The sequence below is a fragment of the Limanda limanda genome, chromosome 8 (assembly GCF_963576545.1).
Source record: "Limanda limanda chromosome 8, fLimLim1.1, whole genome shotgun sequence".
Lineage (NCBI taxonomy): Eukaryota > Metazoa > Chordata > Actinopteri > Pleuronectiformes > Pleuronectidae > Limanda > Limanda limanda.
Genome location: NC_083643.1, coordinates 23,692,410 through 23,753,357, shown reverse-complemented (window position 1 = coordinate 23,753,357; position 60,948 = coordinate 23,692,410). Strand labels below are relative to the sequence as shown.

At 42.0% G+C, this 60,948-nt stretch overlaps 2 protein-coding genes across 5 annotated transcripts; one reads left to right on the top strand and one right to left on the bottom strand.

Annotated features, from left to right (window-relative positions):
• Positions 1-313: 313 nt before the first annotated feature.
• On the bottom strand, positions 314-12,975 carry hmg20a (high mobility group 20A). 4 transcript variants are annotated; one of them, XM_061076210.1, is made up of 9 exons: positions 12,907-12,975; positions 10,391-10,471; positions 10,036-10,245; positions 7,375-7,507; positions 5,457-5,494; positions 4,549-4,624; positions 4,027-4,242; positions 1,593-1,725; positions 314-824 (listed from the first exon to the last, which is right to left on the bottom strand). In XM_061076210.1, the coding sequence occupies exons 2-9, from the start codon at positions 10,454-10,456 to the stop codon at positions 821-823; spliced, it is 876 nt and encodes a 291-aa protein (XP_060932193.1). In that variant the 5' UTR covers positions 10,457-10,471; positions 12,907-12,975; the 3' UTR covers positions 314-820. The 4 variants fall into 4 exon arrangements, with proteins under 4 accessions (XP_060932193.1, XP_060932196.1, XP_060932194.1 ...); XM_061076213.1 differs by having other exon boundaries at positions 4,549-4,621; XM_061076211.1 differs by having other exon boundaries at positions 10,391-10,474; positions 12,907-12,968.
• Positions 12,976-33,235: 20,260 nt separating this feature from the next.
• Positions 33,236-37,202, top strand: LOC133008702 (replication initiator 1-like). Its single transcript, XM_061075968.1, has 2 exons — positions 33,236-33,600; positions 34,275-37,202. The coding sequence occupies exons 1-2, from the start codon at positions 33,315-33,317 to the stop codon at positions 34,862-34,864; spliced, it is 876 nt and encodes a 291-aa protein (XP_060931951.1). The 5' UTR covers positions 33,236-33,314; the 3' UTR covers positions 34,865-37,202.
• Positions 37,203-60,948: the final 23,746 nt, after the last annotated feature.

Here is a 60,948-nt window from a genome sequence, read left to right as displayed (position 1 = left end):
AACAGCGAGGCATTACAGCAGATTAGCCACGTATTCTCTATTCGATAGAAGACTCGCCTTCAAAGCTCAGCTGGCAGAAGTTAGCATATCTCTGTGTGACTAATCAGAAAGTGGAAAAGCAGCATTTCATTTTGCCAAAGACTCAAAATAGCAGCTTTAATATTTGTAATGCAAATTTAAGACATGCAATCTGAGAGAGATTATTTTTAGCACTTGGATCTGGAGCACTGGCACCTAGTGTATCTAATTTTAGATTAGTTCAAACATATTTCCAGTAAGTCGTGAACCGATCCAAAGAAACCGAACGCTCACATGATGTAAATACATTTATTGAAAACACAAAAACACATTTTCACAAAGAGAAAAAAAACATAAATGGCACATTTCTCTTTAGCGGAGCATCAGATGGCCTGCTTACATTTTTTGGATATGGTGAATACAAACCCACAGACATATTTTTCTTTGATCAGTTACAAACTGTTTGACAAGTGGTTTAGATATTGTTGTGGAGGCATTTTGCTATAAATGGACGGTGAAAGACAGAACAGGAGCAAAGACTGACAGAAATCGTTTTATGTCCTGTCGTCTGATTATTATATAAAACTGAATTTTTTTTCCGTGTGAAAGAAAAACAAGTGTAAAAAAAACAATAAATAAATATGAAAGGTTACATCACCTACATCACTTTAGCAGAGTAACAAAAGACAGTTTAAAGTTGGTATAACAGACAGAGTCACGGAGCAAGGCATCGAACTGGAAACAGCTTCTGCTAAAAGTCGCTTGAACCATCAGATCAGATGACAAGAGTCCAATTCTCTAATTATCTGGAGGAGAAGAGAGAAAAGAGTTATAACTGATTCCCTGCTGAAATTACATTAATATCCAACATAGCTGTAACAAACAAACCACCATCAGAAAAGATAACAAATATGAAGCTGTTTTGTCAGACTGGGAAAGAGATTTTAGGGACAAATTTGGCTTCAAGTATATTCTAGATTTGGTTTTAAGATGTTATTGCGGACATATAAGGTTGGACTTGAACCAAAGTATGTTTCAGATCTTTTGACAGTGTATGTGCTCTGTCGTAACTCGTAAGTAACCTGAGGTCACCAGTGAAGGCCCTAGTCACATTTCCACAGCCCAAGCTGAGGACCAGAGGTGACCAGGCCTTATCTGTCTGGACTCCCACCTTTGGAACAATCTCCTTGAGGAGATTTGTCTGGCAAACTCTCTTGAATCTCTCTTATAGGCACATTTTTGTAGATGGGCTTTCTCCTATTTCCAATCTGGCAGACAACTCTAATAATTCGATATTATTATGTTTAATCTTGTTTTTACCCCTTCCTCATCTGTAACATTTTTTATTTTTATATGAAATGCTGTGTGATCTTCAAATAGCTTTTAATTCATTGTTTGCCTTCATTTTTATTTAAGCTGTGTTTTCAAATGTGTTATTTAAGTTAAGTTTTTACTATAATTTTAGAAACTGATAACTTTGTGATTGGTATTCCTCTATTGACGCTTATATTAAATGGCAAAACGTTTAATAATACAGTCATTGGATTAAAGATAATAAATAAAGCCTCTGTTACCTGTCCAAACGGTTGACGACGTCTCTCACAGTGTTAACAAGATTCTCGTGTTCTTGCGGGTTACTGACAATGACGCTGTGGAGCTTCTTCATGTAGGAGTCAATGGATTCAAGAGTGGGCGTCTCTCCGCTACCTGCAGGACAACAAGCATGTGACGTCAGCACAAGAGTTTCTTGAGTTTTTCAGATGAAATGTGGGTGTGACCCAACATGAACCTTCAAAGGTTATATTATGTTATCAGTGAAATATGATACCTTAATACAAATCAGGTTTTATTTGTTTGTAGGCAAGATTAAACAACAGCAACTAGACTAAAATCCATAAAACATTATGTAAGCAAGTAAGATGTGTCAGGGAAGAACAAGTTACATTTTGGAGCAGATAAAAATGTCTGTAACATCATGATATAGGGTTTTTATCAACATTTTCACATTATTTCTAGGGAATAATGCAGAGATCTTGAAAAAAGAATGCACATTAAGTTAACTTAGATCCATGAGTGTGTGAAATTTCTTGCAGCTTGATTGACTTTATGAAGACTACTGGGCCTTGGTGGGGTGTGCCCCTCTCCTGATGCCATTCTAGTCACTGGTGAGTTTTCTTTTCTGTCTTCAAAGACGAGGACCGTCCCGACACTGGATCAAAGATTCAAACTATCTGGATATCAAGCTGAGGAAGATCATCATCTTTTTCGAATTTTTTGTATTTTCATTCTAAAAACTGTCATATTAAAAATCTGTCAAATGAAACCTGACAAAATAAAGTATTAAGACCTCACACTGTAAAATCTAGTAAAACAACATTAAAAAAGGTAAAATTAGTGGCACAATTATGAATGAAAAGATAAAAAAGATTGGCCTGGGAAAACTCAGCGTAAAAAAAGCTTCTAGTCGGAAGAAGCTTTGATGTTACCGGTTATTAATTTATTGATGCTTTTTCCTAAACAGAAACAGAAAGTGTTTCCCCGAGGCTACGTCTAAATGGCTTTGGCAATCACCTTTCCATCATCAGGCTTATGAAACACTTCCAGCAGCGTTGTGTCAATTTGTGCTGTTGGCATACTCAGTGTCTCTGCTGTATGAGCAAGACACTCAAATAGGTGTGGAAGAAGGAGAGAAAGAGAAATGCAGGAGCTCAGCAGAGGTTTTAAATGATAAAAAAAGTTTAAATAAAGTGGGAGCGCATTCTATAAATTCCAATAATGAATTGGTTCAAAGGGATTTACTACTGAACAACCTGTTCACCAATGAGAATCAAGGCAGAGACAAATCCTAGTCAATGAACTTATTTTCACTCCTACATTCTTATTTCTGTTTCCCCGTCCTAGTGTGTGACTCAACCATATCTTTGCACAGTGCGTTTGTGTCTGGGGATGAATCACTGCTAAGGGATATCAAATCAATACTGGTTCATAATGTGCTTTGATCAGCATCAGCACATCTTAAGCCCAAGAGCCACACAGCAAACTTCCAGAGATAAAAGCAAAGCTGGGCTACTTTATTTTGTCACACTCAGCACAATATTGATTAATGAAGTGGGTTTTATTTTTGTATCAAAACTGACGGTCCGAGTCTTCACTGTCGTTACGCACGAGATGTAAACTCCATATCAGCAAATATTCGACAAACCTAAAAGACGGTAGTCATCTAGGACGGTGTTGAGTCACTCATCGATTATTTTATTTTAATTTAAACAATTAAAAAGAAAAATATAATTTCCTTGTATCTGAATAGGTGAAAACCACCACTGTCAATGAGGATAACAAGAGTTTGAGGGCGTTTTCAAACCTGAAAGATGGTTGTGGTTTCAGATTGTCATTTAGGGAGCACACTAAAGACTTTTGATGACATATGTACTTCCTGTTGTCATCACCTACCTATACCTAAACTTGACCTTCATTGGTTTGTAGATGGGCGTGCATCTGATGACGGTGTGCGGGGGGGGGGTTTGGTATTGTTTGAGTTCTTACCAACATTGGTGCTAAATCGATACTTTTTTTCTTCTTTTTGATACAATGCGAGAACCAGAATGATACTGAATCCATTGACAATCATTATTAATGATTAATTAAGATAATGTCTTTTATCAGAAAAAACAAGCAATAACCAGGTGTGTCAGGGACAGGGCAACCCAAACACAATGCAGCTTATATTAACTGCATTGAGCTTGAGTCGTAAACCGACACTGCATATGAACCAAACCATGGTTCAGTTTGATTCTGACCTGTTGGTCTGCTGGTCCAGATTGTGGTCCGAGGCACTTTTCACACGTTACTTTGGTTCTGACTAAATTGACCAAACCAGGTAGGTGTGAAAGCGCCCCAGGACTTATTCAAAGACTTACTAACTTATCACATGGAACTTTTTTGTTCAATTGTAACTGTGAGGGTCAATTCCCAAAAAGAACTGGCCCTGGTGCAGTTTGCTGTTCCCACCTGGCAGAGGCACGGTGGAGAAACTGGAGGCGAGCGCCTGGCGCAGGGTCTCCAGGTGCTGGTGGAGGAGCCCGTTGCGTCCCCTCTCTTGCATCACATCCCCCTCCAGCCTCTCGACCGCTCCGCGCATGCTCTCGACATGCTTCTGCAGCGCTGCGTTCCGCTCCTCGTACTCCATGTTGGTCTTGCGCAGCTGCCGCATCTCGGCTTCACGGGCTGTTCAGGAGAACACACACAAACAGGAACAGGAACAAAAGGTAGATCAAAAGAAGAGTCCAAAGAGATGCGGCAGCAAGATCTGAACAGCTGGGGTCAGCATGAATTTTTAATTTGCTCTAAGAGGTGTGTTCTTTTTAAGCTTTGGGCATCACTATTGTGGGACCATGCAGCGTTATAAAATAAAGTTGTGTTGAGGTAGAAGAGGACTCTGTATAGAAACACTTAGGACAGAAACAGTCACAGCACACAGAGTGCAAAGTATTTCTCAACAGCACGGCGCACGGCAGCGTTCAGACTCTTTACCTTTGCTGTGGTTGAGAAACTCCTCGGTGAAGATCGGGATGTCAAACACAGTTCTGTCCTTCCCTTCTGCATCCTTCTGTTAACAGCCAGAGACAGTGAGAGGGAAGGAGATAAGCTGTACAGTGAATCCATTTGGCAACACAGACTGACAGCGAGAGGTGGTCATTCATCTCGCCGGCCTGTTGGCGGGCCAGTATATTGATTTCATTTCTGGCCACAGGGGAAATACAGCGATACAGTTTAAGAAATGAGGAGGTGGAGGCATGGTGCTGCTGCAATATCAAAGACTCTGAAATGGTTTGAAACAATTTGAACTAAAAAAGACGAACAATGATCCTTCCCTCCTCTGAAAGAATGCGTCGCCTCCTTAATTCCCAGCATAATGAAATGAAATGGGGAATTCTGTGTCCTTTGAAATGTACAAGGGAAAAACACTGGAATCCCCACAGGAAGGGTAATTCCAATGAAGTCTCCTTGGCTCTAACCCTTCAGAGTACCCGGAGACACTCACAAAGGAAACTATTTCAATCATAGGCAGAACTTCATAAAAATGAATTACACACTTTATTGAAAGCCACGTGTTTGGATCACAAACACAGCACCAGAGCAGATTAACCCAGCTTGGGTGACACGGCAGTGAGTGCTTCATGCAGGACGAGGGAAAACACAAACACCAACAGATTTACAAGTTCCTAAGTGAGAAGACAGCCAAAAAACAAACTTTCAACAAAGCAAACGCTGAATCATTATTATTTGATCATCCTGATAGGTATTGTTTTTTCTTTCCTTGGACAGAAATTGAGGAGTTTATGAGGGTTAGAGGAGGATGTTTGGACTTAATTAAATATGATGTTTCGTTCTTCAGGAGAGCGATGGTGAATGTGATAAGACAGGAAGGAGCTACTGACCTCATGGAGAGCTTCGTTGGCTACCTGGTGTCCAGCATCTGGAGAGGGAAGGACAGAACTATGTAAGAGGATAGCAGATGACGTTTTGGGTAGTGCGCATTTATCACATTTTGAAATGCTAAAACACATTAAAGTAATCCAAAATATCCCATTACTCCTTTTCTTTTTGTTGCCGAGGCGGAGCTGTTTATGCCATCAACATTTTTGATACTTAAATGGAGATTTATCCAGCGTAACAAAACGGGATCGGGTAATAGAGACCATGTGTTGTGAGAGCAGAGTCACGGCTCCTTGTCTTCAGGCTGAACCATCACTTCTAACCTGAACTCCTCTGAACCTGTGAAGTCTCCACTTTCCTTGTCATGTTTCCACAGACTGAGCGAAGCTAATGTTCATTTCTGAGTTGCTGCACCAAATACTGGAACATGACTCCGTATATTATCTGGAGTTTCGTGCATGTCTGAAAGCAGCTTTGGAAATGTAATGCCTTGCTCATGAGTGTCTTGAACATCACAACAAAATCTCATACATGGACAGAGATGTGTCAGACTCATTTGAAACAGAAATTGCAACATTTTGACTACTGTGCTGCAGTGTAGAGCTGTCAACATTGGCCAAAACTGACATTTGATTACTCCTAAAAATTTGGACTGAAGAGGTTTTCTCCTTTAAGTCTGTCCCAAATACCCTGGAGAAGCTGGCTATCGAGTTGTCAAAGCTGCCGGCGTGGCCGAGGGGCAAGAAACCAGTTTGGGGTCCTTGTCAAGCTGCGTGACAGACTTGCTCTCGCTGGAAAGTGGAGTGCAAACATTAACAGCAAAGTCACCTTCATAGGGGAGACCCGAATGAGAGACAGCAAAACTTTTTTATAATCACACGGTGGAACGAAATCCGTACAGTCCATAGCGTTAGAGTAGATAGTCTTAGATAGACTGTGATTCCCCAGCTGCTTCTTCATCGTCTACGCCTCTGTGTTCTGCAATTCAGGATGTGCTCATTTGGGGTAATATTTTCCCCAATCCCTTTCTGTGCCCTCTGCTTACACACTTTTACACTCCGCTGAGCAAAGTTTTTCCAAACCCGAGTTTTTAAATTGCTCAGATTTATACTGCAAATACTCGCCGAGAGGCCGAGCTGGGGTGTGAACTCTCTGCCATCATTACCACAGTTGAATTATTTGCTTGTTTAAGCTTGACCTACATTTCACTTCATTCAAAGGGATGTCATGTGACTCCTGTCCATCATGTAGCCCACTCCTTACTGAGAAAATGTCCACAGCTCTCTGCAGAGCTGCTTCTCCACGGCTGAGGGTTCATTTTCTGTCTCTATTTTTACAATTAAATAATATGAAGGTATTTTGAATATTTGTTGTCAGCTAAACTGCAGTGTATAGCAAGAATTACAGATTCATGTTTTTATCTAATCTACCTATTCCAGAAATCTCTGTCTGTACGTGGATAACCATTCTTATCAGCTTCACACTTGTTTAGGGCCAAATGAAGTGCAGAGTCACATTTGGTGCGATGTGTTCACACAATACATTTAACATTTACAACATTTTAATAAATTGGTGACCAGCACTCTGTCGTAGCAATGGCTGGGACTTATCAATATAAGTGAACAACAAGTGATTCTCAAGTTCGAGTCGGGCGACCTGAGTCCAGCCTCACCGAACAGCAGCCCAGTCTTTACTGTACTGTACCAGCATTAACACAGGCCAAGTTAATAGCCCATTCAAAACAGGCAGGTTTAAACGGGCACTGCACTAGTTCACTGAGAAAAAAGCTTGTTTGTCCAATCCTCATCACACATTTGTGTTTCCTACAACCTTTTAAATTTTACAAATTCAAATGATTGTCGGCTTACAGTGAATGAATTAGGCTTTAGTGTTTGTGTTTCTATTGTAACCAGATCTCACCTCCCCTGTGCCGCTTGCCGTTCTGCTTCTCCTGGACCTTCCTGGTGAAATGTTTGTAGGCCTCCGTCTTCTGGTACTTCTCCAGCTCCCTCATGTAACGCTCCTTATCTCGCTCTGCCTCTTCTAAGTATCGCTGCAGGGATGAGAAGGTGAAAGTGAATGCGAGAAGAGTAAGGTCCAAGGTCAAAAATTCGATTTGGTGAATCATGGAGGAGGAAGTGCTGGTGAGATGACACGATGAGTGGGAGTAATTACTGCTAAAAAGGCTTAATTCGTTTCAATAGACGTAAAGCTGTCTACAAAATTACATCTGTGAAATAATTAGTCAGAAAAGCTTATAAAAACATCTTTATGCAAGGACTTTATCTCAGGATACTGAATCACCTGTGAACTCTGTGTAAAACAATAACAAGGAACAAATCAGTACAAAGGTTTGTCTGGACTCTGTCCCACCCGACCAGGCCCAGACTCGTCTGGAGAAAAGGTAAAAAAATGTAAAAGTTCTTACTTTGAATAATAAACACACTTTGTAACTAAACGAGGATTTGATGCGTGACTGTGAAGACAGTTGTAAATAAATACAGGCTTTAAAGGGGACATATTGTGAAAATTTCACTTTTGTAGTGCTTCTACATGTTAATTTGGGTATCTGGCATGTCTACCGTCCCAGAAACTCTGGAAAAAAACAACTCCCGCGATTTGTTGTGGTTCCTCTATGTCAGAAACTATACTCTAGATGTCCTCGAATGGGAATACACCAAACTAATACGTATTAGTCAAAAATGCCCATGTAGTACGCCCCCCCCCCACCACTCGAACCACCACTGGAACCACCCCTCGACCCACCCACTTTTTCAGTCCATCGGAGTTCGGCCGGCCGCCATTAAAGTCATGCAAGCCTTGGAAACACTCGGATAAGCTAACTGCAGCATGAGTTGACTTCCACACCCAAGATGCTCAGTGCTGGGCTGCACAAATCAGCACAAATGTCTTCATGTGACTCCAGCTTCAGAAGACAGAGCTAACCAGCCAGGGAGCTGGGTGAGAGGCAGAGGAAACAGAGCCTGCGTTTGGGGTGAGTTACCTGCCACAGCTCCCTCCTCAGCTCGGGCTCCGGCCCCGGCTCCGCGTTCACGGAGGAGGCTGCCGGCGCAGAAGCCGCGATCTCACGATCAGCTGGGTGGGAGGCGGAGGAAACAGAGCCTGCGGTCGGGGTGATTTACCTGCCACAGCTCGGGCTCGCTGAGGGGCTGCTGGCTCCATGTCGGCTGCTCGCTTCTGGTGGATGTGTTTGTTTACGCCGGGGAGCTCCGCCGGCCGGAGCTCCAACCGGACCTCCGCTCCGCGCTCCGGCTCGCACTAGCTGCCTCGTACTAGCTGCCTCCACTAGCTGCCTCGCACCACCGTAGCCCGGAGCCATCGCGTAGCCCGGAGCCCGGCGCCACCACCGTAGCCCCCACCCCCCCGGTCTCCGGTTGCATTGTACCGGTGCCGGGGGCTCGCTCAGCGCACGGGTGGCAAAGCGGAGGAGGAGGAGGAGGAGGAGGAGGAGGAGGAGGGGGGGGGGAGAGCTGAGCCTTATAACTTTTGTGGCTCTTACAGATTTGCTCCACGCACCCCGAGCTGCACGAACCGGTGCCGGTCACCAGCAGCTCGTTGCCGCCTCCGTCGCTCGCTTTAAAATAGACTCATATCCGGGGTTTTAAGTGCATTTCGCCGCAAAAGTTGCAGCAGTGTTAGCTTCCAAAGCTAGCCCCCACATCCCTTTGCCTGTGTGTCTGTGTGCGCGTGTGTGTCTGTGTGTGTGTCTATCTGTGTGTGTGTCTGTGTGTGTGCGTGTGTGTATATATGCCCTGTATGAATAAATATACACATACAATTAAATACTGTATACACACATATCTAATGCATGTATTTAAATAAATGTACATCCTTATCAGAAGGTGTTGTAGTTTTAAAATTGTAGCTTCAATGAAGAAACACAACAAACAAATACAGAAATATATGTGTAGGACAGTGACTTAAAATTATTTTAACAACCTTAAATATGCTAAGGAGAGATTTAAGACGTGAAAGTGGATGTGTGTGTGTGTGATTGACAGGGGGGGGCGGGGTGGTGGGAGGGGGGCGGGGCGAGGAGAGGGGGGGGGGGGCGGGGGGACTCAAAACAGGTCAATCTGAAGAGGGCTGTTTTAGACAGGGTAAAAAGGCTGCTGTTTTAAATGATCCTTGTGGTATTTTGACCAAAAAATGTTACAGACATTTCATTAAGACCCCAAGGAACCATATCAACTTGTGGTAAAATGGGCATAATAGGTCTCCTTTAATATCAATAACATTAATATGACAGACATTCTGCCATTTTTTCACAAGTCAAAGTCAGTGGTATTAGACAGATGTCTTTGCAGTTGGAATGACAGATTCTTATTAAGGCTTCTTCTTACTGTTAATGTCTCTGTTTATCAGAACTCAGACAGGTTGTGCTCACTCCTACAATATTGCTGCATGAGTCAATACCAATACTTATTAAAATTGTAAGCACTTTAAATGTAAGCCTGTGAATGGTGAAACCTGGGAAGCAAAGAAACAGCGAACTTTGGCCCAGTTTCCCTCACAATGATGTGCTCAGTGTGCGATCCTGTCAGGAGCGTCTTCACTGACCTGCTTCTCCTCGGGGGGCAGCTTGCTCCACTCGTTGCCCAGCATCCTGGTTATCTCTGGGAAGGGCACGTCTGGACGCTCGGCCCGTAGCTGCTCCCGTCTGTCGTTCATGAAGCGCACGTAGCCCGTCAGGGGCGCTTTGGGTGCGTTGCTGTCCTTCATTGGCTTCTTCCTCTTCCTCCCCTTGGTCCAGCTGCCACGTCGGGGCTTCTGCCGAGATAACAAAAGCAGATATGATTTGAAGGTTCGGGGTAGCCGGCCTCCCAGGTCCCACACTGACTGTACATTCTTTGGAGTTTGAATTGGGGAAAAATTGCAAATTGTGTTCCTTGATATCTGCGTGCTGAGCTCTTACCTCGTCTCCGTTTCTCTGGCTGTTGCTGTCCGCATTGGCTCCAGGAGAGCCTGTCTGCTCCTCCATCACTACAGGGGCGATCTACTGAAAAAACAATGGGACATGTCAGAGGAGCTCATACTAGAATAGTAACAGCTACTAATTGAACTGGCATAAATGTGTGTTCTGGGAAGATCTGTGATTTGTAAAGACAATGCATCTAGAGGAGGTAAATACACAACACGGAGCCACACATTGCGGTATAATGAAGGGGGGGTTAAGCAAGTTGAGGACGGTCTTTGGTTGAGGCGTGGAGACATTATCACCGGGGAGATTCCCCGGTCAGGAAGTTCACAGCAGACAACTCTCTCTACAGTTGTATCGCATTTCTGACTTTTAGTCCAAACTCCTCCCTTCCTTGGCTTGAAACCCTGTCTTGGCTGGTCGCATTTCCTCTAATAGGAATGTCCCGCAGCTATCAATCATTACTGAGTGAGTGAATGAAAAACTTTCTTTCCAATCATATTCACTCTTTAAAAAAGTAGGCTACTATTTTCAAAAGGAGGGAGAAGTTTCCCGCTGCCTTATAACTTAAGTTCAGTCAGAGAGGGAACGGATAAATGCTGCAAAACTCCCTGGAAGAAATTCTCCAGCTGAACTTTTGATCTAAGTTTTACAGACTATTAATAGTCTCTAAATCTTAGCATAAATTATAATCTTTATTATAAAACCTATCAAAATGTATTCAGATTTTTCACTCCTAAAACCACTTTAAAAACACTATTTTGTCTATTTTAAAAAGTAAAAATGAATTGACAGAGCATCTCTTTAATCGGTTCACTGCTGACTCAGCGTAGTTTTGAGCTCTCCCTTGACCCTCCCTAAATCGTTATGTGGGAAGTGAGCCTCTGTATCCTGGATGTGGTTTTCTGCCACTAACTGCTGTGGGAAAAGTCACAGAGGAATTAGTCGTTCGACCACAAAAAAGGCCGTTGGAGGATAATGTGTGGGTGAAATCCCCCCCTCACAACAAACAGTTCAGATATGCAGGGGTTGTGTTTCAAACACTGCTGTAAGAGATCCAGCCAAACAACAGAAGCCCACATGTGTCACATAATCTGTGAAACATATTTGAGACTAGGACTGGCAGATGCTTAAAGGTTCAGTGTGTAAGATTTAGGGGATAGGGAACCTTTGGCAGAAATTGTATATAAATTAATTCAAGTGATGTTTTCACTAGTGTGTTTCACCACAATTGTATGAATTGTTATTTCCATTCCCTGAGAATGGTCCCCTATATATTTAAATACTTAATATTTACTTCGGGAGCGGGTCCTGTCTATGGAGGCCAGCATGTTATTTATTTTTACAGTAGCCCAGACTGGACAAACTTAAAACCTTTTGAGTTTTTATTGACAACTGAAGGCTACCACAGGTTCTCTTTCAGGTTTGGAAGGGGAGGGTGAGGTGAGGGGCATTCAGCTGCAACATGCAACCTCACCACTAGATGTCACTACATTCTACACACTGAACATTACTGGTAATAATGATGACGATAATAATAATAATATTTCCAAAGGCTGCATAAAGAGCATAACGTGCGTTAGATCCCTATGAGAATGAAAGCGATGCAGTACCGCCATCTGCTGGATGCGATCGCACACTGCACGACTCAACGACAAACTGCACAGTTTTACCCTGGACACTCTGACATAACATTACAACGTGATGTTTCACAGATTAAGTTTTTACTATAGTGAGACTTTAAAACCCTGATATTTGCTTTTAAAATGTACATGAGTGCCGCACGTTGAGGAATATGAATGTCTGTATACTACACTATTGCTACAAGGGACACAAGGCCGTCAGACATCAGACTATTCTTATTTACTAGATTACACACCACAAAGAAACTGAACACAAATATAATAATCCACATATTATTTACTGATATTCACCCCCTACTGTTGGCTGTGGTGTGTTAGACAAGCAACACCATCTGCTAGACAGCGTCGGCTAATGCTAACCAAAAGCTACAATGCGGAAAGCAAGCGCTGAGGTCCGTGTGTTATAATGTTGTCAAATCGACAGGAGGGTGATCAGAATAATATTCAACTCAGCGTGGTATGTAATAATTAATTGAGATGTTGTCAAGTCAATCAAACAGAATGAGCGGTTAGCAAAGCCGCACAGCTGTTAGCTAGCGGGGCTAACACATCAACCACAGCAGCTGCGACATGCGATCTGCAGCACTGAGACTCTTCTCTGTCCTACAGGCACGTTTCTGGTAAGAACACAGACTGACGCCATCACATGTAGGAGCACACCCATGTTTCACTTATCACTATAAGGAACAATGGTCAAGCACAGGCATGTTAGAGCTCGGAGCTAGCAGCTAGCCGTGCAGCTAGCTAGCTCTAGCCGGGAGACGAGGAGCTAACGCCACACTTTGCTCTAACTCGTTAAGATGCGATTGGAAACATTATTTAACGTTATATTTGGTGTAGACACAGTAACAATGACCGATGGAAACGAACCGTAGCCTGAGATTAGGTGATCGCTGTCTTTCCAGGTGCTTTTCTTAATCAAAACAATACAGCAGCCTCATCATAGAGTCGGAGCACATAGAAGACACGTCAAGTCCTATGTTTACATTTGACATGTTATCGCTGCCTGTGTGTTTTGGTGTGTTGTCAAATTTGAGCTGGTGCTTCATCGACGTCATCAGGTAATAAAACAAAATCAAATACACCGTAATTTTAAAATATTAATGGAAACAAACACAAAAAAGCCAAATGAATGTAACCTACACTACAGCAAACTGCTCTAGACAGTCTACTTCTGTGCTCTTCTTGGCTGCTGATCTTCTTCTACGTGACACACAAGTGTCTTTTAGGACACTGCTTCCCCCTACCGGTAACTTTGTGTACATACTTTTTTCTTCTTGAAGCTTTATCGATATGGAAAGATGAAAAATCTAATTTGGATATTTGGAGGTTATTTTGACATAATGTTCGAGGCAGATTAAAAAAATTGTTAGACAGTCCCTCACAGGCTACTTGTTAGGCATTTTTTTTTACTTGTAATGTGACAACACATAGATTGTAAAGACTGACTTTCTCCACTTCCTCCCACTATCCAGAAATGAAGACAAATTAAGCAGGATACAAACTCTGCCATCTTTCACTGAAGAGTAAATTTGGAGCCAGAGTGTGTGTAGCAATCGGGGGATGGAGCAGCAAAATCAAGGTCCTGCTGAAACACAAGCTCCACAAATCTTGATTCAGTCTCAGTTGTCAGTCTTGTGCTCAACACTTTTTATTTAAATACTGAGAGGACATAACAAACATTTAAACAACAACAGCGTAGAACAGGAATTTAAAATAGGTAAGGCAGTTTTCAAATTATATAAGTAGCAATAACCAAAATAATGGAGCAAGACAACGCAGCAATGATAATAGATAAGAGGCAGATATTCCAATACAAATGAGAGTGGAATGAAAATGAAAAACCATCAGAGTCCAACCACCCATCCCTCAGCTGTCAATCATGAGTTTTCCCCCCATTATTATCACATCAAATAACTAATTAAAACTAAACAAAGAAAAATGAGCACTTTAAACATCAGTGTGATCAGAACTACCATAAAATGACAGACACCATCTTTGAGAAAAGTGTATTTGATGTGTTCTTTGTTGCACTAGTTTGGTCCATGTCCCATCTAACAACATGGAGGAAGGCAGTGGTTATGGCCTATACTGCAGCCAGCCACCAGGGGGCAATAAAGATGCTTTGGCTTCACTTTAGGTGAGCTGTCATGTTCGTCCAGCTTTTTATACAGTCTATAATTATTCCCCTTATTTCAAAGCCCATCGCCTCTTTCTTTCTGTAACTGTGAGTGAAGGTTTAATTGCCTCTGTCAGTCCTACACAAACAGCTCCAGCAGCACTATTGACAGCGCTCTCCACTCGGAGGTTTAATCAACAACTTCTGTCAACAGGCAGGTGATCAAGTTGCACTCAACATCATTTTTTTATTCATTTCTGAATAATACACAGACTCTGCTCTGCGGTTTGTTGGCCCCTTTCAGGTCTTAAAAATGTTCTTACCAAAGAGACATTTTCACATTACATTGCTGTCATTTTGTTCACAAACAACACAGGATCAACACTGAAGCCCCCAATCCGTCACCTTAATAGAGAGCAAGTCACTGAGACAGAGAGGCCTAATACTTTAATTCCAAATTAACAGATGGCAAATCAACAGCCAGGCGGGAGTAAACTAAGTGTAGCTGCAGTCTAAATGAATCTGTGATTGCAATCTCATCGCAATTATCTGGAGTTAATCCAACCCAGTTCTAAGGCTCATTACACACAGGTTCGACACATCCAAATGTTGTGCAGAGCTTAGAAGATAAAGTCACAAACCAAATTAAAGCTGAGAGCTGCATTAAAGAGCCCTGGCACCTTTGTGCACAACTGAGACAAAGGCAGCTGCACTGTGTTACCATGTTAAGAACATCAGGAACTTTTAGTTCTTCACCAAGGTACAGACTGTCTCATGCACGTGTAGGTGATGCACATGGATTCTACTTATTTGTTGATCACAAATATTATTTATTTTTTCATCTAAGGAAGATTGAGGTTTTGTCTATATACTCTCATTGTATGCAGAACTACCTTGAAAAATGCATAATTTGCTTACTTCATTGACGTGTTCATGTAACTTATCACGTATTAGGGTGTGTGTCGGCCTCACAGACATGTCTCCTGGATTTCATACATCGAAAGCAAAGTTAAAGCAGGGGGCTTGGATTTTTTTAAACTGTTGGGTTAATTTATCAATAGTAGGAGAGGGTGGAGACACATTGTCCATCTTTATATAAAGTCAATGGCTAGACCCATAAAAAATATAAATTTCCACGAGACTTGACACGTTTAAAAAGTTCAGACTCTCAAAAATGTGTTGCTTATACTGCACCTGTGGGTGCTTAGGGTAATAGTTAAAATACTTACAGCAAATCAATGGTATCGTAATGGCCTTAGTCAAATATCTTGTGGCTGTTAATGTAAAAATGTACTTCTTTTGCTTCACTAGCATGAAAATCTCAACAAATAGGTGTAAAATTAGTCAACAGGAACCCAAAAACAACCTGACACTGGCAACAATCCCTATTGAAGCTGTACAGCTTGGCTATTTACTGTTTTTATTAATGAAATAAAATGACTATTAACTGGTTTCGCTTATCTATAAAAAAAATCGTAATACAATGCCACGTGGTAAGGAGTGACAGCTGCTTAAAGCTGTATATTTCAAAAAGTATCTGTTAATAGTATGATAATCTCTACCAGCAGACATTTCATAGCCTAGCTCTGTTAACAGTCATTCACTTATGAGGTAAAACTGCATCTAGAATCATGTTTGTCATTAATTGGCTAACTTGAAATCCAGAAATGAAGCAGGGCAACTTCCCAGCCCCCAGCAGCAGCATGTCTGGCCTTTTCATTTATTTTAACTGGTTTGCATGAGTGGTCAGTGCATTGTGTGGCAGCTCAGCAAACAAAGCAAGGGAAACAGTGAGCCAGGTTCAATCAGCTCTGACCTGGACTCTCTTCAGGTCCGTAAGGCACTGCGTCCAGCCATCTCCTGTACTTTCATCTACCTTTCATGCCACTTCAAATCACTTGGACCAAGCCTGAGAAGTTTTGTGCTGAGTCAAAGTTTCCTGCCACGGGCCCTCCATGGGTTTGGTTTGGCGTGTCCCTGCCAGTCGGCGTGTGTGGTCCGGAGGGGGGAATCAAGTCCTCCTGGCGAGGAGGAATGAGAGGAGGAATATATAATAATGTATAAATTGAGGGCACAGCACTGTGAAGTACAATTGTTTGAAATTGTGATTTATGCAGCTGTAAGCGTAAAGTGTGTAGTCTGCCAGGAAAAAAAACAAAAAACACTGGTACTCAGTGCCACAGGAATCAAATTTTGTATTCACCCCCTCGCTCACAAAAAATGGAAGGGAACAGGAGATACGATTTCACCACTGCTGCATTTGGGTAAGTGACTGTGCCCTAAAGAGGGAAAGACACATCAAAGCGAGTATGCGCACAACGGCAGCTGAAACTGTGAGGTATGACTGTATGGATGGTAAATATTTTTTGGATGATAGCACGGGCCAGCAAGCAGCAAATAGCGCTGTAGACAACAACGCAGCAGGGGAGCAAAACATCAAGTAAGAGATTGTTATTGTTATTATGAGAAGTGTAAAAATTCAACCAACTTCTACACATAAACTCCTGAACAGATCTTCATGAAACACGGTGTAAGGACGGGACATGGCCCAAGAAAGACGCTATTCATTTTTGACACACAAACTTTGTTATGGGGTATTTTTTTGTTTCACCAATTGCCCTAAGAATAATCCCTGGATCTTGATGAAAAAAATCTGGCACATTTAGGGAACTGATATTATGTGTATAACTTGGTGCAGCTTGATTGAGTTTAAGGGGACTGGTGGGTCTGGGCGGGGTACGCGGTCTACTGATTGTTATCCTAGAATTCTTTACTGAATATATAGTATCTTATAACCTGTTATTGCCTTGTAACTGCACTTTAACTTTATATTGGTCTATTATTTTTGTAAAAAACGTATCTGATCTTAATTCAAAATCTCTTCATTTTAACCCTGTTTGCTTCAGATTTATTTTGTGCATCTGTTTTAAATGCACTAATAGGTCATTGCAAAGCAGTTACAGCTCCAGCACCAATTCAGCGATTTATATAAGAGACTTAAATCCATATGTCCCTGTTCATGGGGAGGCTTCACTGTCCTCTGGGACACACCAATATAAAATCCTCTCATTATACTCTGCAAAATAAACATTACAGGTTTTTTTTCATCATAATAAAAAACTCATACAGCATCGGAGGTGAACCAAGGATGTGTGTAAAATATAGAAACCATAAAATGTCGGTGTTTTCCGCCGGTGAAACAGTGTTAGGCTGTGATCCAATATATGTGCATGTTATGTTGTGTTGAGCACTCATGATGCCTAACTAGAGCTTTATGTCACATGATATAAAGGTCATACTTGCATCACAGCTTTCTCCTATAGAGCGGATAATTGGCTTAAATCTTTCAGAGTCTTGCTGCATACATTGCATATATTTCAATGTTAATGAGAATTAATTTACTGCAGCTTCTTCATGCCCTCATGCTTCAAGATGGGTAGTTAATGTTAATACCACCTGTGTGTTGTTCGAAAACAAGTATGTGAACATATGCTAAGTAATGCATTCATTACCTTAGTTAATGACCTCATAAGCATAACTGGCTATGGATCAGTGCATGATGGAGAATCTGGCAGGATAATAGGCAGCTCGTACAAACACAAAGCACAACTGTGAACTTTGCTCATAGTACAGGGACCAAGATAGCACATCATGTGTGGCATCATGTTGTTGGCAGGCAACTGTCTAATTAGTCTTAGGAAGCTGACCTGAAGAATGAAAGGGGCATGAAGTTGAAAGTAAGACCGGGATGGATGGATGGATGGATGGATGGGTGTATTACAGGTACATGTTGTCCAGGAGAACACAACATGGATTGGGATGAACACTCATGTGGCACAGAGCACCAAGTCTCCAGGATTTCATCCCAATCAAATATGATAGGTGATTTCAGTGATTATACCTCTTCTCCTTTCTCAAAAGGCATCTCCGACTCATCCCACTATCCAGCAATGAAGCAAAATTATCCCACATACGAACGCATCCATCTTACACATTTGGAGCCAGAGTCTGTGATGGAGCCGTGGCATCGTGGTCACACCGATACACCTGCTCGACTAATTGCAGTCTGAGCAGTCAATTATGATTGTTTTATAGGAAAAAATAACAAATTAAAACCAAAACAAGAAAAAAAGCACTTCAACAAATATCAGTGTGATAAGAACTAGAACTATCTCAAGTGACGGGAAAGATATTATTTGATGTAAATTTTGACCAGTTTGGTCACTGTCCCATCTATTAACATGGATGAGGCTGGGTGCATGACCCATACTGCAGCCAGCCACCAGGAGGTGATATGGATGTTTTTGCATGTCGTCCATCTTTACAGTCAAGGGCTTTTTTCCTGTGGAACTATAAATATAATTTTTGACCTCACGTCATTGCTTCACAGCAGTTTTAATTCACGTACCTGAGATTGGAAGGTCTCACACTAGATTCTGGGATGTAATGAGAAACATCATCTATGAGTTATAAATCTAAAGGGAGAAAAAGGCAATTTATATATACAGTATATTTCTAAGTTACTCTTGATGGAATAGTTTGCACATTAATCTGAAACCAGAATTCATTTTCTACATTACTCTCGACGTATGCATCAAACCAATACGATGCATGTTAAGTGGTGAGCTTTAGAAATGTGGGAGGGAAGATTTTCTTTTAAGTCTGGAGTGAGCCAGTCTCTTTCCTATTTGCTAAGCTAACTGCTTCCTAACTCTTAACTCACATACACGAGGTTGGTAGATGTCCTAGTTTAAATTTCTGGCAGAAAAGAAACATATATTTTTAAATGATGTGTTTGAGGAACAGGTCAGTCGCAGTATTTCTTTTTTCTTACTTCATTCCTCTATTAAGTTCCTGGAGAACCCAGTTTGAATACTACTACAACCTTTGTATGTCCACCTCTCAACTCCTTCACTGGTTCTACACCTGCCAGCTGCTCTTTAATTTACAATATTACAACACATTTTTGTCTATATTGGCTCCTAATGCACAGTTTGTTTTTGGTTTCGAGTTCCGTTTTCTTCACTTCATGTCAGTATTTTTATATTTCATAATATAATTTTGTCTATTAATTGCAAATGTGTATTTGATATATTGTATAGTATTATTTTCTTACTCATTTTGCACTTTCCACCTCTTGTAATGTTGACTCCATAGACACATACTTCTATCTATTGTAACAGAAATACACATTTGTTTCTTGTGATATTTTGTGTTTTGCATCTCTCTCAGCACAGCATGGACAGAACAGTGCTCGTTAAAATTGAAGTCTGAGTCCTCGGTGAAGAAAGATGCCCCTCCACCACTGGAAATATATTAGCATTTGAAACAGGTGCATTAGTTCTACGTAGTAGCTACACACGAGCCACACTCCTCTTACACAACTGCTCCTACACACAAGAGAAGACTCAATGAGGCAATGAGAAATGAGAAGAATAAAGAAAATACAATGGTAAATTGTCAAAGTCGGAGGAATGTGTCCTGAAATTTGAGGGGGAACAATGTGTAACAATGATAAATGGTGAATTACCTTACTGCAGGATTATTTGTGCACATTAATGAAAAAATTCACAGTATGTTCTGTCACTAAAAAGGATTTAAAAGACATATTTTTGATAACACATATTTTCACAGACACACACGATGAGGCAAATTAAATAAACCCGATAAGACCTTTTAATGTGAGTCAATGTGAGGTAGAGACCAGACTGGCCTTTGCAAAGGGCTAAAAAGGGTGAGAGGAGGTGACAATGGATAATAATTTGATGTATGATGCCTCCGCAGTGAGCTTTAAATGTCTTATCTAAATTCATACACACTGACAGCGCCTCTCCCCAACCATGTCACGTTTATCATTTGCGTCGGGCCGCCTGCCAGATAATGGGGAGAAGAAAATCAATAGCTAAGAAAATCTAACTGAATGAAGCAAGGGGCCAAAAGCACAGAGCGCGGATGAACACACTCTTTTCTCACACATACTGTATTGACTTTGTGGAGGATGGTCATTCAGAGCGTTTATGCACCATATAATTTGACACTTTGCATTAGGTTAGGAGAAAAAAAGAATTGTAATGTTTAGAATAAGAGTGCAGGAATTTTATATTGAAACAAAAAAGACAAAAAATAAGGTGGGGGTATTGGGCCCAGTTGAAATCTGATTGGTCCCTGTTCTATCATTAGTCTTTAATATTTGTTTTAATTGTCAATTACAAACTATGCAAACAATAGAAGAACTATTTTGAAATTTTAAAATTATATTAAATGAAGTGTGGTTTTCTAAATGCTATAGAGCTAGCAGTAAATAAGGAATAACCTCAAAGTGCACCTTCTTGAATTAGGAATTGGTTGTTGGACATATAACTTGCCCCTCTGTGTAAGTTGTGGAGCCTTTATGGCCCCTGATATAGGAAAAGTCATTTGCAATTGTCTGATGATATTCATTTTTTGTTTTGTTTTATTCTGTAGAAAATGTAAATTAAGTTTATAGGTTTTAATCACAGCAAGAAATGATTGCTGTTGATTTTAATGTGACTATGTTGTGCATTCAAACATGAAGAAAATGTTTTTTTTTTTGTTCCAGAAATAAGATGATTTATAGATTTTAAATTAAAAGGAGTGTGTGTTTTATTTTTTACTCACGATGAAGAACTGGCATGGGAAATCAATGTTCTTATTATTGCATAAAAAAGGAATATGGACGAAAGTAAAGTGTGACACAGAGTTTAAATCCACTCAGTGTGTCACCTTTGATAATTAAATTTCAGCTTGTTAATGCAGTGAGCGTCTCTCGAAAATGGACGAGCGTGAAACAGTTTTAGCTTAATACATTTATAACGTGCCCGGATAAACAAATGTTCTATGTTTACAGCAACAATCTGCTCATTGTGGCTGTGACAAATTCCAGTCATGGATGTCATGTTGGATCAAAGACACGATTGCATTTATGATGCATTTGCATTGGTGTGTATTTGTTTGCGCTTTCAACCGAACAAAAACACGACCTGAACTGTTACAGTCGAGTTTGACCCTGTGTGACGGTGTGCTATCGTATCAGAGGAATTTTCACATCAGCAATAAGCAGCCGTGCATATACAGTATGTTTGACGTGACCTGTGGATTTCTTCACCCGTTCCTCTCCCCTGGGTGACAGTGATGGACAAGATGGTTGGTGTATGTCGGCGAGGTCACCAGCTGTGTGCTTTTGGCCATACACGTATCTGCACTTCACAGTGTTGTATGCATTTGTCGTTCAGCAGCAAAGGCAAGCGTGCTTGACATTGACCTCGGGGGATAGTTTAACATGTCCATCTTGTCCGTTCCTTAATGTAAATGATGGACATGGGACAGAGTGACATGTCTTTTTACCGCCTGACCTGGTCGCACAACAGCGCGTGAGAGCATTCGATGGACAGCCAACACATAGACATACACAGGGTTTCAATTTGTGTGTTTGTGGTTCACGAGGTTCAGCATTGGTGTACAGAAGCTTTTAGCTTGAAGTTGTTGGTTTGTAGCACACACAGGTATGGGCAGCTGTCTTCAGATGATTTGATGCTATATGTGCCAGGTTGTAACCTGATCTCCTCAGCGAAGGCCCGACTCACCATTCCACAGTCCCGGCTGATGACCAGAGGTGAGAGGGACATTTCCATCCGGGCTCCCACTCTCCTCCTTTCTTAAAGACACATTTTCAGAGGTGAGGTTTCTCCTAGATCGGATCTTGCCGACTATTTTAATCATTTTATAATGTTTTGTTTGATTCGTTACCCTTTTCTCATCCGTAACAATTTGACGTTTTGTATTTGTGCTCCAATGCTGTGTGATCTTCTACTTGCTTTTAATTGTTTCCTTTTGTTGACCCTCAACTTTAATACTTTTTTATTTTTAAAAAACCTTGGCACTTTTGAAATTTATAAATAAAGAGTATTATTCAAACTTTTTTACCGTTCAAATATTTGCCTGCATGTTTTATGTGTAACAGGGCCACTAAAATTAGATTCCTGGCAGACACAAAAATGGTATCCTTCTTATTTTGCTCAACATAAGCAGAATGAAAAAGATCTATTGTTATTCTAGTGTCATTTGTTAAATAGGACACAACCTATTCTATTCTATTCAGAGATTATTATAAATTCGGTTTTAAAATAAGCTATTTGACCAATACCTACTTGCACACAGATATAGACCTGATGACCAGTGGACCACAGTTTCCATTTTAAAGAAACGTGACTTCAGGCTGGTCCCACTGATGCAGCTTTTCCTCAGCCCCTAATCGGAGTGTACATGTGCATGTGAACCACACCAACTTCTGTAACTTGTGGCATAACAACAGGGGGATGCATGACGCTATGTGACAGAACATGTTTCCATTCCCCTTACATCTTCTTCTCTTCTCCAATATTCATGCTGTTGACCTGGCTCCCAGGATCGCCTTTGTCTCTTCGTCAGCCCTTCTTCTTCTTCTTCATCTTCTTCTTCTTCGACCCCTCCTTTCCTTTTTCTTCCACTCCACGCCTTGCTCAAACACCAGCTTTGTGCAATGATGCAATTTAATTAGCAAGTCAGGCGATAAGTTATTCTTGCAATTAAAAGGCAGTCTCTTTTTGTTTTAGCGATAGGGAGAAGTCTCTAAACAAACCACAGCTCTTTGTGCAGACACAACACTCCACTGATGAGCGCACACAAGTTCAGCATGGCCATGATGCTCTCCTTCAAAATGATGTAAATACAGCTGTGAGTGGCCTCCTCCAAAGAGCAAAGCTCCATTTCCTCCTTTCTTGGTAACAGGCGAGCTTTATCTCCTATTACAGAGCTCTGGCTTTGGCTGAGGCCCAGGAAGCACCAGGGAGAGAGAACACAGAGGCGACCTCAATACACACACTCACACACACTCACACACACACACACACACACATACAAATGCAAAAAGGTACACTCATGCAAAAACTTGCAGGGAGCGGGTATGCTGAAACAGTCTGTCCTGGACGTTTCACTTCCTGCTGGTCAGAAAATACTTTCAAAGGTTTTTTGGGGCCTTCAGATGGTACTGAGTGGATCTTCGACAACTCATGTTAACTTAAATTGCTTTTATTTATACCATGTTGTTAGATATTAAATTATTTCCTGTAAATATATGACTATATGCAACTCATAGTGGCTTTGTTATAATATATATACAATTATATGGACGAATACAACATGTTTACTAACAAATTATTGCACTTTGACTTTAAATCATGAATGTTGATGTTGATGTTTCTGATAATAAATGCTATAAAATACTTTTATTCTTAGCATTGCGGTCCCACCAGGACTCTCTTTAGAGGTTCACAGTCCTCCATGTTGAGGGAAGGCCTCAAGGCTCTGTCACTTCATTTGTGAGTTTTTTTTAAATGTCCTGATTTAGTGCATTTGTTTATCATGGCATACATTCCATTAGCTGTTGATGAATATGTACCCTTCATGATGATTCTGACTAAAGAAGGAGGGGGGTCATTCATATCAGACATATCACAGAACCATTAATGAACAGGTATAGAGCTCAGACATGTGTCGGCTGTGCATGGGATAGTTCATGGAAAAATAAAAATTCACTCATTATCTACCCACCACTGTGTCACTGGAGGTGGATGAAGTGTTTGAGTCCACAAAACAATCTTGGAGTTTCAGGAGTAAACAGCTTTGCAGTCAAATCCAATACAATTGAAGTAACTGTGGGAGGGAATCTTCAAATGTTAAAAAATAACAGAAAAAAAACCCTGACATTCAAATTTGATTCCTTTTCGCTGAACTATCCCTTTAAGGCACTAAAAAAGACGGCCTTTTTGAGCAGACTGGGAGAGCTGAGGGTAGCAGAGGCTGACTGGAAAAATGAGGCGTCCATTGCGAAATAAGTCTGGGTAATCCATCAAATGCCAGGTCTCATTATGGCTGTAGGTATGGCAATGAAAAAGAGCCCTTTATCTGGGCTTCCTGTTCTTATTAGCAGCACTCAAACAAAGCATAGTAGCAGCCCCTCCTTCCTCCTCCACCACTATGCTGGGGGGCCGCCAGTGACATAGAGAAGCAAAGTCATTCCCTGGCCTTCGTTCCTTGGCCAGCTCCGTGGGCAGGCCTGCCAACTTGTGAGGAGAAGTGTGTTGTCTGTGCGCACAAGTGTGTATGTGTGTACGGGCGGAACCGGGGAGGCTCAGTAGTCAATGTCGGAAACCTTTTTGCCAGCTCCAGCATATCCTCTCCTTCACTGATCGTAGCAAAAACCCAAAATGGCAGCATCTATTTAAGGCCAGACAGCCTCAAAATGGTGACACAAAAGACTGAAGCTATTGCAGTGGACTTCAACTCTCAGACTTGGAGAGGACCATCTGCACAGTATTTAAATGAGTCTATGTGTTTGTTACTGCAGGCCAGAGACTGAGTTATGATTTGAGCTAAAGTCTAGAATAACTAATGTAAGGGACAGAGATGAAAAAAATATTAGGCTAATGGCTCTCTGTGAGAGAGAGAGAGCGAGAGAGAGAGAGAGAGAGAGAGAGAGAGACTTGTGATCATAAACATTAAATCAAAGGGGCAAAGGGGAATTATTGAATGACACATTACAGTTATAGATCTTTACCAATTTTTACCAAGATTGTGCTTTATTAATGAATCATTTTGTGTGTAATTGCTTCAGAATGTAAAAGATTCTTAGCTTCATTAGTGGCGAAGCGTCCACTGCCCTCCTCAATAAACAGCCAGGGCTTTCTTTCCTCTTCTCCCATTGGATCTGTCCCTGCCACCTCATCCTGCTTCTTGAAAGCATCCTCCAGAGCAACACAGTCAGTGCTAGCTGTCAGGCTAGCAGGTGAATTCCAGTCTTAACACGTTTTTTAAGAATACTAGTGCAGTGCCCGTTCTCAACCTGCCTGTTTGGGCTGGGCTGTTTGTTTGGCCTGTGATAGTGCTGGTTGCAGTTTTCTTTCTGAAAGTGACCTGCAGTAATTGAGCTGCAGCCCAGTGAAGACCTGCTGCAGGTCCACAGAACCCAGAGGCTGCACCACAGCTCCTCCACACACACACTGCTTTTTCAATGTTCAGTGAAGCTCGTCCAACTGTAGAATCAGTTGTCTTTGCAGTTGTTGTGTACAATCTGTTGTTGTGATTAACAAAGTCAAGTGCATTGATTGGAGCGGCTGCTGCTGTTGTGCGCCAATCACTCTGTAGGCCTAGTAATTAACATCAAATGTATTGCAGGTCGAAATCACACCAAATTTGAAACTGCTTAGATGCTGCATCGTTATAAATGGGAAAGCATTGTTTTTTTTATCTCGTTAACATAAATGATACTTATTATGATGCAACATTATATGTAAGTAAAATACTCATCGCTGATCCCCACAAATGTTTTCACTATATCCACTGGAGCTCTGGTTCAGCTCCCAGTGGCTTCAACATAACTCCAGCCCTGCTGCATGCTGTTCTGAGGTTAGCTCTCAATGGGACACAAGACCTGCCTCTTCTTGCAGCCCTGTAGTGAAAAGGTAAAGTTGTGTTACGCTCGTGTGCCTACTCATCCACCATACTTCATAGAACTGTTGAGTATGACATTATGAAAAGGAAATGTTAAGCCACGGCATCACTCTGGACTCGAGACTCTCCCTTTTGCTTTTTGTTGAGTGCCTGTCGATCAGGAAGTAAAGTCACAAATTTACAAGATGGTAGAATTAAAGATGACAACCACATGAAAGCCAAACTATTTCACACCGGACGCTGAAGTGAGTGTACCCTTGAGTGTACCTTCTTTCGCTCGCCGCGAGCGTATAATGCCGGGAAACCCACAAAAAAATTAATTTAAACGATATTGATGACATATTTTATATGATATAAATGATCAAATATGCATCCAATACTTTGTATTCCCCTTCTGTTGTCCTGGAGTTTTCATTTTACCAATTTGACCAATGACATTATTTAATGTCCCCCTCTGCCCATCCACTGCAGCCACACAAGCAGTCATATAGATAAAAAGAGTGAGGGGGGGGGGGGGTCTATACTCTCCCCATAGGCTTGAGTGGAGAATACGTCATTTACCCTCGACACCCGACATTGAACGGAGCAAACAGCGGAGAAGTTCTTGAAGATGGATGACATTAAATTAATAATTGAAGTGGAGAAGTACAGTGAGCTGTATGATCCTCGGCACATGTTCTCCTGTCTGTGTGTCCTGCACCAGATGGGTTAAAAGCAGAGTTAAATTTCCCTCCTTGCATGAGTGTGCTTGTGAATGTCTGTGCATGTTTCTGGGACAAATAAATGTATCTTAATCTTAAAGACAACACCAAAAAAGACAAATGTTGGGATGCTGTTGCAGTTAATGTTGGAGCAACAAGTAAGTATATGCTTTTATACTACAGGGTCAACGGGTCTCCTAAAAGTGCAGTGCGTTTTCCATTTTTCCAAAATTATACCATACAAATGACACATAGCTGGTGGTATATTTGTGAAACAAAAGGCCTCAGCATCAACCCTGTGTAATCAAATTTACACCGTTGAAAGTAGGCTACAGCTTCTTTTCTCCATCCCTCCTCTGCCTAGGAAGACTGCACGCTGGTGCTGATGCAAACTGATGCAGCTCCCAAAGACTGCCAGCAGAGGGCAGTGGGTGACAGTAGTGGTGCCCAGCCCTCCCTGTCAGAGTTGACCAGATGAAGGGCAGCGAGGTACTGTGGAACGTCAAGGAATCATGAAATATGACAGTTGGAGCGAATAATGGCCCAAAAGCAGGGAAGAGAACAGAGCTGGACAAAGACGGCAATTAAGCTCATCTCCAAGGAGTGGGAGTGCCTCAATTATCACAGCCATCAGGTGACGGTGAGTCAGGGGTGGCTCGGTGTGAACTTTTCAAAGAAGTGAATTCGCAGTGTGAGGGTCATTAAAGAGAGGGGGTCCTAAGTGACAGGATGAAACGTGGCAAAATGGACTTGTGCACTTTGGACACAAGGTTTATTTAGGGGAATGCAGAAGTAGACAGACAGGCGCCTCAGTGTGCACGTGTTCCTGCAGTTGGTCTTTCGACATCCCTCTTCAGATCCCCCCCCACCTCCCTCTCCATTTTACAGTGATGGAGGGTTTTTGCTCTGCACAGAGGCAGGGACAGACGCAGCGTTCACCATGAACAAGGTGGAAAACACAACACAAACGAGCGCTGTGGGCTTCTGAATATAATTATTTGGACATACTTCAAATTTTTAGAGAGCGCGTGAGTGGGTGTCGTGTTTACGTTCAAACTCGGTAAACACCTGTCATGCGTGCGTGCTCGTCAATATGGTCCCATCATGGTCAGTCAAAGGTTACAAAACAAGCTCAAGGCTGAGCGAGCAGCGGGATCAAACAGACGAGAGCAGGAGGCAAATCAGTTGACTTTTCCCCCAGATGACTACTGACAGCAGCCCACAGCCTCCATACAAACACACACACGCACACAACACAATCACACAGTCTCACTGACACATGCACACACACACCCACACACAGACAGACACTTCTGAGTCCCCACACACGGTTGCCCAGGCTTGAGGTTGTAAACACAGACAAATTCCTAGTTCTTCTCCATGCAGCTAATTGGGGACTGATGAGGAAGTCCACTCCATCCAGAGGAACAATGAAGCAGGCAGCAGAGGATATCGCCAGCCAACACAAATAGAGTCAGAATGGCCCAGCAGATACAAATCTCTGCCAATGCCTTCGGAAAAACCCCACAGGAGCCTTTTTTTCTTCTCTGCCTTTTCTTCAGGTGCTGGCATGGATGAACACGAAGGGGCCTAATTAAGGGTCGTTTCCCGGAGGGATCGGTTAGACCGGCTGCATTATTTGCCCTGATATGCACCCGGGCTGCTGTTTTCCATTTTATTTTCTGCCTAAGGCCCATGTGCTTGCCCTACTTCAGTCCACAAGGTGCTCTCAGTCTGGTGAACATGGATGGGCGAGCCTGGGGGACACGTGGGACAGACAGCGTCTCGCTCCATATTTGACATTGGGAACACGTTTGAGTTTTGCCTTTGAGGCTACATCCACATTACTAAGTTTTTGTTTAAAAACACATGAACTCGCCTGCCGTCCACACTGCTCTGGAGTTTTAGAGCAGTTAAAACAGAGAAGTTAGGAAACACTGTGTCACGGTTTGTTGAGGGAGAGATGGACCCAGGATGCAGAGGTTATAAAGAAAGGTAATTTAATATAACAAAAGCCTTTTAACGAGACCAAAACATAAAACACTAACAGGAAACACTGGATGGAAACAAGAAGACGAGGATCATAATCCAAGCGACAAGGCGCACAGAAAACACAAAGGATCCAGGACGGGAAAGCTGGACGAGACAGCAGAACAGACAAACCACACATGACGACGTGTGAAAACGAGTACAACCCGACAAGGGACCAAGGGGAACACAGAAGCTTAAATAAAAAGGAGGAAGGCAGGGGCAAATAGACACAGGTGAAACACATGAGGACTGAGGAAGCTAATCACCGACAGGAAGTGAAGAAAGAGACAACACCCAAGGAACACGAGACTACAAAATAAGACAGGAAACAGAAAACCCAAAGAGAGTGAAATAACAAACTAAAATGACAGAACATCACACACTGTTGGCCTCATTTTCATTTGGAAACTCCGAGGCAGCATTTGGGTCTGGGCAGGCAGAAACAGAGAGGACGTGGACACTCACAGCCACTTGATGATTTGATCTTTTCAGTCAAAATGTAACCTTTGCTGATTCGTCAGGCTCTTATCACATGACCTCTTCCAGAAGAAAGCAACTGACATTAGCCTTGGCTACCAGTGTATAACACAACATGGAGGGGCACAAGTGTTGCTGACCTTGTTGTTAGTGGTGCTGTTAAATTCTGCATATAACAATGATACAACTGCTTCCATGTGTAAGAGATGAGCTATTATTCAAGCTGACACTTCTGCAATTAACAATCAAATGTTTCCTGTCTACACTGGCACCAACACATGCCTAGTGTTCATGTGTGGTTATGTGATATACGTGTTCCTGGGGACTTGATTAAAAACCGTTATGCTTGTGTGGACAAAGATTGTTTGAGATGCCATTCTCAAATTAGACAGTAGTACGGATGTAGCCTTAGAGTTTGTGATCAATGCGGAATTGATTACATTAGCACAACAGTAATTTATCATCAGTATTCAGTGTCAGTTTCTCCTCATGCTCTGGTCACAAGTGTCAAATTCAGTGATGTCTTTAGCTGTCTGATTCCCTTTGAGCTCTAATGCCCTCAGCACCTCAATTCAGCCCCAAAAGCAGTTCAAATGAACTAATTAAATATGATTATACACGAGTGGAAAAAAGCTTTTGTTATCTGTGGGTGCGTAGCCTTCACAGCTCAGGCAGTGATATCCACGCAACCCTGAATTTATCCTTCCTATTCTCTCCGCACTCGCCATTCTTCCAAACAGAAAGCTAATATGCGGCGGGCCTGACACTCACCACTGCGCGAGTGGGAGCATTTACATAAGCTTGTGTATACAGCCATTGTGATGAAAATAGGCATGTGATCTCCTGTGTCAGCGAATGAGAAAAACATCTCATCCATTCAAATAGATATGTCAGCCAAAGCATTAGCCTCCCCCTATAATTGGCCACAGAGGTCACCCCGGCGAAGGCGCGACGGGACATTTAATGTGGCACAAGAATTTGTTGTGCTCGTTCACCCCCCCCCCTGCCCCCAAACAGACAAAACTGCCTGTGCCCCGGCTAAAATGTGCCACCCAGTCCTGCTCGATTACATTTGCAACTGCCCATCCAAAGGTCGTGCTTTATGTAAGATTACAATTATTTTGAATCTTATAATGGTTTCCATTAATATCACTCACGTCCACGTCCCTGCAGCCCTCCTCCTGCTCTCAAAGCAATGTTTGTGCACTCTGCGGCAGTGGGCTGTGACAGTCAGTTTAGGAGATTGCAAACCAACATGGAAACCCGACCTTGCAGGGATGACACTGCCGTTAATCTAGGTATTCTGGCTCTATAATCTATTTTTCCAGTAAAGCATGTGGCGTTTCCTACTTACACATATATTTCTTGTCTGTGAAATAGAGACAACAGAGGGACAGGAAGTGAACAGACAGAGACTTGTGGCTGAGAGAATGAACCAAGGCTCGACTCAACCGACAGCACAAAAATGTCAGTGACACATACCACGTATATACGCTGACATACCATAAGGGAACTGGCAGCTTCTGTAACTTACTGTACTTTCAACATAAGTGTCCCCCTCTGTAGATCAGTCAATCAAGCATTCTGTACCTATCTTACACACTTCTGTCAAAAGTTAAAATCAAGATCTAGTGGGTTACATTCTTCATCTGAGTGTCTTATATCACCTCCATCCATTCGCTATCCCACTCATTCTTTTGAGTGCGTGAAGAGCTGAAGCGAATCCCTCCAGTTTGTCACACACGTAGAGACTAACAACCATTCACATTCATTCATGCACCTGAGGGACAATTTAGAGAATCCAATTAACTGAACCTACATGACTTTTGACTGTGGGAGGAAGCTGCACTAGTGAGAAAAACCTGCAGAGGCAGGGGGAACAACATGCTATCTTGCTGCTAGTCAACATTTCTTACATCACCCTGATTAAAGCTAGGGTTGGTAATCCAGGAAAAGCTAGCAGGAGCAGGCTACACTTTGAAGAAATTGCAACGGATACAGCCCGCTCCCTCCGATAAGTCCTCCCGTCAAAGCTACACCCCGAAACACACGTGCACTGACTGACAACTGCTAGAAGACGACTTTTCTGTGACTCAAATTACTAACTTCTGCCAATCGTCTCTGCTTCAGCGGTGAATATGTCTTTTTGGCTGAAGACTCCAGTCATGTGCAGTGAAAGCACCGGCAGTGTTTGTGTTGTGTTGGTTGTGTTGATCGTAACTTTATATATTCATGGCTATCGGGGTATGAAGAAGATTTCCACGAAATAAAAAACTATGTTTCTTGATGACGTTCAAATATCTTCATTAGTGTATTTCCAAGCTCTCTTCCAAAGAACCTGTTTCATTCACAGTCTGTTTGTTTGCTGCTCTTTAAATTCAATCTGTGTTGGATTTGAATTTTTTGCCTTTGGTGTTTGTCAGTTATAACATCAGAAAATAAGAAACGCTGTCACGAGTTACAGATTCCCTTTCTCCTTTAGTTCTGATCAACATTTGTCTTCACAACAACTGAAGTAAATTACGTCATTAAATTCGTAATCCTAATGATTCAAGACCTGGGTCATTGAGGCTCACCTGTGGTTACCATGGTTACAACGAGAGCAGTTTATTAAAACTCAGAGCAATCCTTGAGCAGCTAGTGTGGGGAAACTAAAACAGAACAGCAACAGGTATATCACATGTTTTAACAATAGAAAAAAACACAAACTCACACTGTTTAAATAAGAAAGTGATTTCACACAAAAGCAGCGCTCATACAAATAACAGCAGCTGGTTACCTTGCTGAAACATGGGATGTGTGGAGCCTGTTTTCTGCAGCTCACCATGGCAGTAAATAAAATAAAAAACAAGCTTATAATCTTTGGCAAACAGATGCAGGGGATCCAAACATAAAATAACTTCGGGCAGACAATAACAGAAGCCGGAAACAAGACAAAGACAGGAGGAAGCAAAGACACCCAAGACAAATCATTTCAAAGTAAAACAGGATTTAATAAACTCAAAGTCCAAACAGAAATGTATTTTAATTAATTCAACACAAAGATACTTCAAAGATTCCACAAAAACCTTTGAACTAATTCACAGGAGCTGATCCTTACCCTAATTGCCAAACTTTTACTTTCAAACTTTACCTTCTAAATCCTCTATCAATATGTGTTCTTAGGTGTTTTGGGAGTTTCTAAAAATTATGAATTTGTGACAGTGGACATTTGTCTGCTATCGTCTGCATTTGATCATTTATATGAACATTTAAATCTCAGTAGCTGTCAATGCACTGCTTAACATGAAAGAGTAGGGACTTCCACTACTATTTACTGCCAGAAGTAGTAAAGTTACAGTAATGTTTTACTCCCAACACTTGTAGATCTAACTTAAGTGTGTTATATGTTGAAATCCCTCACAACAGACAGATTTGTGAAGCAGCTTGGCACCAGGTCCATCAGAATGTGACTATTGACACGTTCCAGGCAGAAATAACACAATGATTAACCCTTGTCTACCCAATGTTTACCCAATGTTTGAAAAAAAAAGCGCTTTTCGTTTTGTTTGCTCTGTTGCTCAACCTGCCACAGAAAGCCTTGACCAACATGAAGATTACCTACTGTTTCTGTGAGCCAGCAATGTTTTATGTTTGCGTATGATGTGAATGTTTTGCTATACACACATTTAAATAAAAATATCTGTAAATATCCGAAGTAAATGAAAAAACAAATGTGAAAGTGCAAAGTCTTACTAAATCACGCATGTTGAAAAATAAATGTATAACTATTTAACATATTTTTCACAAATGCTCCAACACAGACAATTCTAGCTCCTTCCACCTGATGGTGTAGTTTGATTCAGATCTAGGCTGAGAGAAGACCTGATGGATCCGACACAAAGATCACAAGAAACATATTTGTTCCCGACTCAACTTTCTGACAGGCAGAGAATTAGAAAACAGATTATATTCTTCAAATGACAGTTTTTTTATGACTGTGGCCAATATAAACTGAAGTGAACCAGTCAGAATGATTAATACTCACATTTTCACAGATTAATCACATGAATTCAAGGCTCTCTCACACACTTACACACACACACACACACACTTACAGACACACACACACACTTACACACACACACACACACAGAAATAACACAATGATTAACCCTTGTCTACCCAATGTTTACCCAATGTTTGAAAAAAAAGGGCTTTTCGTTTTGTTTGCTCTGTTGCTCAACCTGCCACAGACAGCCTTGACCAACATGAAGATTACCTACTGTTTCTGTGAGCCAGCATGTGTGTGGGGAGGGGGGGTCTAATAACTATACAAATAGGCGATGACGTCATTTAGCTACTTTAAGCACAGCCAATAGCTACTTTCCCTACTGAGGGATTGATAACACTGAGCCAGCCTCAAGTAGCCACAGCTTTTTGCACTTCTGCACTTCTGGACAATGTGCGCCATGAAGCTGCTGCGGGGGTTGGTACACGAGCGGATCAGCGCTGCTGCTGAAGACTTTCTGCTGCAGGTGGAGAAAGGGGAAGAAACGGCTCAAGTCCCGGTGCTGAGAGCGCTGCTCACCGAGCGGGTAACGGCAGCGGCGAAGGACATCGCCGCTGTGTTGGAGGAAACCCTGGCGGACTACGAAGACAGACGGGAGCGGTCAGAGCGGGAGATCTGCCACCAGAGGAGGCTGCTCGATGCCGTGATGAAGCCTGAGATAAGGCTGCGCAGAGCAGGTCAGTGCCCCTGGAGCCGGGAAGCAGCGACAAACAAAATACTCTATTTAATAGAACAAGTACTAGTACAAGTTGTAGCAGACATGAAATATTTTCTATTCATTCATGTGAGAAAATAAACTCAGTGAAATCTGTATCCATGGATTGTCCACTGACTGAACATTGACCTAATTGTTTGCGTGAAACGACTGAGTAATGTCTGAAAGTTGTGTTTTTCTGTTTTCATTTAGCAGTTGTGCTCAGTGACAGATTTGACAGAGTAACAATGAAACTGTGCCGAACGATTTTGTCCGCATATTCTACTGTGAACTTCCAATACAAGTTCATGTGACATCATACCATCAAATGAAGGCTACTAATCTATTGTCAAAAAAACACCTACATGCATGAATGCAAACAGGAAAACAGATAAGCTCAAATTTATTGAGCATGAAATAACGAGCATGACACTGTAATTCTGGCATTTTCATCCCCGGATTAACCTGCACACTCCTGTAGCCTCACAAACTACATATCATACTATCACATTACAGACGTCTGGTGCCACTGGCTCAAATAGAGCCACTCCCTTTTTTTTGGAAAAGCATCAATAAAGTATCGGTATCGACACATTGTTTTGTATTGTGACACTATTTGAGACCAAAAACCACAAAACCTCTCTGCTCTCCATGCAGACTTCCTGCAACCGGTGGTGAGTAAAGAAGAGGTTCCCCCTGAGCAGCAGCAGTGGAGCCCTCTTGCGGACCAGGAGGACCCAGAGCCCCCCCACATTAAAGAGGAACAGGAGGAAACTTGGACTAATCAGGAGGGAGAGCAGTTTCAACAACTGGAAGAGGCCGATAACAAATTCAAATTGACTCCTTTCGCTGTGAAGAGTGAAGAAGACGGAGAGAAACCTCAGTCTTCACAGCTTCATCAGAGTCAGAATGAGGAGAACAGAGCGAACGGTGGAAGACCAGAACCAGCCAGGAGCTCTGGTCCTGATGGATTTTTACAACCAGGTCCTGAGGACAAGACTGAAGACTCTTCTGAGACTGAAGACAGTGAAGATGGTTGGATGGAGACCAGGGAGCCTCAGTCTGGTTTGAATATAAGAAACAACAAACAGCCTTTTAGTGATATGGGATGGGAAACTGATAAGAAACCATATAGTTGCTCTGAGTGTGGTAAAAGATTTGGACTAAAGAAAACGCTCACTGCTCATATGACAATTCATACAGGAGAGAAACCATTTAGTTGCTCTGAGTGTGGTACAAGATTTTAAAAACAAGGGCACGCTGTGGAATCACTTGACGATTCATACAGGAGAGAAACCATATAGTTGCTCTGAGTGTGGTACAAGATTTAAAAACAAGGGCACGCTGTGGAATCACTTGACGATTCATACAGGAGAGAAACCATATAGTTGCTCTGAGTGTGGTAAAAGATTTGGACTAAAGAAAAGGCTCACTGCTCATATGACAATTCATACAGGAGAGAAACCATTTAGTTGCTCTGAGTGTGGTACAAGATTTAAACACAAGGGCACGCTGAGGAATCACTTGACGATTCATACAAGAGAGAAACCATATAGTTGCTCTGAGTGTGGTAAAAGATTTGGACTAAAGAAAAGGCTCACTGCTCATATGACAATTCATACAGGAGTGAAACCATTTGGTTGCTCTGAGTGTGGTATAATATTTAAACAAAAACATGAGGTAAATTCACACATGATAGTTCATAAAAGAGAGAAACCATTTAGTTGCTCTGAGTGTGCAAAAAGATTTATGCGTAAGAACGAGCTAACTGTACATATGAGGATTCATACAAGAGAGAAATCATTTAGTTGCTGTCAGTGTGGTAAAATATTTTGCCAAATGAAGACTTTAACAAAACATATGAGGAAGCAACACAAGTGTGAATACAGGGTTTCGGACTAATGATAAATTATGAGCGCTGCTGTTTCAGAACAGAAGCAGCGGTTGGTTTGTATCATGTCAGAGTCTGAGTGTCGTCCTGCACACTGAGACACACCTGAGCTCACTTTACTTTTTCACTATCAACACCAACACTCATCAAAAGTTACTCGAACCTGAACAGAACTGAACTTTACCTTGTGTTTGTTTGATTCACTCCAGAGTTTAAGAGAGACACACACACACTGACCTAATACAATAGAAACCTAAAAGTTGATCTAAATCATAACAATTCACTTTACTGAGCTGGTTAAATATATTCTTGGCCAAATGTACATATATATATATATAGATCTGTTTTGTACAAAAAATGTTTAATGTTTGCGTATGATGTGAATGCTTTGCTATACACACATTTATATAAAAATATCTGTAAATATCCGAAGAAAATGAAAAAAGAAATGTGAAAGTGCATAGTCTTACTAAATCACGCATGTTGAAAAATAAATGTATAAGTATTGAACATATATTTCACAAATGCTCCAACACAGACAATTCTAGCTCCTTCCACCTGATGGTGTAGTTTGATTCAGATCTAGGCTGAGAGAAGACCTGATGGATCCGACACAAAGATCACAAGAAAAGGATTTGTTCTGGACTCAACTTTCTGACTGGCAGAGAATTAGAAAACAGATTATATTTTATATATATATTTATTTATTATTTATATTCTTCAAATGACAGTATTTTTTATGACTGTGGCCAACAGGGCCGGTCTTTCCTACGGGCGACATAGGCGGTTGCCTAGGGCGCCACTCAGAGGGGGGCGCCAAAAACTGCGCCCAGCAAAAAAAAAAAGTCATCAATCAAACAACCTGTCAATCACTTTTTGGACATAAAGTCTATCCTAATCTAATTTGTATGTCAGGTGTACCCCACCTCTAACCAGATCAGTTGAATTTGCTCCATCTCATATACCTCTGATGCCATTCTGTGACTTATTTTAATCGTTTCATTTAAAATGGTTTAAATGAAAAGAATCTTCCACCAGACCAAGACACATCTGCTGCTTAAAGAACTCCTTTGTTTGTTCTGTCTCCACTTACTTCAACTTGTCTATAAAAGTATCATCCTCCTCTCTCCTGGCTTGCACGAGTATCGAATGAAGAGCATTTAGAAATCGTTGGTTAAGTGCTTTAAATGAGATACTTTGGCCAATATGTGTTTGATTTGAATGAATGGTTGTGTTTGCAGTCACAGAGGCGTGTTAGTCGGCCAGTGCTCTGATTGTCTGTAGTTGTGTGTCTGCTCATAAAGTTCCCATTGATTATGACATTGATTATAAAATGTAAGTGGAGTGATGCAGATGTCAGATGCTGCTTGAATTAGTTTTTTTTAGATTTTTACTGAAGAGGTACTTAGTTGGTAACGTTGATGAATTTCTGTTCTGCCCTCTTTCTTTCCCTCTTCTTGTTTCCCTAACCTTTTCTAGCTCACAGACCTCACAACACTGCGGGGATTGTCAGCTTCCCAGACTGAAACCATTCAACCCTCTTTAAGATTTCACATATTTATTTATTGTTCAAGAAGCATGACAGTTTTAACCATTTGAGTACTGTACTGTCTGTATTCTTACTGCAGACAGCAGGAGTATTTCAGTTGTAGTTCATTGAAACTTTGTACAAATAAAGACACTAAATCCTTTAACCATGTAGAACTTTCTCACGCTTTAAAAGGACATTGTAAAATAACCTTATTCTCTTGCTTTCTGAGACTTACATTGAAGGAAAATGTAAACTCTCTGTGCCATTACATGCAGAGATAGAGCCAGGAGCTGATTGGATCTCTGTTGTTTCCACCACCAGAACAACATACTATTCAAACATACCAGTCTAAACGCAGACAACCTGACATCACTGTAAATTGAACCATAAGTTACCACATCCTGCAACATCCACATCTGATAAAATACACAAAAACAAATGAACTCCACAGAGGACTTCCAGTTTTCTTCCTCACAGAGAGATGTACCTCCAGGATTCAATGACTGCTGCAAGCCTGAATGTATTTTGAAAAGATTCCCAGGGAACAGATCAGACACGCAAAAAAGAACTGAGCCTCAAGTGGTGGCTATATGCATTTCAATTACATATTAAATTCCCAGCTTTATCACATGTTTTAGTTTAATGTAAAGGGTCACATATGATGAAGTGTTTTCTATCATTTTGAGTCAGTGTGAAAAAATCTGGGTGCATAATGAAAATTTGCAAAGAGGACAGATCTAGTAGGAGGAAACAAAATCACAGAGGGCAAGAGGAGGAGGCTGGGACACACACACACACACACACACACACACACACACACACACACACACACACCCTTCCATTGACAGATGTCAGAGTTGCTCACACCTTTCTCTAACTGTCAGCTGGAGGAGCACGTCCCCTTCATACTGTTGCTACGCGCACAAATGTGAGGAAGCAGCTCAAACTTCTCACTTACACTTTGCTGTCTTCATTTTTTTCCTCAAGTACTTCACTTTCCCATGAATAAAAATGCATGAATTCCTTGGCGGGATAAAGCTTGCACCACGGCAGTTCTCCCCATTTGTGCAATTATTTCATCCCTCTCTCCGACGGCAGGCTTTTAGCCCTGTCTTTGAGTGTGGCCACTTAGAACAGCTATGAATCGTTTTGCCTCCTGATGCGGTCGAATGAAACTTTGCATTTGATGTGTTGTTCCAGCCCTAAACCCCCCCCCCCCCCACAACCTTCACTCCAGTTTCAAATTGGAGATCGTACACACAATATCCCCAATCTGTTTTAATACTTTAGTACTCACTTTTCACATGCTATTAGTCAAAGATTTGACATGTGCACTTTAACTGTCACAACTCTTCTTCAACATGATGATCAAAGTATTCAGGGGTGTAAAAAGTTCTAATCATTTTTAACAGTTTTACTCCTCAGTCGTCTTCATTTCAGTTTCATTCAAAAAAACATTTACCTTACACAAGGTTCTCTGCGTCCAGCAGTTAAAAGTTGACAAAAGGTACTTCAGCAGTATTTTGAGGGTGAAAGCCTCACTCTCTGTGTTACCATCAGATCTCATGTGAAACAGACCTCACCCTTTTTCAGACACAAACTCCGGGGGACGTCCGCGTGACTGGTTCTATACTTTCTACAGAGTTTGCCTTACACACATTAACTATAAAGCAGGAGATTCTCCACTCAGATGCATTCACAACAACATAAATATCTCCAGGGCCTTCAGGTGAGCGATGGCGCAGCAGGCATAGGCCGGATGAAACTTATTGACTCCCCCTGTGGAGACTACGGGCTTTTGTTTACAGCACATCTACGCCAGAGCTGGCTCTTATCACCAAAACCTCTCTTGACATCTTCGCCTGAATCTTCTGCACGTACGACTCTGCTGGCTGCAGAAACCGTGCAGAACGTCCCGAAGTTCTCTGGAGTTCAGCTCATGTCTGGAAGGACAACTGCACGGAATCCTTGGCAAACAGGTGAACTTTCATCGAAAGTGCCAGGGAAAAGTAAATCTTCAAGCCTGATCTCAAATACATGAGCCACGGGGCGTCGCAAACACACTGGAATATGAGGGAAATAATTACCACTTTCCCACCAATTCAATTCAACTTTATATACAAGCACATAGAATTCAAATGCACCTCTGTGGCCTCCATGTTGTTCCATGCTGTTCGTATAGCATTTAATTCGCCATCTGAGTCATCTTCCCCAGCATGAGTGCGGGAGCACGTGGGACGGAAATTGGCCCCCCCTCACTCGTTAATGCTACAGCTCATCTTGGGGGCATAGCCAGCGGCAGCGGTATGTTTTCCATACAGGGTGATGATAGGAAATCTGTGCAGATGAATGGAGCAGCGCACACAGACCCTTCCCCAGCCCACATCGCATTGTTGATATCATTTCTGCCCAAGGCCCTTTTATTTATGTTTAATGGAGTATTACATTAGTGTGTCCCTCTCCTCCACCACCACTATATACATAACTCTCATCCAGGGGTGGACTGGCCATCTGGCATACCGGGCATAATCCCGGTGGGCCGTTGACCCAATGTGGGCCGGTCTGGTCCGCTATGTTGTTGTTTTTTTTTTTTTCTCTTCTTCCTCTCTAAATTCCCTCCAATTGGGCCGGCCAATTGGCTACAGAGGGCTAGCAGTGTGTTGCCAGCATCGACACATATTATTGGTCTATTGTTTGTCATTGTCAATCAATCATGGGCTGACAGGCTCAGAGAGCCCTGACAGTGCTGTCAATCACAACACAAACCGGGGGCGGGTGGGGCGGGACCTCATGGCATTGGCGGGGGGAGTCGCGGGACTGGCTGCTGCTGAGACAGAAACTTAACTTAATGGATAATAAGAGTAAAAAAACGCCCGGGTGGCGCTGAGAAGCATCGGGAAAAGAAGCTGAAGTCTCTGGAGGTGGAGGCTGCTAAATGTGCCAAACTGACGGACCTATTTGGTGCCGGGTTCACCAGCCCAGCAGCAGCAGGTGCGCCGGGAGACGAGCGAGGAGGACTCGACAATGATGAGCGAGTGGAGGCAGACATGTGAGCGCGCATTTTCAATTTTCAATACATTCTCAAAACTGGCTCGTTACTTGAGCAGCGGAGGTTGGCGTCGCACGCCTCTACCCACGGCGCACCTCTCTCTCTCTCTCTCTCTCACTCGCTGCCCCCTCCCTCCTGAGATGTGCAGGTCCCGGTGGCGTGTTTGCCGTCGGGGGTGCAGCGCGAGAGGTTGGTCTATCCCTCCGCAGGTTCACCTTCAGAAATCTTGTTACGACTTTTACTTCCTCTAGAATAGGATAAGAGATAGTGTCTTATTTTGTGTGCCTATAGTATAGTGGTTATACTGTGGTTTATTAATGTTCTTGGGCAGACACAAGAGGCACTTGTTTATAGTTAATTAGAAGTTCAGATGCACTGGTCCATTACTATTTGAACCTCAGCATCTAGGGTTCAAAATTGGTAAAATTATACATTATATGCATATTGTTGTTGTAATTTTTCAGTCAGTTGAGATAAATCTTGAGGAGAAACATTTTGGGTTGTTTTGTGTCTGTATAGACCTACTATAAAAAGCACTTTGCATTTTTAATTTTAGTTCTTGTACTTTTGATACTTAAGTACATTTCAACACCAGATACTTTTGATACTTAAGTACTTTTAATATGAGCTACTTTAAGACATTTAGAAGACATAAGTTACGTCAATTTAATGGCAGATGTGCTCGGCTAATTATGTGGGCCGGTCTGAGCCAAAAAATGCCCGGGCCGTTTTGTTCTCCCAGTCCAGCCCTGCTCTCATCCATGAGGACATTAATAATTGATTGCTGCTCGTGCTGGCCAGTGTTTTATTGTGATTTGATCAGACAGGCTGATTGAAATTAAGTTTTTGTTTCCTTCCAAGACAGCCATGACAACGAGGAACAATCACAAGGACACAATCAGGAAAACAGAAACAACACACAATATAAGGAAGTAGAATACAAATAAAAAATGGAATTAATGTTTATAAATAATGAATAAATAATAAGGCTTTCAAATCCCCACAGGGAAATGTGAGCCTATTGTTTGAGGGCAGTTTGCAGCGCTGCCAACATTAGTGTGAGCATGAGGGATATCTAAGGTTAAGCAGTACGTGGATTGTGTTCTGTAGATACTAGATTTAACTGAGAGAAGACATATGAGGTAATTAAGAAACTTCAGCAGTATAGAGCTTTATAAATGAACAACATTACATGGCTATTTCTATAGGGAGGTCCAACCCACCATGCAATACATGAACAATATTTGTCACCTGTGATGCTACTGCAGTGCATCATGACAATGTCAACATCAAGGACAGACATAACGGTTTACTAGAAAAAAACTTTATGGTTGGAAAAAGACAGATCCGACTTTAATCCGATACAAAAGCCTGGTTGATTATAATTTTGTTAATCAATTGTTGAACACAGATCTTGAAAGAGAGTCTACGTAAGGCCTAAGCCGTATTTATATAGAGATTTTCTAGTCTTGACGACCGCTCGAAGCTTTTAACAGTACAATGTATTGCAATTCACACAGATATATTCATACAGTGCATTTATGGACACTTTATGAGCACTTTTTCTATGAGGGGCAATTCAGGGATCACTATCTCACCTAGGACATTTGGGCATGCAAATGGGGAAGACTGGGATCGAAACCACCAGAGTACGACCACAATAACACTGAGTTACTAGAGAACGCATACATAAAAGAGTCCAAGCTTTATTGAGTATTTACGCTGGCAGATATCCAGAGGGAATTGGAAACTGCCACCTGCTGGACTGCAGTAGAACAGCTTTTTGTAAACATCACATTAGGCTAATTTGCAGAATCTTCGATGGTCTTAATTATATCGAAAAATACAAACAAAATTAAAAAAAAAAACTTGGCAGAGCTCACCTTTCTTTCAGGCCTATCTAAGAAAATGATGATTTATAGAACATTCGCTCTGTTTGGTGTTGAAAGGAAACAGGTTTGGGCATCTGATCAAGATACAGATTTCTAAGTTTGACTTAAATTAAAAGGTGGTTAATGGAATTTCATTCTCATTTCTCTCTTATTAACATAATTAATGTCCCTTTTATTCTGGCAGTAGTCCAGACTACTATTTCAGTAGTAAGCAGTAGCGATGAAAACTGTTGACACTGAGGTTGATGGATTTTCCAGAGCTAAACACTGTTTAATAAGAAATGTTGAATATTCAATATTCAAATGTAATTTTTTAAACGCTGCGAGAAGCAGAAAGAAACAAAACCACATCCCTCATCCCTTAGAGAAAGAGGAGGAGATTTTATAGATTAATATCTCAAAATCTAAACAAAATGTGTGTATGGTTAGATACCACTAGAGGCAAATGTAAAAATTTGTTTTTATTGTCGTTTTTGTGTTCTGAACCTTCAACTGATCAAATCTAATATTTCCGAAAAGCAATTGGATGGCAGAACAATAGTTTTCTGTCTGGCTCAATTTGGCCTGCGGGTCTTACACTAAGAAAATGGGATTCAGCTGCACAGGACAATATGAGAAGCACTACACGCTGACATCCAATATTATGTAGAAAGCAACATAATCCAACTGAGGTAATGAGATTCTTGCAGCAACAGGGTGCGTCCGAATGTCAGGCTGCTATATTACCGAGCAGGAGTGATATCCACCGAAGGTTGCTGAACGCCAGACAAAATTTCCCCCTGCTCAGGACGGCTTACTTACTCATCAAGCAATTGTGCAGCCACTCACACGCTTGATCCCAACAGACCATTCGATGTGGTTGTCACGGAGACCAGAGTGTCTCCCCTCGTACCCAGCATTAACATGCATCTCTTATCTGAACTGTGTCTGGATGTGATTTATCTGGATTACCTTTGGACCTGACATTAAAGTCTGACTCCATTCTTCCCATTAAAATCAGATTAGATCTTTCCCCTCCACAATATGCAGCATTTCTCTGCTTTCCTCTCCTCTTTATGTTTCAATCTTTCCTAAAGGTGGCCCATCTTGTCACTTTTCACTTTTTCTTTCACATCACAAACATTTTCTAAGATAAGAGACATTTTTTTTGTTTATGGGGCATAAACATCTAATAAAGATGATGACAATGATCCACTTTTGATCAAACTTTTTGTTTTTTGATTAAATAAAGGAAACGTTGTAAACATGCCTGTTTGGAGCGGGTTGTTTGATTGGCCATGTGTTAATGCTGGTTGCTGCTTGTTTTCTGAGACACTAAAAGTGACCTGCAGTAATCGGAGCACAGCAGGTAAATACTGGCTGTGGGACTCTGAACCCCTGGAGCTGCTCCAGCACAGCTGCACAAAGAGCTGTTCATCTGTTCATTCAAAGTTCAGTGAGGCTGGACTCAGTGCGCAGAACCCTGAACTGGAGAATCGGTTGCTGTTAAAATTGTTGTGACACATTGTTATTAAGGTGGACAATGTCACTTACCGCCGCTGCTACAGAGCACATGGTCGACTGTTTTATTCAAAGTTCATTGATATTGGAAATATCCTGAGTCCAAATTACACCAAATACAGCGCTGCTCATCCTTGGCCCTTAAACAATACACATGCAAAGTGTGAAACTGATAAGATCTGTGGTTCTTGAGATATCCAAGTCACAGACAGACAGACTCTTTGTCACCTTTCAGTTTTGCGTGCACACTATGTTTGAATCCAAAAAAAAGAAATGTCTCTGTTTGCCGTTAAGATTTTTTACTCCCATATAAACACTGAAAACGTTGTTGTTTTTCCTCTTCATTCGAGAGCGTGGTCTTTCAGTTTGAGAGCAGGACTTATTGATTTCTCGTTCAGATTACAGATTCACTCAGAACCCTGTGCTCACACTCAAGTATCCCCTGCTTGTGCTCGGATTCCCTGCGCTCCAGCTTCCGCTCTTCTCCTCTTGCTTGTGTGTGCACGAGATCCATCTACTTTCCCATTTCTCCTCTGCTCGTGGATTTTTGTCCTGCTCTCCCCAACCCCCAACCCCCAATCAATAGAATGCCAGGTGTAGGGTTAACAAGAGAAAACAGCATTTTCTCTATGATCCAATCAAAGAGCAGCTCTTGATTTCCATCTGGTGTGATGCAATACACATGTGCCCATATTTCTGACAGTAGCCGAGGTAGTGGGCAGGCTTTGGTTTTGGACTTTTACAGCATGACAGAGAGAGAGAGAGAGGGGGGGGGGGGGGGGGGGGTCAAATGGAGGAGAAAAGCAACACATACATTTTCCCTAACGCTCTGCTGGAAGTCCTTTCCTCCAGAGTGCACATACAGTATGCATGAACTGGCATCAAATACAGAAACCTGATTATTTAATTAGATATTCTCCCTTTCAGTGGGATCGCTCCATGAGGATAACTGCATGTGGATCTATATGGAAAAGCTCCTCTGATAAGCAAACCTATTCTGAGGTTAATGAGTTGCGTTCAGTTAATGAACCTCTCTGGAGCTGCGGAACACATATGCACAGGCACACACGTGCACACACGTGCACACACACACACACACTTTTCCGAGTTAATATTTGAGTAACCACATGATAAACAATAGGAGCCTCTGAAGATATTCAACATTTATTCCAAAGTAAAAAGATGGAGCACTGATTGTTATTGATGCATTAAATGAGGCTTCATAAATAAACAGGAGTGCACTCACCTAACACACAGATAGTGTGCTCCTCCTCAGGCTCCATTCTGCCTGCCTGCTGCATGGGATTATTTTCAGAAACAGTTGACTGAGGGAATGAATTTCACTGCAAATGTCCCTTCTTTTTTTTTTTTTTACATTTCAATAAGCTTCAAACAGTCTTCATGCTATTTGTTAGCACAATATATAATATGTAGATATTTTGGAAGAAGCTTGAGTTAAACAATAAAACAATGGCAAATGAAAAAAGATTTTTTTTGCAGACATAGAATCTGTGACCGATCATGTGCTTTCCAGGGTTCTGATCCCAGAGCTGTCCAGGGTACTTTCTGTCCCAGGCTACCAGGTTATAATACTGCTGCTGGGGACTGACACTAAATGGTTTCCCCTCAGGTATTCAAACTAAAGTAGGATTTATCTCTTATTGAAATGTCCCAACTAGATTTGCCAACTGAGAATAGAACAGGGAAATGTATGTGTGTGACCACCAGCAAACTGCCTTTAGATCCCCATATTTCAAGAAGATGCAAATATGATTTTGAATCGGCCACATTTACTGTTAAATTACAGTTAAAAAAACGTATTTAACAGATACAAATATATGCACATAAATTCAGCAATAGGAGTTTCCTCGTATTTTACATCGAATTTACATGAAGTTTAACATTCAAGAAAATTGAGCGAACAAATAATCTGGTACAACAAATCTATGACTTCCTGTTCTATTCTATTCTAATTTACAAATTACAACAAACAGTTCAAATACATGATGTTTACTTGCTCTTTACGTTTTCCCAATCTTCATTGAAGTTATATTGTATTTAGGGCTTTTTCAGTGTAGTCATGTGGATTGTGTGACAACATGTGAGCTGCCACTTACTGGCAGTCATTTTGCATGAGTGAATACATTTGAGGGAACAACATCTCCCTATGACACGAAAGCAAGTAGTTAAAGCTCAATTGATGCACATTCCGGTTTAAGACCTATTAAGACAAACAGCAGGTTCCAGCAGCAGCAGCAGCAGCAGCAGAAGTAGCAGCAGCACACAAACAAACACACAAAAGCTCCAAACTCTGCAGCAGTGCCCGCACCACCTGATGTTTTTCCATCCCTGATGCATTGTTGCTTTCAAATACAGGCTGCTCTCGGGGGGGACTCTGTTTGGGACTGTACAGCAGAGGTCGTACGGTCAGGAAACTCATGATCGCCTCCTTTCTTTAGTCTTCCGCCATTTTGTCTGGTGATCCATTTGGGCTCGCACCTGCTGAGCTCTGTCACAGGACTGACATTCTGCCTCACTTCAAGGCCAGTGTTGTTACAACAAATTGTGGGATGACCCGTACCGCTCTCTGCCTGTTGACTTTCTTTGAAGCAAAGAGCCTCATAGCAAGACTCTTTGCTCCATTCTACATTTTGATATTAACCATTTACACCCTGCTGACGTTTTAGTGTAAAATATCAGTTGAGACAGAAATGTGGCAGCTGTTGTTTTGTGTTAAGATTCAGCTCCACACTAGTGCTTGCAAGCTCGACATTCACCCTTCACCTGTCAACTAGAAGCTATTATTCTGTGTTCTTTTCTGGTGTTTGATGGATTGATGATGTAGACTTTATTGCAACCTACTGGTCTTTTTTTGTGTCCTTGTCAAGACAGAGATTTTGTGTGAAACCAGGGCTGTGTGTGCGTTTTTTTGTTTTGAAATAAGTGGAAAGAAAATGGTCTCACCCAGCTAGCACCACACACTATCAGGGAAAGATGACAAAATGGAGGCAATGCAACACCCAACATTAGAAAGACACTCAGTCGAGCACAAACTTCGCCTACGGCCAAACAGTTCCCTTAAATTTAGCTGCACCAAATTTCACACACTCACAGATATTAGTTCCCTTAATATACATACTGTTTTATCAAAAATCATCATTTAGTTTTGTGGACATCCTGCCTAAAACCAAGCAGACAAACCAAACAAAAAACAGAGATAGGAAGTAATCTGAGCATTTACTAAACCTAAACCTAAAGTCCTTGTTTTTCTATCTGAAACTCTATGTCCTTTTTCTGTTTTTCTCTAAGGAACATCTGAATTTAAAACAAAATGTTGAGTAAGACGCCCCCTCACATTTGTGTCCTTCACGTGATTGCCACTCACTCACTGAAGGGAACCTGCACTGAATTATCGACCTTGGAGGTAACATTGGAAGAGAGTGCGAAGTGAAGAGGAGGGTATTTTAGGATATGAGGATAAAGGAGAAATAAATTCAAAGTATGAAAGTGAATTTGAAGACGAGGAGCCCCACAGCCAGCCGCAGGTGTCTCAATCTCCTCCAATTTAGCTCCAAGGCTCTGAGAGCAGACAATGCTTTGCTCATAATACTGGTATAGGATTGTAGATGTAGTGATATGTACACTTACATCACCTGTGCTGGCTTTACAGCTTTGATTATGATGAGATGATAGTGAAAATTAATTTATCAATATCATATACCAGCAATATACCATATGATCCAGCAGTACATACCAGCAATATACCATATGATCCAAAAGCAATGTACCAATAAAACATAAACAAGAATTAAAAACACACTTTTTATGATTTTGATTCTCAATTGAAACTGGAAAGAACTAATTACATACAGATTGTCCATGTCCACCCATGTCAATATAATATGACCTTTATTTCCGGTCTGTTTACAAGGAGGAGGTGGCGGTTGGATGGATGGCGACAGACTCTGTCTGGTGTTACGTGGATGGCTGCAGATTCACACAGGCACCAGAAGAGTAAAACACCCATTAACATTGTTACTGTGCTGTTGGGATATTTGTTCTGGACGTTTTGATCATCGCACCAGGTGTCTAAGTGATGTTAAACAGCATGATACTGTTTTGGTCTTTCTCTAACCCTTAACAAGTGGTTTTTGCTTTTAAACCGTACCATTTAACCCAAAATGACATGGGTAGAATTAATGTTTGTGCGCTGCATGCAGTTGGAAAATTGCAAAGTCGAGTTGTTTATACACAGACTGATGAGACATGGTTGAACAGACACACAAATCAAACCTCATTAACCTTGAGGCAAAAATATTCACCAAAGCAATGCCACTAAGCACAGCAGTGGAAGTGTTTTGATGATTTCCCATGTCGTGTTTTCCTGTTCATCCTCAAGCAAACTTTTATCATTTCAAAGAAATCATTCCCATATTTATTTATGTGTATCAACCAAGAATAGAAATGGGAACAGTTGCTTGCTCGAGGAGAAGAAAGAGGGGGAATAGGCAGTTTGGCTTCATTTATTTTCATGTTCTTTCGTTTATCTAATTAAAGAAACAACCCAAAAAACTCCATTAAGAACAACAAGTGGTGCAGCCTAGAATTACCAGCTACAATGATTAATGTTTTAATCAATGTGTCACTTTCTTTGTGTTACATGTTTTAGTGCTAGAACTTTAGGGAATTAGAGAAATTACTTTTATCCATAGAGTATTAGTAGTTTGCATGGAAACTGCAGCTTTTTCGTGGTGGACACTATAGGGGGAAATAAAGTGTCTGAACACAGCAGCGTTCAACTTGTTTTGCAGGTCGAGCTGAACTCAATGACACAGAATTAATTCAAACCACACTTTATTTGGAACTCAAGCTAAATGGGTGTGATATTTCTTAGGAGTTTATTTGTATCTTGCAAAGTTCCTCATATGCTGTTTATGGCCTCATCTTTCCAACAGGAGTTAAAAGCATAAGAATGTCTCCTGTGAAAAAAGTCCCCTTGCGTCTAATCTCCAGTAGCCATCCACCGTTGGCTGTGGAGTCCAGTCGGTGTTGAACGAGCTCAATATCTGTGCGTATCGATTTCCCCAGAAGGACTGCTCCTATTGTCTCAGCTGCATGTCACTCCAAGTCAATTAAAACTGGACTGGACGGCTGGTCCAAAGAGACCCGGAGATGGGAGCGACAACGAGAGTAAGAGAGTGAGTGAACGGAGTGGAAAGGAGAGGTGGAGGAGGAAGGGAAAACTAACAAGAATCAAGGGAGATGGGAGGGGGTGAGGAAAAGAGTCAGAGGATAAACAGGAGACGGGAGGGACGGAGCGAGGGTTGGACAGAGAGGACGATGCAAGGGGAGAGAGGAGACAGTGGGTGTGAATTCATGGAGAGTTAACAGAGACCGTTCTGTGTCTGAAGACATACTGATGTCTCAGTCTTCGCCATCAGAGACGTCTTTCTCTGCTGGGGTGCAAACCAGCCAGCTGCTGGGAAGGAGGAGGAGGAGGGGCAGGATGGACGGAGGGAGACGATGAAGGGAAAGATGGAGAGATCTGAGATGGACACTGGAGGCAGAGCTGGCACTCGTCCTTTCCTGGCACGCTCTTTGCCCGCAGTCTCCCCCTTCTCCCTCTCCCTCTGCTTCTCAGTTATAAGCGATGCTCTGATCCAAAACACAGTTCTTTGTGTTGGTGGCTCTCAGCCGGACGGAGCACTGTGGGAAGGAGCAAGACGCTTCCGAGTTGCCAAATCCCCCCCCACTGAGCCGTCTCACCAGCTGTCACTCTTTTCTCTCTCTTCATGTACATGACTGAAAACGTGATGGCTAATGACTGAATATTTTGGCATATTTTTAAGAAGTTGCCTGAAACCAACTTTTTCTGCAGTTAAATTGTTTACAAATCAGGCGAGAGCTGTTTATACTGGGGGACTTTTTCATATCCAGCAGATCAAAATTTCTCTCTAGGCTTTAGAGCATGTTGCACCACATTATAACAATCTAGAATCATAGAAATAAAATACTTATTTAAGGTTGAGCGAACTACTTTCAATAAAAAAATACAGGAATACATTTCTGCTGCTTATTGAACAATAAGTGTATAGGACCTATAAGTCCTCACCTGTATGTGGACACAAGTCTGAAGTAAGGCTTATTGCTGTTTTCATGAAATCACTAGATTTTGCGTTGTTAGCACAATTGTTCACATACTTGCATGCGCACTTCAAGTGTACTTCATGTTACTGGAGTATTCCACTCGGGGGCACACTACAATACTCAGACTGTGTAGAACTTCCTGATATGCATTCTGTAAATAAAATATGTACTATATTCCTTCACTGCCCGTACCATTCATTTGCGTATCGCATCTTGCATACAGTGTTAATGTCTCCACACAGATACATAATATGCAAGGTAGCCATAATGCATATGCATAGTTAAAAACTAGTGTAGCTCCAGCCCTAGTGTAAGGGTTTAATGGTTATTGATCAGGGTTCTCCCTAGTACAATAATCATTTATTCATATTTTAGATCCCTAAATTAAGCCTTAGCAATAATATTCATCAAACAGGGGCCATGCACTTCACTGTAAAGGAAACAGTCTTTAGTTAGTCACTCATAAAAGGTAAATCCACAATCAAGTTTTCAGATGAAGATTTAATTAGTTAATGTAAGAACCCCCCCAACCCCAAAACCTTATATAATATTATGTATACATCTTAAATAATACTTTATAGATGAACATTAAGATACTTAAATAGTTCCAGTTCTCACCTGACTATGCTTTTCTTGTTTCCTCCGTCAACAGGTAACAAATATGGCAACGTCTGAAAATATAAAAAAATGAACCTTATTGTGCTGCTCCTGCTGAGGTAAAAATGTGAGAACTGAACAACCTGAGAGTGATGCATGAATCCTGGGCAGCAGCAGCGGCAGCAACACTCGGCTGTCAGTCTTGACAAAATGCAGATCTCCTCGAGGCATGACCTTGTTGTCATTGTGCTGGGCAATAATGGATGCTGCAGAACAGCGCTGGCTGAACCTTAGAAGCCATTAGGGTGTGTGTACGTGTGTGTGCACGAAACAAGCTCACACATCGGAGCACGTTTGGAGCCATAAAGCAATGTGGTGCTCTGTATATCCCAAAAAACACAGGCTGTTACCTGGGAGGCAGGATGCTGTCTCAGAGGATTGTGTGTGTGTGTGTGTGTGTGTGTGTGTGTGTGTGTGTGTGTGTGTGTGTGTGTGTGTGTGTGTGTGTTGGTTCTGGTGGTGACAGCGCAGCGGTCCCTCAGGAGAAGACAGACACCGATAGCCATCACCGCAGAGGGATCCTGGGGGACAGCGAGCTTCCACTGGCGCTGTCCATGCCTGCGACTCTCTCCCTGACAATCTGGCCGGACGCACACAGAAAGACACACAATACAGACACATACGCTTCATAAACCTGTCTCACTTTCTGCGTGCACCTCTTCTGCTAAGTCTTTCTGCGGCACACTCACTCATTTCCAATTATCAGGCAGGTGACTGCCGTTCCAAGACAATAGCTCACCAAACTTGATTACCTGTTCCCATGGAGCCATGTGGGACAACAGATGAAGTCTGAGTGATCGTAGCGAGCGCGTCGGCTCATGGTGCTCGGAGACGGCCACATCTATCTGAGGGAATTTTTAATAACATGCAATTTGAGTTATTTCTATTCTATTCAAACTTACTTTAGGGGAGAAAGGAATAAATAAGGACATAGACAAGCTGAAGAAGTATGTGGGGTATAGGGTATCAACTACTACTACATTTTAGTAGTTGGCAACTATTTCCGAAAAGAAGTCAACTAGTGGAGTAATCACAGATGATATGTTTTTTCTGACTCTTAAAAATTAGCTGCCCAAACTACACATTATTGACATAACCTACATACCCATACGGTTAGTGTAAAGAGAAATGGCTCTCGCTAACAGTCATGCAAAACACACTATTGGGAAAATGCTGTTCTTTATTTTGTGCTACTGCATTTGCAGATGTGTTCTGTTGATTTGTTAGGACATGCACAAATGTCGCACCAGATGGACACATGATACACAAGGCAACTATGATGTGTAAGTGTTGAATACAAGTATATCTCCAGCCTTAATACACACACGACAGCTAGGCTGATGACTACTGTCCATGCATTGCCACTGCCACTGCTGTATCACTGCATTGGGCTCAAACCCCAGACTAACAGTCTAGTAGTGGTTTTGATGAGTCTAGTCAAAAAGTCCATTAGTATGTGAAACCCTTATTATGGTGAAACCTCTCTGATGGTGGCATGCTGCAGAAATGCTATTTATCTGGAGAATGAAACTCTGCATGTGCTTCAAGCTAGAACGCAAACGCAGACTCCTCACACATTAGCTTGCTTTTTTTGTGATCTTCTAGATTTTCTTAAAGTAACAGATGATTCCTTCTGTTTCCTGGTGGAAAAGCATGTTTATTCTTTTCATACCGCTTCTCTTTATAGCCCAAGCACTGTGCGATACATTCGAGGTTTAGGTAAATCAAGAATCGGCGTCTTGAACCTGCTGCGCCAAAAATCTAAATTCACAGTATGTCTCAGAAAGGACGCTACACAAAGTTTAGCGCCCTTTCAAAGTTGCAAACATTCATGTATAGATTAAATGTAATCCAGTGTCAGTAGGCGTGTGGTTGAGGGAATGTGTTTCTATGGCAACCATCAGCTCCATGATGGATTGCAAAAAACCCTATTTGCAAACACACACACACACACACAGACACACGCTCCCCTGCACAACCCTGAACGTGCCTCTTCTTCTTCAACCAAACACACCTGTCCACACACACACTCTCGACTCAGCAGGAAGACGAGGCTGTAGCTTATGACCCGGAGCACTTATGTTGAAGCCAAGAAATGTGTGTCTGCTAAAAACCAGAAACCACAGCAGCAGCGGAGTCGCAGGCCACGGAGAGACACGTGGGAGACATGCAGACAGACGGTCAGTGGGTGGAGAGAGAGACAGACTGGGTGTTGTCAGTTGACGGCAGTTTAATACGAGCCAACAGCTGAGCTTTGGACAGAGGCAAAAAAAAAAAAAAAAGTACAAACACCATCTGCATGTGAGGAACACGTGTTTCCATCTCGCACCCTGAAATGAATCCTCTAACTGCGGACTCCATGTTGGGTACGTCCAATAAACACAGGTTGTAGATTATTAAAATAAAAATACACCTTTTGCAGTCGGATGCAGATCTGCTACTCACCTGCTTCATTAATATTGATGCCAGAGATTCCACACACATTCTCCAGGAGCAAGAGCTCAAGGATATTCCCCTTTACCTCACCTATCAAGTCGGCAGCACTTTGCATGCGTGTCGAAGCGTGTGCGCTCACACATAACCACATACACAAGCAAAAAAACCCAACAACCCTTATCTCTCAAATATTGCACAAATCCCATAATTACAATGCTCATCACAGTTTCTCTGTGTTCCTCCCTGTTAATCATATGAATTGTAATTGCTTCATGAATATTTTCAGAGGGTAAGGAGCCCATTGTATCCTGAGGTGAAGGCTGCCTCTATTTCAAGGCCAATTGGCCTGAACAACAACACACCCCCCCCCCCCCCCGCCCCGCTCTCCTGCTTCCTGTTCCCTCTCAACCCACTTGCAGTTTGAGGTGAAAGGGAAAAACAAACTCCTGTAACTACGACTTGATTGTATGTTCCCCAGAGTGAAGACATGATGCCTGGTCTGTATTTATATAGAGCTTTTCTAGTCTTTATGAACACTCAAAGCACTTTACAGTACAGGTTATTACCATTAACCCAATCACCCACCCATTCATAAAGTGCATTTATGGCCAACACTTTTTATTGAAACATGATGGATGGGGAGTCATATCAATCTTTTCTTATTATCATGAAGTCAGGCATCGTGTGTAAGACATTAGTCATACACACTGTAATATATGCACTAAATTGACACACTACTGTACAGGTGAAATACAAAATGCCACAGCACTCAACAGTACGACACATCTAAATCATACAATTATCATACATTTGAATTCAGGTTTTAAAGATTTGCTAAATGTTAACCTATACATTTTTAGAATTGCAAGTGCCACATTACTGTTTTGATTTGATCATTGAGTGATCATGTCTGCTGTAAAAATCAGGCAAGATTTGTAGATTATTTCATTTATATGTGATTAATGATGTGTAATTTACATTTGTAGTTATTTGCTTTTCTTTTGAAAATGTTTTTTGGTAAATGGTTCTCTATTTATATAGCGCTTTTCTAGTCTTGATGACCACTCAAAGTGCTTTACAGCACAGTTTTACATTCACCCATTCACACACACATTCATACAGTGCATCTATTCGCAGCACTTTGTTATTCTATGGGGGGCTATTCAAGGTTCTGCATCTTGCCCAAGGACACATGTAGATGGGGAAGACTGGGGATCGAACTGCCGACCTTCAGGTTGGAGGACGACCACTCTACCCCTCAACCACAGCCACATAACAACCTTTCTATCCCTCACATATCAAATCTTTGGTTTTACTTTTAGTTAACACATGCCTCTGAACTTGATTTTACCTTTACTTTACTGAATAAAAAAATCTTAATTTCAACTGTGTATGTGTTTATTTATGACAAAACAGGTTATTTGCAAGTGCCCAGCAATATACAAATAAAACGTTTGCTTTGGACCAACTTGACAATACTACATCCAGCTTGAGGTGAAAGTTTCACACACACCATGCAGGTAGAACTGTTTGCCTCCATATGGCTGTGGAGTGTGATGATGCTCAAGCAGGCAGGAGTCAAACTCCAGACCTTGCAGGTCACAGGGTCTAAAGCACGAGGTCTTATTCCGAATATGAATTTATTTCAGTTTGTTTTTATATATGCACTTTTGGATTGCCTTGCACCACCACAGGTTTTTACCACCAAGCCATTGAGGGTTAACTGCTGCATGCTCCTAGTTGAAAGAGTTTTTTTTCTCTCCACAGTCGCCAAAGTGCTTCCTCATAGTGTGAACTGTTGGTTTTCTCTGCAACTTATATGGTCTCAACCTCAGTGTGTAAAGTGCCTTGAGAATGAACTGTATATTATGATTTGTTGCTACACAAATAAAATTAGAAGGTTGTTTTGTTGAAATGACTGGTCCTCTTTTTTTGTGGGAAAGTGGCACCAATTGTAAACCTTTAACAGTCACTGCAGGGGATTAACAATATGTCATAAAGTCCAGATGTTTGCCAGATGAGTGCAGGAAGGCATCTTAAAGTCCCTGTTAAATGACCATAGCAGTCGTTCAGCCTGGTGTTGCCCACTTACCACAAAGAACTTACTGTTGTTTTTATTCTACCCATTAGTATAGAATTAATTTCCATATACATGGCACTCATTGTGTGTGTTTATATAATTATTATAGTATTAGTGTGACGTAATGCAGTGCCATGTTTTCAACTCAACCTCCACTAAGTCTCATAATTTAATCTCAACAAAAAACTGGCTAAAATAAACTAGAGCATGTCTTGTATTAGAAATACACATGTTTAAATTTAAGCACGGAAGCAGCATTTAAACCCAGAAAAATAAGTTCATGAAAATAACACAATTTTTAAGTTTTGGGTTCACTTATGTAACATTTTTCTACAAAATATTACTGACAAAAAATGGAATAGTGAGTCAACACATGGCCAGTGTTCCTGGAGGCGTTAACAGATTATTTAGGCCAATGTTTGGGGTGAAATCGCTGTTCAACAAACCGGACGGCTGTAAAATTCTATTACCCTCTGCACACAGGCTTGGCTGTTCCTTAAATAGCAATTTCCCACCAATTCTTCCTTCGGGATCACTACATTTCATTTGTTCTTCTCAGCTCATCATCAACCCAATAGCAGCAGAAATATAATGCAGCATCGAGACCTGATCCCCAAATCTAAGATACTCTGATGTGTCTTGGTCATATTTTATTGGACTTTTCTTTTTGACAAAGACTAAATATATTTTCTGGGTTTTATACAATAATGTTCTTTTAGATGCTCCACTCCACTCCTTCATCCACATCATTCACCATATCTCCTGAGGTAGTGAATACAACTTTAGCTAGGTTGTTAAAATCCTCACATATAATCATAATCTCTTCATCATCTAGTGAATAAACAGCCACTAGAAAACTGCTGCTTAAAGCTGTAATTATGTTCCCATTTTACTTACTATAATCTTAGACAAAGAAAGATAGATAGATAAATTATGTGATTCATAGTATTACAGGATTTGTATTTGTTATAGAAAAAAGATATTAAGCCTCAGTGGTGTATTGAGACACAGGATTTCGGGCTCAGGTTTTATATATGTTGTAATTCTGCAGGAATTGTTTGGCCACAGGGTGGGTTTTCAAAAAGAATGGCTACAGCCACGATATACGTGCCAGAAGCTGTGTCTCAATTCAGGGGCTGGAAGGAGGAGGTGGTGCACGTAGCCCACGAAGACCACCTCCTTCATGTGCCAGGTGGACTGTGAAGGCCGCATGGGAATTTAGCGGCCTGGTCCGCAAAGGATTTCCTGTGATCAGCATCACTAGCTTATCCTGCTTTTACTGCCGTCACCTATAGCAACAGAGCAGCAGTTTGACATCACAAGGAAGTTTTAAAGGCCCCATCGTATGCCCATTTTACCACAGTTGATATGGTTCCTTGGGGTCTTAATGAAATGTCTGTAACATTTTTTGGTCAAAATACCACAAGGATCATTTAAAACAACAGCCTTTTTACCCTGTCCAAAACAGCCCTCTTCAGATTGACCTCTTTTGAGTCCCCCCCCCCCACCCCTCTCTCACCGCATGCCCCCCCCCTGTCAATCACACACACACACACATCCAGTTTCACGTCTTAAATCTCTCCTTAGCATATGTAAGGTTGTTAAAATAATTTTATGTCACTGTCCTGCACATATTTCTGTATTTGTTTGTTGTGTTTCTTCATTGAAGCTACAATTTTAAAACTACTACACCCTCTGATAAGGATGTACATTTATTTAAATACATGCATTAGATATGTGTGTATACAGTATATAATTGTATCTGAGCGCTCGCACACACACACACACACAGACACACGCACACACACAGACACACGCACACACACAGATAGACACAGACACACACACACACAGGCAAAGGGATGTGGGGGCTAGCTTTGGAAGCTAACACTGCTGCAACTTCTGCGGCGAAATGCACTTAAAACCCCGGGTATGAGTCTATTTTAAAGCGAGCGACGGAGGCGGCAACGAGCTGCTGGTGACCGGCACCAGTGCTCGAGCTGCGTGGAGCAAATCTGTAAGAGCCATAAAAGTTATAAGGCGCAGCTCTCTGCCCCCCTCCTCCTCCTCCTCCTCCGCTTCGCCACCCGGGCGCTGAGCAAGCCCCCCGGCACCGGTACAATGCAACCGGAGACCGGGGGGGGGGTCCTTGAACACGTTCCAATGCTAGTTTCTAACAAAGACAGACACACACAGAAGCTACGAGTCGGGTTAGCCTCCGAGTGCATTGTTTTCCATGTAAACGTGCTGCATGCCCGGGACGCCACAAACATTCACACACACAAGCTAGACTCCGAGAGCTAACAGCGGCACCTCCGAGGAGCCCTCACCGGGACGTCCCGGACCCGACAGCGGCGGTGCACGGAGGTGCCGGTGCCGCAGCTAACGCTAGCTCCCTACAAAAAGCTGTTTTGTATTCATACATGCTGCTTCCACCGGGGCAAAACACACACACAGAAGCCAGCGTTAGCTGCTGCTGCTAACAACAACAAAGTCACATCCAGCTGAGGCAGCATAACCACAGCATCAACACAGAGAAGCAGCTCCGAGCTCCTACCTGGAAAAAACATCAACAGCTCACTCTCCCGGCTCCGTGCTCTCGCCTCCCGGGCTCCAGGCTACGGGCTACGGGCTACGCGGTGGCTCTCGGTGGTCGAATTCGTTTCATGCTGCTAGATAGCTTATCCAAGTGTTTACAAGGCTCGCAAGAATGCAATAACGTGTAGAAGCACTACAAAAGTGGAATTTTCATACGATGGGACCTTTAACCCCTTATTCCCTGAATTAATTTCCAATTATATAAAAAAGTTATTATTTGTGTTTTGGGCTGTCATACAGATGCTAAATTAAGTGGAGACTGTTAATTTCAATATAGCATATACAATAGATATAAATTTAGGTATGAGGCAAATTTGCGACATTAGGCATAATGAGGCAAAACTTAATTTAACAAACTTTTCAATCTCTGGTATGTAGATTTCTTGAAATTGAACAAACACATATACAATAATTGCTGTTCCATCATCACAGTATTTCAAATACAGCTTAATACCTCAAAATAACTTTGCTGCACAGTCCCAAGGGGCTAGTATGTATCTTCCATTCCGACCACTAGATGGCGGCAGAGTGCTTCCAATACCTTCATGGTATGTGTAGTATTTGCGACATCAGGCATCTCGGCGGCATTAAGACCGGAATGGGGTTTGAGGTGAATTTGCGAAATTCGTCTACAAGGGGTTAATGCCCCTTTTCAACATGTGCACTGTTTGGTTGAGTTGTGCGTGACACTCTAGTTTCGGATGTCTGATCGCTCAGCGGCCCCATTACCTCTGAGGCGCAATGAATCCTGATGAAAGGTTGGTCCAAGAAGGATCGCCTGTTGGAGTCTTTGCTTTTTGGGGATGTAAGGACGCATTTGTCAGCCGCATTGTTGGAGCCTTGGAAATGGGACAGCCTTGTTGGGCCACTGTGACGCAATCCGTCTTCAAATGCAGCCTCCAAAGGATGAATTGAGACACATCCAGTGATTCTCCATCTCATGTGTACACTGTGGGACCCATACTCACAGTCACCCTGGATGAAAAGCCAGAAACATTATATATTTAGTATTTCAATAAAGATCGATATTAATCTTATTTTACATGCAATTTGAATCTGTATTTATCCTTTTATGCCTCTGACCGAGACATATCAGAACCACATTGTAGAAATGGTGTTCACAACAAACCTCTTATTCAGCACCTGATGAAAATGTACGTTGCCGACCATTTTTATGAAACATATTTGTCTGTTATTAGAATTGTTTGTTCTGTTCACCAAGAGCATCTATCTCTGAGGAGCGTTTATCTGTTTGCCTCTTTGCTCACTTAGACTTTTTCGTCTCAGTAAATCCATCAGTAAAACCCTTTTGTTTAAACTTTTCTCTTTCCCTCTCGTCTCATTTGTTCTTTAGCGGCTCGCACTCTGTCTCATTGCTTCTTTCCATCAGCTCATTGGCCAAGGCTCTGATAGTCTGTCACCAACAATATTTCTTCCACAGCCAGTGGCTCTCTGCAGCCTGAAGAGTGGGAGAGAAGAAACACTCTTTCTTTGTAGACTGAAGCAAAGTAAGGTAAGAGGGAAAATATGCTGATCCATGGCCTTTCCTGACTGAACATTTCTGTCATCTGCTGCTGTGTGCTGATCTGTCCCATTATTTATTTAGCTTCATCAGATTGCAGTGACAGACAAGTCTAACCTTTGTGGCAAATTGGGCCCTGATTCTCGTCCAGTTCACTGTCACTGTTCTAAATCACGACACATTAGCTTGTGAGGGACAGTGTTGAAGCTTGATGAATGCCCACCCCCACATCCCACAGACACACACACGCACAGACACACACACACACACACACACACACACACACGAACACTCCTCCACCCGCCTCTTTATCGAGAGTAGTTAGTTGTTCACAGGGAAGAAGCTAGAGGGAGCTGTGGGTGTTTCATATCCACACCCTGATTTTTTTCTCTCCATCTTCAACAACATGTAACATAGACACTGTTACACAGAGAAACAGAGAGAGAGCGAGAGAGAGAGAGAGAGAGGCACACATGCAGACACCAAACACATGCAGAGAAAGAGAGAGCGAGAGACATGCGTACACACATTCCCACACACAGATACAAACATGCACAGGTGATTTATTAATATCTCATATCCACACCCTGATTTTTTCTCTCTATCTTCGACAACATGTAACATAGACACTGTCACACAGAGAGAGGGAGAGAGAGAGAGAGAGAGAGAGAGAGAGAGAGAGAGAGAGAGAGAGAGAGAGAGAGAGAGAGAGAGAGAGAGAGAGAGAGAGAGAGAGAGAGAGAGAGAGGCACACATGCAGACACCAAACACACACACAGAGAAAGAGAGAGCGAGAGACATGCGTACACACATTCCCACACACATACAAACATGATGCAAAGGTGACTTATTAATATCTCATGAGCGGCTCACAGATTGGAATCAGCTCAGGCTGCTCTGACGTGTCAAAAGCAGCGCCTGTGTTCAGCTATTGGGACACGGGACAGAACTAAGAGGGAGCTTTTAAGTGCATCCCTCAGCCACACCAGACCAAGGCAACGAGACATTATACCCACTTCATCAGCTGGCTGCCCTCTTAGGACTGCTCGTATTAAGGTTGTATGCAGGAAAACCCTAAAGGCTCCATTATGCTTCTACGAATCCGTTGCGGACGGACGAACGGACGGATCAGACGGACACTTTTTCATTTATACATCTCCGTGTTGAAAACAATTCACCGCCAGAACAGTAGGTGGCGCACCGCAAGACAAGCTTGGAGAAGCCTACCTCACGAGTAATCAGAAGAAGTCCACGCTGTTTATTTACTTACTCCCCTCTTTCCTCACACATAGTGTAGGCTATGATGGCAACTAAATAAAATAAAATGACACACAGCAGGTCAAAATGCTGATGTAATTGTTTCTTGGCACAGCGGTTCCCCGGTCTTGTTTCCGAACTGTGTTGCTAATTCCACAGCTTGAAGCTACACAGAGCTAGCTAGCTTCTCCCCCAGCTAGCTTCCCCCCCAGCTTCCACACACAGTCAGCAGGGACTCCCGACACTAACTACTATCCAGTGTTTGCTTCTAACCTGACGGTATTTTAGAAACAGTGTCATGATAGAAGTGGAATTAAAGTCGTGACGGCGGTTTTTTGCACTGTTACCACCGCAGTTAGCATGGTCGCTAGCCTAGCCCACTAGCGCCGTTTTGAAAGCTTGTTATAACCGTATGTGACCATGCACACATGCCGTCAGTGCTCTAACGAGCCACCGTCAGCCGGACAACTCCGCTGGCTTAACACACACGTCACATTAATCGTAGAATAGTAGTTGTGTTTGGGTTTGTTGAGGTCCGGAAATGACGTCGTACCGAAATGATGTAGTTCGCGGACCAATCACAGCCAAGGGCTGTCCGTAGGCTATCCGAAATATCCACGGATAGTTAGAAAAATCAGAGGTGCACGAAAAGCTGTCCGAGGCGTTCCACGGCGGATAGGCGGTCCTATCTGTCCATTTTAGAAATAACGGAGAAGCGGAAATCGGCCTTTAGAGCTCTCGTCTTAGAGGGCGACCGGCAGTTTGGCTTAA

What these genes read in the sequence shown, in the direction of transcription:
- LOC133008702 (XM_061075968.1), top strand. Translation starts at nt 33,315, where the DNA reads ATGTGCGCCATGAAGCTGCTGCGGGGGTTGGTACACGAGCGGATCAGC. An exon ending in GATAAGGCTGCGCAGAGCAG is followed by an intron (nt 33,601 to 34,274) that starts GTCAGTGCCCCT and finishes CTCTCCATGCAG; the next exon opens with ACTTCCTGCAACCGGTGGTG.
- hmg20a (XM_061076210.1), bottom strand. Translation starts at nt 10,456, where the DNA reads ATGGAGGAGCAGACAGGCTCTCCTGGAGCCAATGCGGACAGCAACAGC. An exon ending in GCCAGAGAAACGGAGACGAG is followed by an intron (nt 10,246 to 10,390) that starts GTAAGAGCTCAG and finishes TTATCTCGGCAG; the next exon opens with AAGCCCCGACGTGGCAGCTG. An exon ending in GTTTCTCAACCACAGCAAAG is followed by an intron (nt 4,243 to 4,548) that starts GTAAAGAGTCTG and finishes TCTCCTGAACAG; the next exon opens with CCCGTGAAGCCGAGATGCGG.